Below are 72,089 nucleotides of genomic sequence, written 5' to 3' on the forward strand. Positions count from 1 at the left end.
TTCACTCAATGTGATTAATATGCTTAAATGGACATACATGCTTCGTTGACCAACTAATGATATAATTATAGAATGTATTTGCCTTATATGGATAGCTTTGGTTATGCTATTATTTGGCATGCCTTCCATGAGGGAAATAATGTCATAGATTTATTGGCTATTGTGGGTATAAAATGAAATGATATTTCAAATTGGTTTGAACTTCAAGCCATAACCATTCAAGCTCATGTTATGATTAAGCAATATATCGCAAAATATGGAAAAGGAAAGTCATCTAAAAACTATAAATAATAATGAATATTTATAATAACTTACTATGTCCCCTTAGGTATTGTAGGATTTATTTAATTTTAATTACTCTTTGTTGGGTTATGAATCTTCTTCATGAGACCATTTTTTGTCAATTCCTTCTACAATACTAATGTGAGAATTTAATTGATCCAAATCGAGCCAACTAAGTGTGATGAATTCAAGAGAAAAAATATTCTCAAACTTATCTTGTAGGAAGGGCATCTTTAAAGATATATTTAGGTCATGAATGGTCATCATCAAGACCTCTCTAATAAATTTTTGAAGGCATGAGATAATGAAAAGATAAATGTTGTATTGAGTTTATATTGAGGTCTCATTAGAGACTATGACAAATTTTACAATCATTGTGCCTAAGGGAAAAGTTATTCAAAGAAATAGAAATGATTATAATTTTTTTATAAAAAATATTTTCCTTGTCCCTAAATAAATATCTTGATATTTGGAGCCTAATCAGACTTAGAGGTTATTTTTTCCCCTTTTTATTCAATGTGGTTTCCCCTCAAATTTTACTATGAGGGTTTGGGGGTAATTAACCCATGCTTTAGGGATAAAGGGGAAACACCCCTTATGGATTCCTATAACAACACCCTAGTCAAATCAAGGGGTAGCACCCCTTGTGGAGTCCTTCAGCATTTCTATTGGCAGAAAGTTATATTTTTCCATTAGTTAGTTTATTCTAGCCCTAATTTTTAATCAACAAAAAGCTTCTATAAAATAGCCTAGAGTTCTAGGGATTTTATTATGTATGATGAGATTGTAGATTCTTGTTGAGTAGTATAGATTTATAAGGGATTAGAGATTTTAATAAGAATATTGGACTTATTGTTTGGTAGATGTAGCCCAGGGATTGGATGAACCATGTTAAATATGTTTGTCTTGTGTTCTCTTCTATGTCATTTATTATTTTTTAATATTGATTATATTTGCATGTAATTATTTTTTCGATCTTGTTAATCATAATAAAATATTTTTGAGACTCTAGTTTTAATTAAGTAACAAATAACTTCCCAAGGGGTGAAAGAATGTAACCTTGGTTCTCATCAAGTTCATCACTCTTAAAAGAAGGTTTAAGCTTTTCCACTCCAATTAATATCCAATTCTTATTTATTTTCATCATAAATAAATTTTAGTTTTACATTGTGGTTAATTTTTCCCTACATTAGTTGGTTAGTGAGGCCAAAAAATGTGGAGAAATCCTCTCCATTAGGGTTTGATTTTTTTCTTTTATAATTCTCAAGTACCTCTTTCTTATATGGCTATTACCAACAACACAAATTTGATTGACCACCCTATTATATTGTATATTAAAAAGCTAGTAGTTTATCCTAAACATTTTAAACCCACTATAGCCTCTTTCAACCTTCCAAAGACCACCCCCCCTACCTCCTATTGGAAAAAAATATTCAATTTAATATTGTCATTGATGTTACAAAACACTATATTCCAACACAACACTACTACTAGCAACTGAGAAAAAGTTTAGAATAAGCCAAGTTCAGTGTTCAAGTGTTTATTGAGCTAGGTCATTTATTGAAGGATTCCTATGTAAACCAAGTTAAGATAATTACTAAAAGGGTTTAGTGTAAACTAAGTTGGTTTAGTTACCAAGGAAATTAGTGGTAATAGAGTGATCTAGTTTTAGCATCAGCCGACCTACGATAAAACAATTTTGTTTATGCAAGTCTAAATTAGTGGATGTTAATTATTTATTTGTAATGGTATTCAACCCAACTTGACATTGGGTTTCATATATATGGAAGGTAAATTTTTGGATTGAAATAGGAAGTTGAAGAAGAAGATAACATGGAAATAAAGAAGGATAACTGATTAAGGGCAGAACATCCAAGGAGCTATAAAGAATGTTATGATTAGGAAGGATCCAATAGATAAACCTAAAAAAATAATATAAATATGAAATTTAGTTTTTTCATTAATTGGGTCAATCATTGCTACTCTCTATCAATTGTAACAGTAAACAAATCTCTTAATAGAGTTGACTTATCAATCATTTCTTTAAATCCTCTAAGAAGGTGGAGTTTCTAGATTGAAGTTTCTTAAAGATCTCTAACAATGATGCTCCTAAAAATTTTATTCAAATCCTTTAATAGTGTCACACCTGGAAATATGTTTTGGAACCTTTAACATGGTTGTCCCCTAATAGGGCTCACTTCAGAAGAGTGAAAAGTTGTAACTATTTGCTTTGGTGGTTTTCCAAAATTGGGCTTCTACATTAAATATTAGTGTTTAATCTATTTATGTTATTTTCTTACTATATCTTTTTGAAGCTAAGTTACTAAAGGGTAATACACATTAATATCTAAATATTTCTATGTTAACCAAGTTATAGTGAATATCTAGTTATAACCAAATTGTGCAAGACTTTGAATTAATAAGAAGTTTGTATTGACATCTAAGGGATTTGAAATTGTTTTAGTGGTAATTGATTCACCCCTCCCCTCTCAACTACTCCTCTTATTATCTAACCATTTACCTATCAAATTTGTTGGTGCTTATAACAAATGTTTTAAGGACCTAAGCTAAAGATCAAGATGTCTTTCAGAAGAGAGATTCCTAAGTTGATCTAAGGAAGCTTCACATCATGGAAGGAACTCTTGAAGTTGCATTTGGGAAGCATTTGAGATGCAAGCCTACACTTCGTGGAGAACCAGTATGTGGAAGCTTGTGGTGCTTTGACTATGGATCAGATGGTGGGTAAAAAGAATCACAACAAAATGATGATTGGCATTACTTATGTTCTCAATTATTATGAATTTGATGAAGACAAAGATTGTCCTACTACTTATGAAATCTAGAACAAGCTAATATATATATATATATATATATATATATATATATATATATATATATATATATATATATATATATATATATATATATATATATAGCGAGAGAGAGAGAGAGAGAGAGACAATCTAAGGATAGCCAAAGAGAAAGTCTAAGAGGCCAATTTTATTGAATGAAAATGAGAGATGATGAAAACATTACTAAATACAATCAAAGAATCAAACCAAGTGTGAGTGCAATCAGAGCTGCAATAGGAAAAACAAATGATGTGACACTACTCATCAAGATATTAAGAACTCTTCTTCCTATTGATGTAGATAGAGTTTCAACTATTCAAGGGATAATATCTAATCCCAAAAATGATATAACTTTAGATGTGGCAGTGTTAAAGTTAACAATTTTTTAGTTCAATAACTTTGATAGCTATCTTCCTAGTGTTGGAAACATAATACAAGCTAGGAGATTAAGAGGTGGGGTGAATTAGTAACCACTTAAACTTTTTTTACTTAATCCACTTTGTTAAGTTGTCTAATCTACTTGAATACAAGAAACATAAAGTAATAAAGTAACAAAAATGTATCACAACATTTGGTAACCCAGAAACCCTCTAAGTAGAAGGTAAAACTTAAGTGGGGATGACACCCATAATGCTTCACTACTACAGTAACAAAGTTGGCATGTTAAGGCTTAAAATTTATCACTTCTAGAAATTTAATTGGTTAAGAGTAATAAGGACTATTAGGTACATGTTGTGAAAGGATTTATACAATACAATCAAGTATGTGCTATGTTAGGAGTTTTTGAAAAGGACTTTTAGGTCCACTCGATTAAAGAATTTGGTACTAATACATGTATTTGGATGAATCATTGGATTGATCTTTGAAATGCAACTATGAGTTGTGATAAAGATTCATTGAAGTAAACTTATCACCTAACTATGATAGAATAGTATCTTCCTTTCCTTATGCTACTTGTAGCCTTCTATATATTCTTCTCTTCGATATTCACTTATATTCAACTCATAGTGCAATGATATTACAATTAATATTTTGGATAAAAAGGAAACTCATTCTTATATCTATCCAAGTAATTCCTTCATAGGTCAGCTACAACATAATTATTTCTAATAAAAATCACCAAGTTGGCTTAATGCTAAAACTTGGGTCCAATGACTTACTTAGATGATGTTGAAGATACTAAAAAAAAACTGTCACATTAGCTAACTTTGGAACTTGGTTGATATTGGATGATCGGTTCATACTGATCACTTGGTAGACACTTCTAACTTGGTTCACACTTCTTTGTTGATTTCACTATCATCTTGGAGTACTCTTCTGACTTGATTTACGTTGGATCTCAGTAGGACTATCAACTCAGTGGATACATCAGCTTAGTATAAACTATTAACTTGGTTTCTAGTGTAACCTAGTTGATACTACTTGCTTTCTACAAGGTTAACCTTTTTGGCTTGGTTCCTTTTCTAGCTCAATTAAAAATAGAGACTGGTAACTTAGTTACTTTTGTCTTTCCATTATGACAAAGTGCTTTGGCACTAATTGATAATATATCTTTCAATGAGATTAAAAATCTCCCTCTTTGGTATTAGCGACAAAAATAATTATTATGCACAAGATGAGAAATTAAAATTTCTTTGTTCAAACTACCTCTTTAAGTATGCTTTGTTCTGTATCTTATTTTGCAATGATGACTCTGTAACTCATTTTGAAATGTAAACTTTGTTTTTAATTTTTCAAAATTGTTTTTGTTTTTCTATTTTTTACATATCTTCTTTTTTGTAGAAATTTTCTTCTTCCTATACATATATACCTTTATCTTTATATGAATATGTACATTTATTTTCCCCTTTATGTGCTTGCCCCTTTTATATACTTTTCCCCTTGCTTTTGTTACCAATGCTTAAAAAATTTACAACATTATGCCAAAATGAGAAAGAAAGTTATGGTGTACCTTCAAAATCACATACAAATTCTTAACCTAGTTATCTTGTAGCACATTCAAAATGTGTAGAGCAATCTAAATCTCTACTCATAACTCATACAATAGATCTGCAACTGAAAGATTTCTATCCTTGACTAGTGTCCTTACATGATCCATTATCTTTTGCATACTGTCCATGTGGGGAAGATCATAATTTGTATATCAATTATTGTTTCCCATATTTTGGCTTCTTCCCTTAGTAACTTTACCTAAATATTTGTCAAGAATCTTGTTTTTGCAAAAGGATTGGAACTGGAGCTTGGATTGAGTACTAACTAATTTGCACTATCCTTCAATTCCATGTCAATCTTGGCTAGTTTTTCATTTATTTCCAAGTTAAAGTTAGTGGAATCACTCAACTTCACAAATAAAGATACAATACTATTTACAAAAATTTCTAATGAAGAAATTAAAGTAGATAGTTCTACTTGATCAATTGTTATTTTCTATACTACATTCTCTAGCACTTTATTCTCAAACATCCTTTCAACTTTCTCATGGGATTTTCCCTACCTATTATTGTCCTTAGTGAACTTATGAAAAATATCAATTAATTGATCAATGATAAGGGATTTTTCATTTACCTTTTTAGATAGAGAATCCACAAAATGTATTTGATGTCCTCTAGAACTTTTCTTCTATTCCATTTAGCACTTAGCATCTACTGCTTGGCCCTTTTCTTCCACAATTCTCCCAAAATATTCATTTTCTTAGAAGAAAGATTGTATTGGTCCTAGTTTAGGATCACAATCTCCTCATCTAGATATACATTATCAACTATCTTCTCTTTGTATTTTCTCTTAACAACTAAAGAAGGTATGATCTCTTTTCGTTTGTCAACTGTGTCCTTCTACTATAGCTTGGTTGAGTCTATGGGATCCTATTGTTTGATCACCTCTAGGAGAGAGCTCACTAAAGGTGTAATATTCACTTCATTTCTTCATTAAATTGGGTTCAACTCAATGGATTATTTCTCAAATGTTTCCTTAGGTGGAGTGGTAGGAAGAGATGTCATAACCTCTATAACAATCTTCTTGGGATCAAAATCTTCAATAGTTTGAGCCTTTGGTCAATCTCCTACTTCCTTAATGTTAAAAATGTTCTTCCACATATTTTTTTTGGAGTGCACAACATTTTCTATCTTATTGTACAAAATTTGAAGAGCTTTAAATAAAGGAGTTTGTATGCTTTCATGATTAGTCATTGTCTCCTTGATTTCTTTGTTCGAGAGATTTGGCATTATTTTTCTCAAAGTTTTCTCTCTCATGTCTTTTTCTATTTTCACTGCATTGACCCAATGGTGAGAGAGAGACTTTCATAGGGCTTTTAGAAATTTTACTTTAGGTTTAGAAGGTTTATATTTAAAATTTTCCATCTTTTCAACCATTGCATCTTCAATATGCTTTATGTCATCCTTGCTTCTTGTTTCATATTTTAGATATTGAAAATCTATCATATGACTACCTTCCTTTAATATTTTTAGTCTTTTTTCAAAGGTAGGTGGGGCATTATTGATAAAGATTACATGAGTACTCTCTTCATCTGAATCATCATCCTCTTTCTCAAGTTTCAATCTCTTTCTTTGCTTCCTAGATTTGGTGGCAATGAACATAGGAGTAAAGCTTGTTAATCTCTTTGGTGGAGGTTTTGATGGGGATTTCACCTTCTTCTTAGTGGGTTCCTCTACCTCTTCTTCTTCATCATCATAATCTTCACTTTCAACTTTTTCTTCATCTACTTCTTCTATATCATCACCCTTTTCTTCAATGAGTTTGAGAGGTGAATTTGATTTTGCAAGTTTCTTTCCTATGTTTTCCAACCTCTTCTCTCCTCTCCTCAAAATTTAAGGAATCTGAATCTCAAGTGAGATTCTTGTCTTGGATTCCTCATATGTTCCAAAATATGTAGCCTTGGGGTCCAAAGGCTCATTTATGAGAGCCTCAATAATGTCTCTTGTATCAACAATATTTACTTCATATGCCAGAGGTTTTACCAATGTAGTCCTAAGTTTGACTTCTTGTATACGAACTCTGTCAAAGTCAACTAGGAAGCATATATCCTTCTCATAATCATATACCAATTTCTTATGGATCCTAAGCCTACTTTGCATCATTTCATTAAATTTATCAAATTATGCATCCATGATACTTTCAAAGTTCTTACCCATCTCATTTATGAATTTATTAATTTGGTACAATACTAGGCTTTTCTTCCTCCAAAAATCATTTACATTTGAAGGAAAAAATTTCTATATTAAAAAGAATAAATAGACTAAAAGTGCACCAAACTTACATGAATTATTCTTAGAGGTCTGAATGCTCTCCATGTTCTTTCTCAACTCAAAGCATTGATGCTCGACGAGGTCAAAGGATAGGTTCTTCTTTACTACCTTGTATGCCAGGTCCACTACTTCACATAGCATGATGTTTGGACATCTTCAACTCTAGATTTTGTGTGCTATGACATGGATTCCAAACATGATTTACATGTCAATCACACTATTCAATATTAGACCTTTGCAATCCCATTCAACTAGCTTTAGCTTTGCAAATTCTACCCATCCTCTAGTTCTAGTAGAATTTGACTTCCCCAACATTAGATACCATGTTATCCCATAAATTGTGTTCCTTGTGATGGGATAGGTCTTCTCCAAACAAAAGGTCATGTTGTAAACTCAGCTTAAAGTATAAGCCTAATCCATTTGATTAAAAAAATTATTAGCATGTGGATGACATGGGTCAAACCCTTGACCTCAAAATGCTTATGTTCTAGCTTCAACACATTACTTTTGTATAATGTGTCGTATGTCTAATCCAACTCAAAATTACCTAATTATTGAATAGAGAAATGATAAAATAATATGGCATCATTACTAAGAAGTACCTTGCGAGGAATTGATGAGTGTTCTTCTTATGGATCCTTATCCTCATTAATTTCTGGATGAAACTTAAATTAAGAGGAATGTAGTTTGAACCCTTTACCAACATTTCCAAACCCTTTTTAGCCATTGCACTAGAAGATGCTATCATACTACTTGGTTTATGAAGGATTTGAAGATGATGGCTTCACCCAAGACTTTTCTTCAACAAATTTACTCTAAATTTCTTTTGGAGCTTGAATATTGTTGGGCCCTTTGAAAACACTAAATTCGTAGTGAAAATTGAAACTTTGATTTCTCCCTTTTATCAATTTTTCAATTATTAGGGCTCCATTAAGATCTTTATGTAGGTAAGTAAAAGATGCACTTGGTTTGGTCTTAAATTCTTGGTTGATCATGCTCGATTAGGTGTGATAGGCAACTCAAGTAGGTCTAATAGCTTTCTTAGGCCTCAAGAGTCACACAGTTAGAACAAACAATTCATTCAAGTCCATGACTTCCTTCTGTCCAAGTGCATCTGATATGCTAATGTGAAATTTTGTACTTGGATGATTGGAACTAATGTGGAATATGAATTTGATAAAAAATCTAGTGGTCTCCTTTTTTGTTCTAGAAGAGATAATTGAATCACCCAATCCATTATCTTGGGTGTCAATAACCTCACTATTTTAATTTGATTTCTCTAGAGATTTCCTCACCCATTGTTGCTTCATTTGCATCCTGACCTTTTCAACATTTGATTTCTTTTCATCCTAAACTTTACATCTATTCATGCAGCTCTTTGCTAGGTGACCAAGTTGTTCTCATACATAACATATTTTGGTAGGATTTCTATTTCTGACTTGAGTTCTCATGCAATTAGCTCCTATGTGTCTAAACTCTCAACATAGATAACATCTGTACCAAGTGTTTTAGTCTCAACCAAAGATTTCTTTAGCAAGTTATTTAGCAAGATTCCAATTATTGGCTCTACACTCTAAAGATTTATGACCTTATTTTTTGCATCTAAAAAATTTTCTTCAAACGTAGTTTTCTCTTTGCATTCACTTTCTGTATGTCCAAGTTTGTTGAAACTATAATATTTTCCATTAAAATTTGACTTTGCATTGCTCCAAGATTTTTTTGATCTATGCACTACCTTTCCAAAATAATTTCATGTAGGTTTTCAAATTTTTTTGAGCTCCTTGCTATGATGATTCTCCTTATTCAATGTATCCCAATCTTGCTTTCCCCTTGTGTCTATGTTGAGATAGTTTAGCTAATTGATCCATGCTTGTTTGTGATCTTGTCTTTCTTTCATTGGTTTCTTTTTCTTCTCTTAGATCATTCATGAGTCTTTCATTTTCTGTCTTTAGATTGACGACTTCTTGATTTTCACTATTCAACCGATTTACCATATTTGACTGATGTAGTGAAAGTTGGTGGATTTCATTATTTTTTTGTTCTATCCTAGTGTTGATCAATTTTATGTCTTCTTCTACCATATTTTTGTCATTTTCAACTTGGTTCTTATATTCCATCACTTCACATATCTTGACTAAACAAATCTCTTTTTCTCTTTTCAATTTTTTGATTTCTTCTAGTTGAATATGGTATCTTCCCACATTTTCCTCACCTCAACATCTCTATTTATAGATATCTTAAATTCTTTCTTCCGGGTATGTGCAGGATCATGGTGTACCAAACTATGGCCTTAAGTGGCAGTGAAAAACTAGCAAATCAGGGTTATGTCAACTTGACACATAATTTTAAAGTGGTTCTGGACTTTATATCAAAAATTTGTAAGAAAATAATCTATAGGAAATTGAATCTAGTTTCTAAACTACAAGGCCTTATCTGGAGAAAAAATTATTTGATTGGTCAAAATTTTGGATTTTAATGCAGTACTACAAAAATTTCAGGGCAAAAATAAAAAGTAGGTGTATGTCTGACCACCTTAATCATAATCAAATGATAATATTTTTAAATATAATTTTAGATGTAAAAAGTAGACTCATGCCTAGATGTGACAAATATTTTTGGAAATTTTTATTCCAAATAAATAATTAATTATGAATTTTGTACTATACTATTTTCAGAATTAAAAAACTCTCGTGTCTCACCACCTTAACTAGTTCAAAAAAAATCAAAATTAAGTTTTTTTTTTTTTTCTTATTTTAGTCAAAGCATAGAATGTGACGCATCTTTTGGATTTCACAAATCTTATACAGTTTGAAAGTTATAGCTATTTTTCAACCAGTATGTCAATCAGCACTTCGTAGCTAACTCCATTAGAAAATAAGTAATAACTACTTACTGAACTCGTAATTTGACAAAACTTACATTTATGAAAAGCTAAGGATATTCTTAAGAAACCCTTTTCATTACATCAAATTTTGGTTAAAAAAAAGTCATCAACTACATGCTTGAAGTAAAAAATACATAAGAACATGCCAGAAACACATTTTCGGGATGTTTTAAAGATGACCATATAAGGTTAGTATTGAAAGATATAGTAGGAATTATAAAGGTACTAATTGTTTTCATTTAGTATCAGGATGGGTGGGAAAAAAGTGGGAATAGATTTTGAAATTCTTTGAGGCATTTCAAAACTACATATTTTTCAGATCGCCACTTTTTGGTACACCATGATCCTGCACATACCCTTCCATGTATAGATTTTTACTCACCTATTCTTCTCGTTGTTTTCTTCTTTTTGGAGATTGAAGGAGTTGTTTCTTCAGTTTCTTTATTTGTTCCATGGCCATGTTAATCCAAATTTTCATTTTCAATGGCTTTCTCTATCTTGTATACTTCCATTGTCTCTAATATTTTCTTTCAAGCTACTAAACTTATAATAATGGAACCTTTCCTTGATAACAATTATTGGAAATGTATTACAAGCTAGGACATTGGGAGGGGGGTGCATTTGGAACCATTCAAAATTATTTTACTTAATCAACTTTGGTATGTCATCTAATCTACCTGTATCCCAACAACATAAAGCAATAAAGGGACAACACCATATAACACACTATTTGGTAACCTAGAAACACTCCAAGTCGAAGGTAACACTAGGGTGGGGATGACATCCACAATTCTTCACTACTGTAGTAATAAAGTTTTCATGTTAAGGCTTACAATTGATCACTTTTGGTAATCTACTCGATTAAGAGTAATAAGGATTGCTACATCGACCTTGTCAAATAATTTATGTAATACAATTATATATTTACTCAATTAAGAGTTTCTACAAAGGACTACTAGGTCCAGTAGGTTAATGGATTTTGGACTCATGCACCTATTAGGATGAATCAGTGGATTGATCTTTGGAATCCAACTCTAGTTTTTGATGTAGATTCTTTGAAGTCAATAGATCACTTGACTTTGATAAATGAGTCTCTTCCTTTCTTTATGCTACCTATAACGTTCTAGGTATTCTACTCTTCCGTATTTGCTTCTATTCAACTTATGGTACAATGATATTAAATATTTTTTTTTGGATAAACAAAATACCTCATACTTATATCTATCCAAGTAATTCCTTAATAGATTAGATACAATATAATTAATAGCTGCTTGCTATGATGATTATCCTTGTTGAGTGTATCCCAATCATGCTTTCCCTTTTTGTCTATGATGAGATAGTTTAGCTTACTAATCGATGCCTATTTGTGACCCTGTCATTCTTTCATTGGTTTCTCTTTCTTCTCTTAGATCATTCATGAGTCTTTCATTTTCTATCTTTAGATTGATGACTTCTTGATTTGCACTATTCTACTGATTTACCATATCTAACTGATGTAGTGAAAGATGGTGGATTTCATTAGTTTTTTTGTTCTATCCTAGTGTTGAGCAATCTTATGTCTTCTTCTACCATATTTTTTTCATTTTCAACCTAGTTCTTATATTCCATGACTTTACATATCTTGACTAAATAAATCTCTTTTTATCTTTTCAATTTTTTGATTTCTTCTTGTTGAATATGGTTTCTTCCCACATTTGCTTCATCTCAACATCTTTGTTTACAGATATCTTCAATTCTTTCTTCCATCTATAGATTGTTACTCACCTATTCTGCTGGTTCTTTTCTTCTTTGCAGAGATTGAAGGAATTTTTCTTCAGTTTCTTATTTGTTCCATCGCCATGTAAACCCAAATTCTCATTTTCAATGGCTTTCTCTATCTTGTATACTTCCATTGTCTCTAATCTTTTCTTTCAAGCTATTGAACTTCTAATAATGGAACCTTGCCTTAATACCAATTATTGGAAATTTATTGCAAGCTAAGACATTGGGGGGGCCGGGGGGGGTGTGTGTGTGGGGGTTTGAATTTGGAACCATTTAAACTTATTTTACTTAATCAACTTTGGTATGTCATTTAGAATACCTGTATGCTAGAAACATAAAGCAATAAAGTGACAACACTATATAACACAATATAAACACTCCAAGTAGAAGGTAACACTAGGCTGGGGATGACATCCACAATGATTCACTACTGTAGTAATAAAATTTTCATGTTAAGGCTTACAATTGATCACTTTTGGTCATTTTCTCGGTTAAGAGTAATAAGGATTGTTACATCCACCTTGTGAAACAATTTATATAATACAATTAGGTATGTACTCAGTTAGCATTTTTTGCAAAGGACTCCTAGGTCCACTAGGTTAAAGGATTTTGGAGTCATGCACCTATTAGGATGAATTAGTGGATTGATCTATACAATCCAACTCTAATTTTTGATGTAGATCCTTTGAAATAAATTGATCACCTGACTATGATAGATGAGTCTCTTCCTTTCCTTATGCTAACTAGAGCCTTCTAGGTATTCTACTCTTCCATATTTGCTTCTATTCAACTTATGGTAGAATGATATTAAAATTATTTTTTTTGATAAAAAAAATACCTCATACTTATATCTATTGAAGTAATTCCTTAATAGGTTAGATACAATATAATTAATAGCTCATTGCTATGATGATTCTCCTTGTTGAGTGTATCCCAATCCTACTTTCCCTTTGTATCCATGTTGAGATAGTTTAGCTAACTAATCCATGCTTGTTTGTGATCTTGTCATTCTTTCATTGGTTTATCTTTCTTCTCTTAGATCATTCATTAGTCTTTTATTTTTTTGTCTTTAGAATGATGACTTCTTGATTTGCACTATTTAGTTGATTTACCATATCTGACTGATAAAGTGAAAGATGGTGGATTTCTCTTTTTTTTTGTTCTATCCTAGTGTTGAGTAATCTTATGTCTGTTGGGTGATGCGACGTGCTCCCCTGCCCACAGGTGGTTAATTATGTGGTGTTCAATGTTCACTAACAGTCATGGCTTTTGGTGCAACAACAAATGGGCCCTACAATTGGTATCAGAGCCTGGTTTTGGCCTGGTCATGGGTTCAAATCTCCTCAGTGCCTTCCTGACCCGCGTAAGCACCTGGTATGTGCATCAATGGGGAGATTGTTGGGTGATGTGATGCATTCCCCTACGCATAGGTGGTTAATTATGTGGTGTTCCATGTTCACTAACAGTCATGGCTTTTGGTGCAACGACAAATGGGCCATACAATGTCTTCTTCTACCATATTTTTTTCATTTTCAACTTGGTTCTTATATTCCATGACTTCACATATCTTGACTAAATAAATCTCCTTTTCTCTTTTCAAATTTTTTATTTCTTCTTGTGGAATATGGTTTCGTCCTTCATTTACTTCATCTGTACATCATTTTTTATGGATATCTTCAATTATTTCTTCCATGTATAGATTGTTACTCACCTATTCTATTGGTTCTTTTCTTCCTTTCAAAGATTGAAGGAGTTGTTCCTTCAGTTTCTTTATTTGTTCCATGGCCATATGTAAATTCAAATTTTCATTTTCAATGGGTTTCTCTATCTTTTATACTTTTATTGTCTCTAATCTTTTGTTTCAAGCTACTGAGCTTCTAATAATAGAACATTGCTCTGATACCAATTATTGGAAATGTATTGCAAGCTAGGACATTGGGAGGGGGGGTGAATTTGGAACCATTTAAACTTATTTTACTTAATAAACTTGGGTATGTCATCTAATCGACCTGTATGCTAGAAACATAAAGCAATAAAGTAAAAACACCATATAACACACTATTTGGTAACCTAGAAACACTCCAATTATAAGGTAACACTGGGGTGGGGATGACATCCACAATACTTCACTACTATAGCAATAAATTTTTCATCTTAAGGCTTACAATTGATCACTATTTGTAATCTACTTGGTTAAGAGTAATAAGGATTGTTACATCCAACTTGTGAAAAAAATTATATAGTACAAATAGGTATGTACTTAGTTAGGAGTTTCTACAAAGGACTGCTAGGTCCACTAGGTTAAAGGATTTGGGACTCATGCACCTATTAGGATGAATAGTGGATTGATCTCTAGAATCCAACTCAATTTTTTGATGTAGATCCTTTGAATTAAATTGATCTCTTGACTATGATAGATGAGTCTCTACCTTTCCTTATGCTATGTACAACCTTCTAGGTATTCTACTCTTACATATTTGCTTCTATTCATCTTATGGTACAATGATATTAAAAGTATTTTTTTGGATAAACAAATTACCTCATACTTATATCTATCCAAGTAATTCCTTAATAGGTTAGATACAATATAATTATTTCAAAATATAATTTAAATGTTGGCTCATTGTTGTAACTCGAGTCTAATGACTTTCTTGGGCAATGCCGAAGATACTCTGGCAATACTGTCACCTTGGCTAATTTTGACACTTGTTTGATGTTGGATGATTGGTTTATACTTATCACTAGACATACACTTTTGACTCAGTTTTTAATGCTCTACCATCCAAATTATCATTTAGAATACTCTTCTAACTTGGTTGAAATTGGAGCTCGATAAGACTACCAACTTGGTTGACACTTTAACTTAGTAGAAATTGTCAATTCGATTCAAACTATAACCTAGTTGACACTACACTTACTTTCTACAAGGTTATCATTATTGGCTTGGTTCTTTTGTGAGCTTGGTTAACACTATAGTCTAGTAACTTGATTACTTATTTCTTTCCATTATGACTAAGTATTTTAACACTAATTAACAATATCTTACAATGAGATTAACACCTAGATCTTGTAATGTAGAATCATCAATCCATGTAAAACTTACTCTTGGTAAAAAGGGAGGAATCTCAAGAGTCAAACAATGTGACAGTGGAGAAGAAGAAGAATCAAATGATGACCTTGAAGCTATTGAATCCCTACTTGCAAGAAGGTTACCTAAAGTTAAAGGTAAATATAAAGGCAAAATTTTATTGATTTGTTTCTCTTCTGAAGAAGTTGGTCACATCATTGCAAGGTGTCCAAACAAAGAAAAAAAAGATGAAAGAAAATTCAGCAAGTTCAAAGGAAAAAAAAAATTCAAAATCTACAAATACTACAAAGATAAAGGTAAGAAACTTTGGTATATTGCTAAAGATTCTCATAGTGATGAAGAAGATGAAATGGTATATATTAGTATTAAATATGAGTCAAATGATGAGGATAATGAAAAGATGGTACTAATTTCTCATGTTAGCAAAAATGACACATGGATAATAGATAGTGCTTGTTCTCATCACAGGACTGGTGATAAAACTAAGTTTGAACACATGGAGCACTATGATGGTGGAAGTGTTAAATTTGTAAACAATGAACCATGTTGTGTGAAGGGAAGAGGATGAATTGCATTAATTAATAATGTGGAAATGATTACTATCTTGAAGGACTAAGACACAATATTTTAAGTGTGGCACAACTGAACAACATTGGATACAAGGTAGAATTCATGAATGAGAATGCTAGGCTATTGGATAGTAAAGGAAACCTAGCTGGAATTGGCAGTTAGACTAAAGGTAATCTATTCTATCTAGATCTCACTAAAAGTTCATTCTTTATGGAAAAAGTAGAGTAAAATTATCTATAGCATAAAAGAATGTGTCATGTAAACTTTGACAATTTAGTTACTATAAGTAAGAACATAAGAGTAAGAGGTACTCTAAATTTGGAAAAACTTGAAATGGCTATGTGCAAACAATGTCAGATTGGAAAGATGCATAAAACTTGCTTCAAGTTTAAGAATTACTAGATTGAAGATGTCTTGGAATGAGTTCATACAGATCTTTGTTGACCAATAGGCATCAAAAGCGATATTGCAGATAAATATTTCATTTTTTATTGATAATTATTCTAGGATGATGATAGTAATGTGCTTAGAGGAAAAATCTAAAGCTTTTCAAAAGTTCAAGTGGTATCTAGCTAGAGTTGAAAAAGAAACATGAAAGAATTTTAAATTTCTAAGGTCAAATAAAGGAGGAGATTTCATCTCTAATGAATTCAATGAATTATAAAATGAAAGAGGAATAAAAGATAGGTATTTTCACTCGGTACACCTCAATGGAATGACATAGCCGAAAGAAGGAATAGATCCACTATGGATTGTGCGAGAGCACTAATGATAGAGAAAAATGTTGCATCCAAATGTTGGAAAGAAGAAATCAGCACAAGAGTTCATACCTTGAATCAAGTTAAAGTGAAGAAAGGTACAGATCATACACCTTATGAACTATGATATAGCTATAAACATAATGTCTATTATTTCAAAGTATTTGGAAGCAAATGTTATATCTTGAAAGAGACAAGGAAAGGAAAATTGAATGCAAAATGTGGTGAAGGCATATTTCTAGGCTATTCTAACAAGAGAAAACCATATAGATGTTTGAATCTTGCTACTCACAAGGTTATAGAAAGTGCACATGTAAAAATTGATAAGTTTGTAGGAAATAGTGAAGCACAAAGTAGCAAGGTACATAAAGATTACAAAAAAAAAAATTTCCTTGAACTTGACACTTTACCAAAGGTACAAGAAAGTATGATTAGGTAGCAATAGATTATATCAGTCCAGGAATCAACACAACAAAAGTCATGAAAGTCTATAGTGAAATCTAAGTTACAACCTAAGAAAATTGAGCAACAATCAATATAGACTGAATTGCAGCCAATAGAAGAGAAAATCGAGTCTTAGATAGTGGGACTCGAGTAGAGTTTAGAGTTTCACAAAAAGTTTGATCATGGTGAACAAAGTTAAAGAAGACTATAATCTAGAATAAAGGAACCTATACTTGCTAGATATATCAAAACACATCATGCACCTAAACAAATAATTGGAGATCAAATAGGATAAACAATGACAAGGAATAAACTAAAAGGTACATGGCTTCTTATTAAATTTGAAACTAGAATTGTTAAAGATGCATTGAATAATGAAAGTTTGATAGAGGAAATGAATGCAGGGATTGAGAAAATTGAAATGATCAATACTTGGACTCTTGTTCCTATATCTAAGGACAAAAATGTAATATGTACGAAGTGGGTATTTACAAACAAATTGAATGAAAATGGTGAAGTATCAAGGAATAAGGCAAGGCTAGTGTGTAAAGGATATGATCAAGAAGAAGGTATAGACTATGGAGAAACATTTGATCCTGTTGCTAGACTTGAAGGGGTTAAAACACTGCTTTCATATGATGCATTTAAAAGAGTCAATGTGTATCAAATGGATGTAAAATCAACTTTCTTGAATGAAATTCTAGAGGAAGAATTTTGCATTAATCATCTTGAGTATTTCATTGATCCAAATAAAAAAGACATGGTCCGTATGTTACAAAAAAATTTGTATGGTTTGAAACAAACTCCTAGAGCATGGAATGAGAGACTACATGGATACCTAGTAACGATTGGTTTTTAGAGAATTAATGATAATAGTAGTCTGTATATTAAGGGACCACAAAATAAAATATTTCTAGTAGAAATATTTGTGGATGATATATTATTTAGAGGTCACGATGACTTATGTAAATTATTCTCTGAAGAAATGAGGAAAGAATTTGAAAATTCAATGTTTGGAGAAATGCAATTCTTTCTTGGTTTGTAAGTTGATCAAATGAAGGACCCCCACTAGGCCCAAGGGGGTTCCAGATTTTGCAAAGGGGAATAAGGCTCCTCTTTTCTTAGGCATACAGCAAAAGTCTTCCAAAAAGGGTCTGTTGACAAACCATCAAAGAGTGGTAGGAAGATTGATGAAGAGAAGATGAAAATAATGGGTGAAAATTTGGTTGAGTCTGGGTTTGTGAAACCCATTGATTCTTATTTCTCTCACTCTCATAAATGATTTTGTTGTCATGGAATGTAAGGGGGTTGAACAACATCCCCAAAAAAAAAGGTTGTTCTTAGATTACTTGAGTTGCAATCTCCGAATGTGATTTTTATACAAGAAACTAAGGTTACAGTGGAGGGATTGGAAAATTCTGATTCACATATCTAGCCCTAGGGCTCTTGGTAGGGAGTAGGTGCCTTGAATAGTTTGGGGGGGGGGGGGGGGGGGATGGCTTCCTTCTAGGATCCTAGAAAAGTTTCCCCATTGTCGTGGATCTCTAGTCAGTTCTCCATCTCTATGGTTGCTTCTAGTTTTTGAGACTGGAGAGAGGTGTCTTTTATCCAATATATATGCTCCTACTAATTTTTTAGGTAAATCACATTTATCAGGTCATATCAGATTCATCTAGTCTCTAGACCCTTTTCTCCCATGGATTATGGCTAGGGACTTTAATGCTATAATGAGTCTGGAGGAAAAACGTAGTGGGCTAGCTAGGCTAGATCTATCTTCAAATTTAATTAGGGATATAATTGGCTCCTTGAATCTCATTGATGTGAATTCAACCAATGTTTTATTTACATGGAATAATCAAAGATGTGGGGGTGAGGCTATTTCGGAAAGGCTTGATAGATTTTTGGTTTCTTGCTATTGGATGAACAACAAATGGATCACCAATTCTGAAATTCTTGACTGGAGGGGCTCTGACCACTGGCCCATCAAGCTATCCATCACCTCATATAGTGTCACCAAATATCCTTCCTTCAAATTTTAGTTGATGTGGCTCGGAGACTTGTCTTTACCTGACCTTATGGTGGACTGGTGGTATGAAGGGAAGCTTGCCCATGGAATGACAATATATAGTTTTAGTAAGAGGCTCCAACATGTGAAGTATAGGTTGAAGAGATGGAATAAACATCATTTTGGGAACCTCCATGCTTAGAAGGTTGTTGCTTAGACCAAGCTGGATGATATTACCCATAAGATTAGAGATCAAGGATTGACATCTAATTTGACTAAAGTAGAGTCATTGGCTCTAAAGGGATTGGAGGAATGGGAGCTCCAGGAGGAGATTTTTTGGAAGCAAAAATACCATGTTGATTGGCTTCAGGAAGGGGATAGGAACATTTCTTTCTTGCATAACTCAGTGAAGGCTTGGGGACAGGGTAATTCTATCCCTTCTCTTGTCTCTTCTGATGGGGACCGGATCTCATCCTATGGAGAAATTTATGGGGAACCTATTAATTATTTTTCCAATCTTTTTACTAGGGAAGTTCTTCCTGTTGAGACTGAGGAGTGTACCATTTTGGACTGTATCCCCCTCTTGGTCATTGTAGAGATGAATGAGGCCATCTTGAGCTCTATCTAGTTATCAAAGTTGGAGAAAGTTGTTTTTAATATGAAAAAAGGCAAGGGCCCTGGTCTTGATGGCTTTCCGATTGAATTTTTCCAAGAATTCAAGGAAATAATAAAGTTTGATCTCCTTGAAGTGGTACAAGAATCTCATAGAAATAAATAGATGTTGAAGTCTTCGAATTCTACTTTCTTGGCTCTTATACCTAATAAGGAACAGGCTAATCGGTTGGACCATTTTAGGCCTATAGCGTTATGCAATGTTGTCTATAAGATTATTACCAAGTTGATCGCCAAGAGGCTCAAACCACTCCTGGGTTCTTTGATCTTAGCTAAGTAGGGTGCTTTTGTTGAAGGTAAACATATTTTGGATGGGGTTGTGATAGCAATGGAGGCGATTCACTCTATGGCAACATCCAAGGAGAAAGCTATGTTTATTAAACTCAACATGGCTAAAGCTTATGATCGGTGAGTTGGGAGTTCTTATAGAAAATTCTTTTGGCCTTTGTTTTTGAGGAGGAGTGGGTGGAATGGGTTCTAAGTTGTGTGAACTCTTCCTGTTTCTTAGTTCTCATTAGTGGGGAACCGTTTAAATTATTTGGGGCGGGGATTTTGGCAAGGAGATCCTTTATCTCCCTATTTATTTATCATCATGGTGGAGGGTCTTAGCAGATTTTTAAAATCACAATTGAGGCAAGGTCTTATCCAAGGTTGGAGCTGGAATAATAATCTTCCCTCCCACTCTCATGTTCAGTTTGTGGATGACACTAGGCTTATGGGCATGGCTAGAATCAATGAGGCAGAGAATTTTAGGCCAGGTTTGGATATCTATTTAAAAGCCTCAGGGCAGTGTATTAATGATGATAAGTCTTCTATTTATTTCTTTAAAACTCCTCAACTTATTCAGAACATGATTGCAAGGATTCTTAGATTTCAAATTGGATCTCTTCCTCTGATGTACCTTGGGGTTCCTTTGGTCTTCGGTTCTTAGTGAAGAGATTATTGGTAGGGGATTTTGGATAAGTTCCAAAGTAAGGTTAGTCACTAGACTTATGGATGGTTGTCTTTAGCTGGGTGAGTGGTTTTGCTTAAGTCTATGGTGCAGTCTCTCCCAATTTATAGATGTTGTGTTCAGGGTCCACCTTCCAACTTTGTGAGGGATTTTGATGCTTTATCTAGGCAATTTCTTTGGTCAGGCAGCCTTCTTTCCTTGAAATGGAGCCTTGTTAAGTGGGACTCTATGTGTAGGCCGAAGCATGTTGGGGGCCTTGGTTTTAGGGCGATGGCTCTTGTTGTCACTACTTTGGCTACCAAGCTGTATTAGAGATGGTGTAAATGTCAAGATCATGATTGGGCCAAAATTTTTGCCCACAAGTATTTCTTCGGTGTCGATTGCCCTGATGTACCTAGGCTTACTTTGGTGGGTAAAGGTTCCTGCATTTGGGACACTCTTAAGAAGGGGGCACAACTTATTAAGGTTGGCCTCTTCTGGATTTGTAATAGTGGCTCTAATGCCTTGTTTTGGCAAGATTCTTGGGATGGCCATCCTGCCATTCTTTCTAGCTTCCCCTAGCTTCAGACTCTTTGCCACATTTTTACTAATGCTAGATGGTTTGAGGTGGAGCACTTTAAGATGGTCAAGCATCTGGGTCAGGTGGAGGTGACTTGTTGGAAGGACCTTTAGAAGTGGCTCATGGGTGGCTCTAATGAGGATCATACCATTCTTACTAAAGCTTTGGAAAGAAGGTTTTGCAGTTCTCTTCATGAGCAGGATATCTTGGCTTGGAGTCCTAGCCCTAAAGGCAAGTTTACTGTGGCTCAAGGTTATGCTATGCTTGACAGGAAATGTCATGGTTCAAATGAGGTGAGTTGATGGAAGAAGGTTTGGTTTTACCTTTCTTGGCTGAAATGTAATTTCTTCTTATGGTTGTTGGCTCAGAACAAGTGCCTCACTTGGGAGAATCTTCGCAAACACAATTTTCAGGGTCCTCCTATTTGCTTCCTATGTTCAGACAATGAGGAATGTACTTCTCACTTGTTTTTTCTTTGCCCTTATTTAGGAGAAATATGGCACAGATGGTGGGAGGCTTGGCAGTATAGTTGTATTCATATGTCCTCTTTAATTGACTTTTGGGAGAGTTTGGGTAGACCACCGAAAAATAATTCTTTCTTGCGGGTTGCATGGATTGTCAGGTCGTCTCTCATTCTCTAGAACCTCTGGTTAGAGTGAAATTGTAGAATTTTTTGTAACTCCAAGTTAGAAATTTTGCATCTTTGGAGGATTATTCTTAGTAGGATCTAGGAGACCATTTTTGCTAAGTGTGATATGTCTGAAGATATTGATCCTGGTGATTATGCTATTGTGCAAAATTTGAATTTGGGAGATAGTAGATGGGGTGTCAACCTTGGAAAAATATTGTGCCATGACAAGCAATGAGTTTTTCAGGATGGGCTCCCCCCCAGCTGGGACTTTGAAGATTAATATGGATGTCTCTTCTCGTGGGAACCCTGTTCATGCTGGTATTGGGAGCATAGGTAGAGACAAGGATGGAGGTATGGTTTTTCTCTTTTCTATCTATAAGGGTCAATACTCTAATAATCTCATGGAGGTTCTTGCTATTAAGAATGTGGTTGAGAAAGGTTGTTCTTTAGGTTGGAAGAGGATCATCTGTGAGTCTGATTCTCAGATTATTGTGGACATGTTGAATAGTCAAAGCTTAGAGAATGTTAGTTGGCAATTAGCTACTTTGGTCAAACAGACTTTAAGTCTTTGTAAGTCCTTGGACTCTGTTTCCTTTCATTATATCCCTAGAGAATGGAACAAAGTGACTAATTGTTTGGAAAAGTGGGCTTTAGAGAGCATGGATGGATGGAATATTAGTGGAAGGGATGAGTTAACTGCTATGTCTAGTGGGATTGTTGAGAAGCTATTATTGGATGACATGAAGACATAGTGTTGTTGTGGGCCATGTGCCTTTGCTTTGTACTTTGATTTTGGTTGAATAAATTTTTACCCCCTCTTTTTCAATTTCATCAAATGAAGGACATGGAATCTACCTTACTCAATCAAAATATATCAAGGAGATATTGAAGACCTTTAGAATGGAAGATTCCAAACTAGTTGGAAAACCTATGTGTACTGGACATAAATTATCTAAGGATGATCATTCAAAAGAGGTAAACTAGACTACCTACAAATCTATGATTGGGAAGTTCAATACGTTGTTCACACAAGACTTGATGTTGCATTAGAAGTTGGTATAGTTGCAAAACTTTCTAGAAATTCTAGAGAAAATCATATGATGGTAGTCAAGAATTATGAGATATCTAAAAGGCACTCAAGACTATGGGCTATGGTACAAGGAAGGAGGAAACCCAGAGTTAAAAGTTTTTACTAATGTAGACTGGGCTAGAAGTGTTGATGATAGAAAGAGCACCAATGGAGGAGCGTTGTTTCTTGGAAAGAGGCTAGTATCATGGACCAATATGAAGTAGAATTGGATCTCTCAATATAATATAGAGGTAGAATATGTTGTTACAACAAGTAATTTTTCTAACATATTCTGGATCAAGCAAGTGTTGTCAAGAATAAAGGAAGAAGTTAAGGATCCAGTGGTTATCTACTATGATAACACAAGTGCAATCAACATATCCAAAAATTTAGTGATGCACTATAAGACAAATCACATTGCAATCAAGTATAATAACCTGAGAGAATTTTTTTCAAGGTAAAGATGTTAGATAGGAGGGTAAAAGAACAAACCTATGTCACCCTTTTACAAAGGAAATGGTTAACAAAAGTATAATTGTTCACCTTCAATGACATAAAACAATTTGAAAATGAAGTAAACTAATGAAATATGTAGAAATGGATGATGTTTAGGATTATTATTTTTAATAATTATTTGGAATAAGAAATGATATATTTTCCTATTTTTTAATGATAACTATTTAGTTGCTGAAAAATGCTAGAAATCAGGGGTCTAGTTCCCACCATAAAACTACATACAAATAAACTTAATTCCCTTTGATCTCATATTATGTAATAGATAACATATGTAGATAGAAAAATCAAAAATAAAAGTTTTCTTTAGAACTATATTTTCTCTTTTATAATGATTCAAACTTCAACTTATTCAAATTGATAGTTTTCATCTCTGACCACATTTTTCAAAATAATTTTATTCCAACCAAAAGAGAACCTATAAATCCTAAAACAAGACTCTCTCCTCTAGAATGTCATATAATTTTTAATTTTTATTGATTTGGTTTTATTATTTTTTCTTTCTCAAAATCAAAATCTTCTCTAGTGTTAAAATGTGTACTTATAAAAAATTTTAATTATGAAATAATATATTTAATTAAAACATTATGAACACTATATAATAATATTCTTGACTTTGAGCTCTATAAAATGGTGTTTATATGTTATTAGAAAACATCATAAAAAATAGTAAGATTTCTTGAAATGTTAGTTTTCTAAAATAATTGTATTTCTTTAGTAATCATATACCAACAGCTATAAAATATGCATTTAATAAATGTTTCAAATTTGAAAAGTGTGAGACCATATATAAATTAGCTAGAATAAATTTATCAAAATCATATGTTTGAAAAAAAAAGAGTTTTAGATAAAAATACTCAAATTTAGTTGTTCTAATAAGTTAGCCTAAAAGGTGACATAACTTTGTACTTTTACCCAAGAATATATAAACACAATAGAGGAAGTTGTGGACATCTTTACCAAACCATTACCTAAGCTTGATTTTTTGTGTCTCTAAGGAAAGCTAGGGGCAATTCCACTATCTGATGCTCACTAGAGTATAGATTAGTGATGAATCAATCTGACAACATTGGAGATCTATCAAGTTGATGCAAAGAATTTAGAGCTCACTGCATATGAATCAGTACATAATGTACATTATAAATTAATTGTATAAATTCTTTGGCACTTGATGTCAAAGAGAGACATATTAAATATGTCATGTTCATATCAAAAGAATTGAGGAAGATTGATTTCATGAATCTGGTGAAGAAACTTGTATATCAGCAAGAGGCAAAACCTGATCAGATGGAGTCTAAAGATAAGATGTCAAAGGAAGAATCTTAGGAGTTCTCATGGATGAATAATTGAAAGGAGAATAAGGATTTTATTAAATATTATAAATCATTTTGATTTCTCTAAGTCTCATTTTCTTATGACATATTGTGTTTCCATCAATGCCAAAGAGGGATATTTTTGAAAATAATTACCTAACTATATATTATCAAATTCATGTTACACAAATACTACATTCTAAGAGAATAGTGGTAGTAGTAATCGAACTCAAAAGACTTGAATATCAATGGAGTAGAAGTTTAGAATAAACCAAGTTTAGCGATTAAGTGTTAAATGAGCTTGGTTGGTCATTGAAGGATTCTTGTGTAAACCTATTCATGCCAGTTACCAAAGGGGTTGATTATAAACTGAGTAAGGTTAGTTATGAAGGAACTAAGTGGTAACTGAGTGAACTAGTTTTAGTGTCACTCGATCTACAATAGAATAATTTTATTTATGCAAGCCAACTTAGTGGAGGTTAATTATTTATTTGTAAGTGCATTTAAGTCAACTTGACATTGGGTTTTATATATATGAAAATCAAGTTTTGGATTGCAATAGGAAGTTGAAGATGAAGATAAGATACAAATAATAAAGGATATCTACTTAAGAGAAAAACATCGATGGAGCTACAAAGAATAATCTGATCAGGAAGGATCTAGAAGATAAACTAAAACAATGATGTAAATCTAAAATTTAGGCTCTTCATTAATCAAGAAAATAATTGTTACTCTCTAACAATTGTAGTAGAGAACAAACCTCAAAATAGAGTTGACTTAATGGTCATTCTTGTAAATCCTCTAACAAGGTGGCATTTCTAGATTGAAGTGTCTTAAAGACCTCTAACAAGGCCACTCCTAACATGGTGAATCAAATCCTTTAACAAGGTCACACCTAATAGTGTGTCTTGTAACCTATAATAGGGTCGGCTCCTAATAGGTTTCACTTCAAAAGAGTGAAAAGTAGTAACTAGTTGCATTGGTGTTTTTTCCAAATTGGGTTTCCATGTTAAATCTTGGTGTCTCATTTGTTCTTGTTATTTTCTTACTACTTTATCTTTTTACAACTAAGTTACTAAAGCTAAATGCACATTAATATCTGAAGATTGCTTTATTAACTGAGCTATAGTTAATATCTAGTTCTAGAAGAGTTGTGCAAGGATTTGAGTTAATAAGATGTTTGTATTGACATCTATGAGATTCAAAATTATTTTATTGGTAATTGATTCACCCCTCCCCTCTCAGCCACTCCTCTAATATTTCTAACACTCCCACCTACCCACCCTCCACTAGCTCTACTAGCATTAATCCTCTTCATAAAGCTAAAATAAAGACTCTAGGAATGAATATTGTTTTTGTTTTTGAAGATTCAAAATCCTCCCATTGCATTGAAATTTGAATCTACTTAGTCATATGAATTTTTATCTAAAATACTATGGGCCCCAACTCTAAACCAATCTCTTCTATCAAGAGTAAAAGGTAACTAGTTAGGTTCCTCTCAATTTCCACATGCTTCACCAGAAAAGCCCTATTATTTACAAGTTCTCATCTAGCTATTTCTCATTGTGGGAAAGGTGGAAAAGATTTGTATCCCTTTTAACAAGAAAAAATCTACTTTCAATTGGTTAGTTCCCAACTAGACACTTCAAAAAAAAAAAATCATAGGATGGAGCCAATAATAGAGCTAGAACATAAATCTGGCAATTTTTCAAACACTAAAATGGATATGAATGTTCCTAAGATATTTCATAGCAGCTAGATGAATATCTACATAAGTAGGGTATAATAGAGGACAATATCTTTAATGAATTAAAAAAATTCACCCCATAATACTCAGGGGAGATATAATTGATTAAAGCATTGTGATGGCAAAAGGAAACCAAAATGAAAAGTATAATAACTAGTTGATTTTGTCAAATTCAATAGAGATATGATGGACAAAATGATTGCCTCTTTCAACTTGATAGTGAGAGTTAGAGAACCAAAAGTCTAAAAGAAATAAGTTAGAGGAGAGCCAAATCATTACCATCAAGTAGTCAAATGAGGGACCTAGTATGATGATAGATGAACCTATCATTGAGCAACAAACATGGAAGTCATTTTTCTTGGACACTCTTGATGGGATTAACAAAAAATGGAAAGAAGTTGAAATTCCTAATGTTTAGTTTATTTTTAATTTTTTTGGGTTGTATTTAGTTTAGTTCCTAGTAGTTGCTAATGTTAATTTGCTAAATATTTTAGACATTATCTATTTTTTAAAGGTTATTGCCTGTGATTTCTTCTCAAGCTTCCTTAATGATTTTATATTTTTTGTTGGAGTTTAAGCCCTTTCTTTTTTTAACTTTATCAAAAAATTTAAATTATAAAACTAAATTAAAAACTTTTCATTCTTCACTCAAGGGAAAAAAAAATTGTCATAATGGTAATGATTCTTCGAAGTTCCCTAAAGATGCACCATATAGTCTGATATAGAAAATGAAATTAAAGAAAATCATTGAAACTTGAAACGATAGTGAAAAAAATAAATAAAATTTGAATTTACAAATTTAAATTAGAAGGTAAAAATAAAACTAGTTAAAAACCTACCTTGTATTTGGAAAAATGATTGAACAAGGTGAAGAATCTTCCTCCTCTTTTTTTCTTCTTGCTCTTACCGCTCCTCTTATACCTCTCATCACTCTTTTCAGTCCTCTAATTACATTTTTCACTTTACTTCTTCCATCTCTCTTTTCTGTTTAGTGTAGCTCAGACAATAAGAACTTATACCATTAGGAGTAATGAAGAAATAATCTAAACACCTTAATGTTTCAAGAAATCATTATATTCTTTAAACCAATTAAAACCCTCAGATTTATCCATAAGAAAATCGACCCAACTCCTCGTTTAAATATCATGAGACGAATAATAATAGAAATTTTGTCGCTGAAAGAACATTTGGAAGATCCCATATGACGTAAGTAACACTGTTTTTAAAAGGGCTATTAGGAAATTTTGAACAAAACACAAGAAATTCGTTACATGTTCTGCTGAAAACAATACATAAAAATCATTATTTATTGCGGCTTGCCCAAGTTGAGGACATGGCAACCTATGAATGACTTGACCAGTTGAAAAGAAATAAAAGCTGTTCACAGCTTGTTAGTTTTGTCTCTATTTCCAAACTACGTGGAGGACTCTGTAGTCCCCGCCTGGACATTGCAGTGAGCTGTATCGACTAAACACTGACAATATCCAATAGATGTCCACTAGAAATGAACCATTGGTATTGCAATAATTAAAATTGTTACTTTCTAAAACTCAAGATTAACTAGACACTTATACACAACTATTTATAGTTTTACAAAATATTGCTATTAACGTTACCCAACATGAGAGCTAAATCACATTGCTTAAAAATTGCAGAAGTATATTTGTCGTGCTTAATAGTTCTTATCGTACATTCTCGTCTTCTGTAATACAACAATCTTATGCAACATGTTTTTTTAACAAAAAAGTGATCACTGTATTTAAGAAAAGTACTAAATTCAGAAGGACTATTTCAACAGGTCAAAATCTGTAATGCATGGTTTCCAAACGAAAATATAAACAGAACATGTAATCAAGTTATAAAGATAAAGATGAATAAACCGAATAACATGTCTAGAAGACTTTCTTAAAAAATATTTAAATTTGTTATTAGAAAAAAGATGTGTTGATTCGATTGAAAACTAAAATATAGAAGATAAAATAAAATACAAAAGATGATATGACAAAAGCCTTTGGTTCAAGCAACCGTTAAGATGGCTTACGTTACACCAAATCCTCCCAATAAAGTATAAAGCCATGAAGTTCTCTTTTAGTGCATGCTACCATAGAATATCTACTTATGGTAAGCATTGATACCATTATTTTTATTGTCATCAATCACACAAATCTCATTGTTTTCTACTGAAATGCCACTTGACAGATGTGTGCTAAACATGAAGCTGAAAAACGACCATATGCTCATAATGCATGAATCATGAAACTTTACAGAACGAAAATGGCAGTGAATGACAATATTTTGCCTCGGTATGTCAGCACTGTCATAGTGGATGGAACAAGAACAGGCTGGCCAGAAGCTTTATCACATGCAATGTTGCATGAGATTGCGTAATTATTCACGGGTGCACAAAATTTAATGATTGCAGAAGAAGACCTCATGCCTATAAAACCCTAATGTGTAAACCCTAATAAGTACATTCTTCCTCTAAGTCTAGGCTACAAGTAGTTTTCCTGCATTCTCAGAAACAGAAGGCCCTAAAAGTTCCTTTTCATTCTTTTCATTGAATATGATGAAAATGAGAAAGGGTGCAGCAGTGGTGGTGATGGTCATGATATGCTTTGCAAGCAATATTGGTTTTCTGGTGGAAGGAACAAAGTGTCCCCCGTCTCCCAAAGCTCATTCATCTCCTCCAAGTGGGGGAAATGGAGGGAGTGGGGGAAGTGGGAGTGGGAGTTGTCCTCTGAACGCATTGAAGTTGGGAGCTTGTGTGGATGTGTTGGGAGGATTGGTTCATGTTGGGCTTGGAGATCCAGCTGTGAATACATGCTGCCCTGTTTTGCAAGGAGTTTTGGAATTGGAGGCTGCCCTTTGTCTGTGCACAACCATTAGGGCTAAGCTTCTCAACGTCAATATTATCCTTCCCATTACTCTTGAGCTCTTTGTGCAATGCGGCCTCAACCCTCCTCCCGGATTCAAGTGTCCACCTCTTAACTAGTCATCCCAACTCTGCAATTTCTCCCATTCTTTTTATTAGATCTAGCATTGGATAGGATTGGATTGCATTCAGTATTTGTGTCCTAAGATGTTTTGTATTTTGGCATCATTCATTTACCTATTATTAGTTGTTAGGTTGAGGAGATGAACTGATGACAACATGTCGTTTGTAAACTCACTCAACCAGTGTGAGAATAAGTTTGGTCGGTAGAAACAAGGGAATAAAACTGCTCAAAAAATTTCACAAGAACCATGCTTCATGCATAGGCGGATGTGTTGGTTAGTAGTAAATACTATTAATCAGTTATTGATTAAATTGTTAAATATTTTTTTAATGAATAGTCTTTTATATATTAATAAAATATTAAAGTTACATGTTAAGGGACCTGAGAAACAAGATCTATGTAATTATGGGTTCAACTCTTTTTCTTTTACATGAAATGTCTCCATAATACAATTTCATACCCTTTCTAATTTGGACTAATTTGGAGTGTGTAAGTCCCAGTTGAAGTGAGCTAAACCCAAGTATTAGGTAAATCCAAGAAATTTATAATTTTTACTTTGGATGTCTTCCTAATACAACTCCACACCCTACCTATTTTCGGGTAAGTTGGAGTTTCTAAGTCCTACCTATGCTGAATTGAACCACTCCAATCCGTGGAACAATTTATGTGAAATTCTTCAATATATAATTTAATACTATATTAGAGATATTTAAAGTTTATATTAAATGATAACAAACTGTCAACAATAACTAATTGCGATATTTTTAATGTCATTAATCTCAAATTGATCTCAAATTATTATTAATGTTATTTAGTTATACATAAGATAAGAATAACCTATTTGGATTTTGTGGTACTTCCTTCCATCAGTTTGAGCAACTAAATCTTTAAAATTTTGAGATATGTAGCAACCGCATTTCAACTTTGAATTTTTCATTTACAAATAATTGTTGAGCTTCTAACCATACACACGCATACCTTAATATGCTATAGTATAGTTTGTTTTGATGCAGGGAATTTAACTAGTAATTAAAAAGGTGTTACCTTGATAAATGCCTAAGCAGGTTTAGAACGAAGTTGAGTTTTTATGCGAGGAACTACGTACTTTTCTCTCTCCACGTACTAAAACTTTTCTCTCTTCACATACTAGGAGTGTTTCTCTCTCCTCATACCAAAACCATCTCTCTCTATGTACTACCTCCCTCTACATACTCAAACTTCTAAAAAGAGGTTCGAGTTTGTGGCTTTTCTTAAAGCACACATGTTGAATATAGTTATTAACTTCTTATTTAGTTAATAATGCAAAAGGGAGTTCTTGGCAGGATATGTAGAGCAATGCTATCAAAGCATTTGAGTGTTTGATAAAACATCAAAGCCCCTCCTTACAATCACAACATTGTTTGAACAAGAACCAAGTGGAACAACAAATTTTTGTTTGAATGTCTTGACGCAAAGAAAGCTACAGATGAAAGCATAAACAAAGCATGTGAACTGTTGACATTATTCTCTCAATCAAATACAGGTGTCAGATATAAAAATGAATCTCACTAAAGAATCACTAAGGATTAGTTGTCAATTCAAAGTGTACATAGGAATGTGTTTGTAGATGTCAAATCATGCAAAAGGAAATCCAAGGTAGTTCTTTAGCATTGCATTAAACCAGAAGATCCAAATGAAAATTGTGAGCCCGATAGTCAATGAAATGAAATGTTGGTTCCCAAATAGAGCAAAGAGAAAAGGAGATACAAACTATTTGACTAAGATCCCAAATGTGTCATCTCCTGTGTGTCAAATGAAGAACCTCACTACAAAGAAATCAAATTTATAAAAAGGCATTCAAGAACATGCACAGGAAGTTCATTTAATTGGTCACAAATTTAGATTTGTAATAATGGAAAATTGAGACAATGTATCACAAAATGCCATCACAAGGAAGCATTGTTTATGACAAATTCTCAATACCACTCTAAAACCATAGTCAATATATTTTTTTAAGTGGGAGTTTTGAATAGAGTCAAAAATACATACGGGAAGATATTTCAAAATCTAGTAGAGAGCAATACTCTATTGCAGTCAAGTTAATAACCTGTAAATGAAAACATATATGATGATTAATGGTTGTAAAGCCAATAACTCTTAGTATGCTTGGTAGCATTGGAGAAAGAGTCTATAGTATACAAGGTGCGAAGGCCTGCAGTGATGGAAGCTTCATAGATCCTCGCTTCAAATGCCAAGCACTATGAATATTTTTCTTATGTGTGAATATGCAAAGCATGCAAACTGTTTGATCGAATGCCTCTATCCACTATGCAAACCGCCACCTCCACAAAGATTAGCGAATGAATGCATGGAATGGAATAGTTGCACAAGTTTGTAATTTAAATAAAGCACGAATGGGTTTAAAATATTCTTGGTATCAAGATCTCCTTGTTGATAGGTAGGCAAAATTCAGAGACATAAATAAAGTTTTTCAAATTCCTTGCAGGCCAACGCAAAAATGCGATGGTTTGAGTGTTGTCATCGGGTGAAATATGGAATGCAGAGGATGGATAAAATGTGTTTGAAAGAATGCCTCATGGAGATGTCATTGCATTCGATAATATGATTGTAGCATGTGCAACATGTAGTACATTCCAAATTAGATCCTCCAAAAGTATCTGCTACTTTGACTGGATATTATTCTATATCTTGCGTGCCAAGTGGATATGTTTCTCCACAAATACAATGCACATAGGGTGACACAAGAGTTTTTTTGAAAATTGAATTTGAAGATGTGGATGCAAATATAGATGTGCACATCACACGTGGAGTTTGTCATCTATTCGTTGTGTAGCATAGAAAAAGTTTATAATTTCTTTGATAAACTATATAATGGTGAAAGAAGTCTTGATGATTTAGATAATGAGAACGTTACATATATTATCAAATTTTGTGTATTTTATCTCTAGGTGAGATATATTCATAGTGAGAAGCATTGGAGTAGCTAAGTAGACACATCAAAGAATAATTCACTACTATCACAATCTACTTACTTGAAATAATTTGACCAAATTTTTGTAAGACATGGATGCACAAATTCAACAAGTATGCAAAGATATCTAAATATCATGGTCATGTCAAATAGAAGTTGAAAAAATGTTTTATTGAATTCGAGTCATGGTGGAAACTCATTAAGTGCATTTCTTTCTCAAATATTTCCCATGCCCATGAAAGGTGAAATAATTAATGATCAAGATGATGCACATTATGATTGTATCCAAATTCATTTGCTCCTTCTTGAGATGGATGTAAAGCAGAGTGATTCCTCTAACTCTTCCAACATAATTAGGATCCTTCACAATCCAAGGAGAGAGTGTTGTCTATGATTTCTAAGAGGTTGATCTCATCAACAAAAATATCCATGTATCAAGCTTAAATGGTCTAGAAAGCTAAGAAATGGAATGGTCACCTTATGATTTCAAACTTTCAAAAGAATCCAAAATTATTAAGGAACACGTGTGCTATGCTAGTGAAATGATGATAAACAAAGAAGAAGCATATGAAGATAGAAGGCTACGTCAACAAAACCAATCACATGAACATCTTTAAAAATGTATATTTTAAGTTCTAGAAATGTCACTTTTAACTCATAAGTTAAAATATTTTACCTTGAATTTGTAAAAAGGTTAGAGCTAGTTGTAATATGCATTTCAAATATCTAAACTCCAACTTTTGATGTAGTTACAAACCTAAATGGTTGCTTATTCTATAATAGTTATAAATTCTCCAACCTTAATGTGATAGGGACCTTTTTTGGATTTTGAAATAAGGGAATACTTATGTTTGAGCTTTGGTGATAAGACAATTTTTGGAAAGTGTGTACAGAGTTTGTCTTTGTAATCAAAGTTTATTTTTATGTTCTTGGTGCAAGGGAATAAAGGAACATGCATTTTGTATTCTCTTTTATTCAAAGTCTAAACTATTTGGGTGTTGATTCTTGTTGTAATTAATGTTTTCATGATATGGTGTAGATGTAAGTGAATGATCAAATCATCACTAACCTAATGCTAGCATTCAAATGTAGTTCTTGATTGTTCCTATTAGCAATTTAAGATATTCAGGAAAGTTGTGAAGTCATTTGGTACATTTGTCGTCAGTAGCTTTCTTTTTGACCATTAAGTTTGAATATATTTTATTGAAAAATCAAATAACATTGTGTCAATGATAGCTCTCAAGCATAGTTCTTGTTTGTCTTTATTAGCAGTTTACATAAATTTTATGGAAACATTGAAGTTGAATGGTGCATTCATCATCAATAGTTTCCTTTCTATATTCTAAGTTATAATCATCTTTATTTAAAAATCAAAATTTTATCTTATGAGGGAGTTGCCCCTCTAAACACAAAGGAAGGTTGGATATCAAGGGCCTATCCAACTGTTGGAGAAATTGGTTTTTCACACACTTCATTGGGCTAAATCACATATTTTCTAAGTGACAAATTTTTTTACAAACAAAACGATAATTGCAACGTGGGATTTTTTTGGTTCTATTGTACTCACAATCTTTTGAAATCTTGAGAACAATTTAATTTTTTTTCCTGTCTATCATTACATTTTACTAAACCTTTCCTTTCACATTTGAAATTGATATTCAATATTGGAAAGAAAAACTTTATTTTATTTTATGCAAATCGATGATTCATTGAATTAAAAGTATGATTGAGGTTACATGATTCATTTCTTGTGTGGGTTGTATGTTCACTCTTTGTAGAATGTATTAGTATACTTTAGCTTTTCCTCTGATAGTTATTTTGGTATGTGTTTAGGTGGGAATCATCATTATAGAAAAGTATTATTAGTCTCTCCTATATAGATAGAGGCTTATGTTTTCACTTTATTTTATTTGAATAATTTTCTCTAATTGGCTCATCACATATTTACTAGTGATTTTCTCCATTTTCCTTTTAAAAAAATGAAAAAGTTCTTCTAGAACTAATTAAAAACAAATAAAATGAAAAATTTATTTACCTTGGTATCTTTATAATTTGAAGTTCTAATAATAAATTAATTAGAACAATTTAACTAATGAGATAACTAAGAGTAAATTAAACTATGCATATCTTGATGAGAATGAATATGTAGTTTTATAATTTCTTTTTAGAGTTAAATGTGACAATTATATATTTATCTTCCAAAAGTGAAGGACAAGTTCAATTGAACCTCTATGTTTTAAAATTTTCTCCATGTTCTTTGAATGATTCATTTTAGTACAATAATTTTTAAAGATAGTTGATAATTGGGTTTTGTTCAAAGTAATTATAGTGTACTTCTTGACCAGACATTTTCAAAATTAGGTTTCATGCATTGAGTTTGTACTGATTTCAAGATTTGGAAAATATTGGTTTTATTTTTTGAATCCAACATTGTTGTTTTGAATGGAAGAGTGTTACCTTTGCTTGGTCTTACAGAGACCTGATTGTGGAAGTTTTTAGTAAATCGTATCTATGTCCAATGTATCAGATCTTTGAAATAGTTAAATTTGCAATTCTTAATATTTTTTTTTGAAGTACATAGATAGAAGTCAAGAGGGATGAGGCCTGACCCTAGAGTATAAAATGGCTGAAATATCAGCCAAAGGTTAAGTAAGTGTCAATTGATCTTATTGTATTTGAAGTAATTAGTTACAAAATAAACTAGTTTTCCATGTTTATACTGAATTAGTTTCGATCTCATTTGAAATATCTTTCTTTAGGCATGTTGACGAATTGATTCATGTGAGAATTACATGACACAAGCTCTAATTTTTTTTTTTGAAATGCAAGTTCTACTAGAATCCCTATTTTATGTAGAACCATAAAAGGTTGGAATTACATTTATTTTGGTAAACATATTGGAAAATCTTGGAAAGAGAGTATGAAAAAAATTGGAAAAGGATGAATATGTTAATATGTGTTGGTAAATAGATTTGTCACAATAAAAGTGGCCCAATGGAGTGTATGTGGCAAACCATTCACAATAGTTGGATAGGCCCTTGGTATGTAGCATTCTTGTATGTTTAGAGGGGCAACTCCCTCTAATGATATAATTTTGAAGTTTTTCAAATAAAAGTGAAATCAAAATTTAAAAGATGAGAAAGGTCATGATGACAAATGTACCCACATGACTTCATAGCTTTCTTGTATTAACATAAACTATTAATAATAGAAATCAAGATCTATGCTTGAGAATTATTAGCAGCACAATGTTGATCCAAAGATTCATAGACATCTACACCATACCATGAGAATGCTCCCTACAAAGAGAATCAACATTTCTAACAATTTAGATTTGGAAGAGGAGAACTCAAATTGCACGTTCCTTTATTTTCTTGCACCAAAAACCTGAAAGGAATTTGTTATCACAAAGACAAAATTTTTACATACTTTCAAATATCATCTTCAAACCAAAATTTTAGCATAGTGCTCCCTTTTTTCTAAAATCCAAAGAAAAGTCTCCCCTTTACAAAGAAAAAAATGACTCCTTATATAGACACTGAGGTTAACAACTACCCCTTTGTGGTTAATAACTACTTCCCAAATACGTGATTTGGGTGAGGTTAGTTAACCTCTACAAAATTAACCCAAAATGATAAAGTTCATTGATTAGAGAGATAGAAGATGAAAACATCACATCACATGAGGTATAAGGCATTTATAAAGCCTTATTGTGGCTTCAAGGTCTGTGTATATGTTCTAGGACTTAAGATACTGTATTAGGTGGTTGTTCATGATCACCCTGGCATACAATCTCCTGAACCAATCCTAATTGATTTTCCTAATTTACTGGTGCAAGAAGTGTTTTTCTAGCATATATCTCTCCTTGATTGGATGGTGTCTCAGAGGCCACATCTTGTGTTCAATGTGAATTTGTAGAGCCTACAACCATATAGTATTTTTTATCATGTTGAATAGTTGATGGCAAGTGCACAGGCATTGGTTTCATGTATTGTTGGTACATATCTGATGGAGCCACAGGTTGATTTGATGGTGAGGTGAGTGGCTCCATAGGATTCCCTTTTTCCATAGATTCTACATGTATAGTTGTGTGTTCTTGTCCCTCTGATCTCCTCACAGATTGCTTAACAACACAAGCATTCTTTAATTTAGGCTTTTGTGTTTCACTCAATTTCACTGCACCAGCTTCTGAGGCATGTTGTTTTTTGTTGAGATAAGCATGAACAACATGAGAAAATCCTAGCTTATATGAGAACACTATACCTCGTAATGGCTTTCCATCAATATTGGATTCAATAGTATATCCATAATGAAAAGCATTAATTATCTTTGCTTCAAAAATCTTCTCTTCAGGAGGCTTGAATTGAAGTGAAAAGTTATCTGGACCTACATTGAAATAATTGGGAGAAGGTGCTAGTATGATTAGTCTAGGCTTCATTTCACGTTTAAGTGTATCCCTCTCCTTTTCAAGATCATTTGATGAGTTTTGGTGCTCTTGCATTCTTCTTTTCAACTCTTTCCTCAAAGAAAAATTCTCTGGCTTTTGCTCTTCCTATCATTTTTCTATTGTCCATCTCTATTTCCAACTAGTAGATGTCATCAAGAGCCACTAAGTTTTCATTGTAACCTCCAAAAAAGGCAAGAATACCCCTTTTGAAGTCCAAACAATCCCCCATCATAGAAAATCTTGTAGAAAATTCCTAACCCATGGCAAACCTCTTTGTCCACAAATTTGACAGGATTCTAATCCCAATCACTTGCAACTTCGGGTCTATAGAGTGACACACATTAACAAGGTCAGAAACCCATCCATTTGCACAAACTTCCATGAATTCATAGAATTATCCACAGTCAAAGAATGAAGAGCTTTTTCAGCCTTCTTCTTTGCAAGATTGCTGGTGCTCTCCAAAACCTTGTTTGATAAGTGTTATCAAAGGCCCTACCGCCTTATCTTTCTTCTCTGTATTTCAATTCTATAACCTGGCAAACACATCCTTTATAAGAAAAACCTCTTCCCATCTTCTACACCATCCAATTTTTCCTTGAAAACATCACTCCTCAATAGAATATCCAAATCCCTCTTCATTTCTATATCCACCGCCATTCTGAATACTCCAAGTTGGGAGAGAAAAACAAAAAATCTTTGTTAAAAAAATTACATGCCTTGTTTATGGTCAGATTGGCTATGGGCCTATCAATCATATTTCTCTCTATTATTCAACATTCTTTATTTATTCCCCAACATTGCCATTGCAGCCATTGCTTCTTTACATTTGGCATGAACATTTAGAACAAATTTCATGGAGGTTAATTAACCTCTTAATTTTTAACATTTTTAAAATGGGCAAGGAGGTAGGTTGACAACTATCTTTTAAATATACATTTTGGACTCAAAAATTAACTTCTTTTTAAAAAAGGTTAATGTTTAATGATTTGGTTCGAAATACATGTTTTGACCCCCAAACCTTAACCTTTAAAAAGGTTAATTTTGCAAACTTATCTAAACCTTTTGATGGATAGGTTAATGGTTAAGTTTTCAAAGTGAAATACATGTTTTGACAATTAATCTTAACCTTTTTAGAGGTTAATGATTAATTGTCAAGTTGAAAATAGGGTAAGTGCAAGAAGTTGAGTTTCACTTTTGGGCAAAAAGTGGAAGTGTTTTTCCTATTTTTGAATTTTTTGTCAATTGATGTCAAAATTTGAGGCACTTAGAAATAGAATTTAAGAAAACTTTAGGAATAAAATTTTTAGTGTTTAGAATCTAGTTTTTGAATATGTAATTTATTTGTGTACCCATATGATAGATTTTGTTTTTGGTATGGATCTTCAAAAACTACTTTGTTAAAATGCTTATTTTAGGACCATACCACACTTGTGTACTGACACTGTAATTTGACACAAATAAATGATTTTTTGTAAATCCATTTAAAGGGAGTTACATAATACACCTAAGATTGATGACAATATTTTTTCATAATTTTTTATTGAATAATTTATTATTATTAATTATTAATTGGCTATAAAGGTAAATTTTAAAACCTCTCATGTACAAACACCATAATTTGAGCAAAATTTCACTTTTTAAAAAAATATTTCTTTTAACCTCAAAAGAATTGTATATAGATTGATGAGATATAAATTAATTTAAGAAAAATTATAAAATAAAAAAGTTATTAATGTTTTAGTGAACTTCACTATTTTACATTTAGGTACCACCTTTCATTAAAAAATATTATGAAAATAGTAAATAAAATCATAGCAATATAAAATTTATATTTCTAAAATCAAGAAAGTGAGAGCTCTAATGGGGTTTTGTTTCATAAAAAAATTTGATCGGGAAGACCCTCTAAAAATTATGGCAAGGAGTGAATTTGTCAATTCAATGCCTTAGCAAAATCTTGAGAGGTCAAGGCATAGGCTTGGTCTCACCAAGCCTATCCCAAACCAAAATCCGAGGTGGGAAAAAAAATCCCTCCCAATGTTGTAAGAAACGAGTACATGTTATTTGAAATTCAAAAAATAGGTACCCATTTTGAAAATGTCAAATCGACATACAAAATCTGTTAAAAAAAAAATTAAAATTTTTAGAAACGGGTACCCAATTCTAGAAAATACATTTTTTTATTTGAAAATAAAAAATGTGTACCCACTTAAAAAAAATGGGTTCTCATTTTTAAATTTAGGATCAGATGCTCGAGCCTAAAATGGGTACCTATTTCTAAAGGAGTACGATCTCAATCTGCAGACTTCCATGGGATTGAGACCCAACTCCTTACTTCTACCCAATATTTATTTTGGTTCCTTCCATTAACCTATGAGAACTTTTGACTTAGGGAATAGATTTTAAAATTTGAAGTGCTAGACAGAGCTAGTGATTAGTTGGAGGATTTGAAGGATAAAATTTCTCAAAAAATCTAAGGGAAAATGGCTATTTTAATAACAATTCTTATTAGAAAAATAACCATAGATCAGAAAGGCAAGGACTGAGGCAATTTGATATCCGAGCAATAGCTGGCTCTAACTAGGGACAAGGACTGACAAGGATGAAGCTTGAATCTAAAATAGATAGAATAGTTCCTTATCCATTGGGCTATAAAGTCAGACGAGGGTTCACTTTGCAAAAAGGGAAACAAAAACCAAAGATAGGAGAACTAAAAGGAAGACTAGGCACAACAAAAACTCCTATCTAGACTATGTACAAGGTAGGTTTCCCTACCTCTAGTGACTCAAGGTATAATCATGCAAATCCATTCATTGGCTGGGGAAAATAAATACCATGGCATGCTAACATGTGGTGACTTTTGGGTTCTTGTGGACTTAAGTAAAGGCTCGCTCTTTGAATTCCAGTTTTGAGATTCCTTGTATGCTTCACATCACTTGATAAAGAAATGTATCCAAATAACCATGTATCATAAAAAATATTTGACTTTGAAATCAAATTTGCTTCATGTTGCATGTCATTCATGACTTCATTTTGAAAGAGTTGAAGTATAAGGCTCTCAAGTTCCTGAATGCATTTATGATCTCTTTCTCTTTTTGACAAGCCATGTACTTGAAATTCTAGTGATTGGTCATCATGAATTCCTAAACTTATTTCTGGCACTAGACACTCTTTCCTTTCCATGGGAATGATTTTGTTTGTATTCTCTATGAAATTATTCCAATATGAATGCATATTTTTGTCATGTTGAATCTTCCCATGATGTATTTCTTCCTTTTTTCCCATCAGACCACTCAAAGCAAAAACAATCCTCTTTTCCATTTTGGTGCACACATGATCTAATGAGTCTATCTAACCAAGAGAATTGATCATCAGTTGATATTGATGTAAGGGAAATTCTTTTAAAAGAGCATCATCATCTATGCATCCATCTTCACATTTTTCAATCATTAGATCACAACACATTTCTTCAAGGCCAAGTACTTCTCTAGTGCAAGATATCATCACAATGTTTTCTTGATTGTAGTCTCCACATGTGAACTTGAATGCTTCAAATTCAAGTTTCATATATGAGGAAGAGTGAGAACTTGATGTGTCATCTTTTCTTACTTGAAACCTATCTTTAATACCCATTTCCATCATACCTATTATTAAATTTTCATCAATGTTTTCACAAACTTGGTTCATGGATTCGTCTTGATGACCATCTTCACAAAATGGGGAAGCTTCATATTCCACTTGCATGTAACCTTGAGAAGGATTTCTTGACAACTCATTATCTTTCTCTTGAAGATGATCATCTATTCTTGTGATGATCATACCACTTTATGACGAATCCTCAACATCCTCAAAAATAAAGACTTCAATCTCAAGAGTTAATGAATATGTCTGCAAGATTTCACTTGACGTTATTTCTTCATCAGTGGTAATGGTAGAAGATAGTGAAAAATATTCTAAAGAATTGAATTTAGCAATAGAGCTCTCATCATTAATGATTATGGGTGAATGAATAGGAAGGTCTTCTCCACAGAGGAAGTCATCATCTAAAGCATTGAGGCACCAAGTAGGAATAATAGTAGTATTGAATTCACCTTTATCCATATTTCCCTCATCTTTAATCATATGTTGTGTAGTTCCTTTAGAAACATTTGATATTTCCTTTTCTTTCTTATTAGGATTGAGATGATTGAATACGTTCTCCTAGGTATTGGAATCTTTGCAGTGATGCCCTAATACATAACTATACAATTCTTCTTTTATAGACCTCATTTCTTCACCATCTTCTTTCAACCATGTAGGTCTAGATGATTCCTTTTTAACATTTCGACTAGGAGATGTTCTGCCACTGAGAAAATAATTCTTGTATGGGTCTTCTTTCTCAAGTTCTTGCAGTGTTCGAAGTAAAGAAGGATAGATTTTGGAGTGATATTACAATCAATTTTTGTTAATGTGATCTCATAATTTTTTAGTCTTCTATTATTTTATTGATTTTGAGTCTTATATGATTTCTATGTGGGCTAAGGATTTTCCTTATTAGAAAATGTAGACTATATTTTTTTTCCAATTCATAAAAAATAAAAAATTAGCTACATATTAACTGTACAATATAATAACATTAAATCTTTGATATCTAATTTGTTTTGTTAATATTGTAATTTTTTCATTACACAGGACTCCTACTCAAGCATAGCTCTTGCTATATTTGTCGCAGGCTATACTATTGCAATCGGTTGTACTTAATTAGTTATTAATCTTTTCTATCTCAACCAATTAGATGTAAGTATTTTTAATTTTAATTGTAACTTTTAATTTTTATAATGTTTATTTGTGAGATTTTTAGTTTTTTAGTTTTTAAAATTTATTTTTCTTTTGGCTTATAAATTTGGGGTCTTATTGGGGTAGATTTTGAGGAAGCACTACACAATATTTTAGAATGAAAAATATAAATCATATTAACTTTTATAATATCAAGAGGGCTATTAACTATATACATAAACAAATGAAATTGAATGAATAATATGCTATTATGTCATACAATTATTTTAATAATATATTTTTCATTTATAATATCTTGTGATTATATTTTATGAATAATATTTTATATAGTTTTTTTTAATATAAATAAAATATTAATACTTTGAGATACAACTTAATTAGTCATAATACTAAAATGACATTTATATTTAATTAGAAATTATTATATTAAAAATATTTTTCTTTCAAATGTTTAAGTATTCAAAATAAAATAATGATTTTTTATTCCTTCTAAATTAAAAATTAGATTTTTAATTTAAAAATACCATTTTATTTTTTTTGAATTAATTAAATTTTAAAAATATTATTTAAATATTAATAAAATTATATTAAATTTTATCAAATTTTTAACTTGACTACTCTATTTAGCTATTATAAATTAGCACAAATACATGCCATTATGTGGCACTTGTTAGATATAATAGTCATACTCATCATTCAATATCATATCAAAAACTCTAAATTTGGTATCGTAGTGGAGATTCATTTTTCAATTCTTTTCAATCTATTATTTTGTGCTAAGTTTAGTTGAAGTGAAGATTATTTTGGTTCCTCTCAAGACATTACGCTTTTTTTCGTGAATGTGATAATACATTTGGTTATTGTAAATATCTTAGTTCTTTAAGATCTTTTTTTTGTGATGGTGAGTTGTGTTCTCTTCAAAAGACCCATCATTTTTTGAATTCATCTTTTGATACTTTTTTTTTTTTTCTAAACATGGTTAAGCAGTCTATTTATAGAAAAGGTGTTATATGACGAGCATTCATCTATATGTGACTCATACATTGATACTATTGATTGTGCATTTGGTTTATTTCTTCATTAAATGTTATGATGGAAATAATATTGTACATTTATAAATTTAAAATTTATTTTGTATATAAATTAGAAATATTCTTAATGTTGAATTTTTTATTTATGTATAATTCAAGAAAATAAATTTTCTTTTGCAATTTTTAATATATTTTGAGAAATCTCTCATAGTAAAACCAAGAGTGTTCCACTTTCTTAAACAAAATAAAAATGATTTAAATTCTTTATATGAGAAAGTTAAATTTTTTAAGTATGATTTTTCCTTGGAGAGGTTTTAGTCTAAAGGATCTAAAGTGATAATATGCACCCTTTGCCACATGCATGCCTTAATTCCATGGCTGTGTGAAAATTCCTATTGTAGTCACTAATTATTAATCTCCTATCATAAACAATTATTAAACTACCGAAAATGAATTCCAAGCTAATATCAGACTGCAACTTCACCAATAAAAATACGAAAAGAAATTCACAACACAAATAATACAATATTTTTGCTCAAATCATCCCTGGGAAAACTCCCCAGGGAAAACTACTTCTACAAATGAGGAATTATATTAACTTTAGCAAATCAAGAGATACAAAATTCCTCACCTCTCACTAGTGGAACTCAAACAACCTGCTAAATTCTCTTGCTAATATTCCTCCACTATTATACCTAGCGCTATCACTGCACCCTTGCTAACACTACAAGACAGTTTGCTCACCGCAAACTCATTTGCTAATATTGAAAATACTTCTACAAACTTCTTGTTCTCCAAATGCCCCCTATGAACCCCTTTTATACTACTCTTATTGGAAAACCAATGCCTGAGATTGATTCTTAATTAATGGTCAAGATTAAAACAACTTAACAACCCTAACCAAGTTTTTTTCTAGTTGTTTCCAAAAGGGGTCAATTACTTAGCAATTATTTGTCCTTAACTCTAACCAATTAGTTAGCAAAACAATTATTTTCTATTTGACTACATATGGATGAACAGTTGTCTAAGCTACCTAGACTAACACTCCCTCTTAGAGTGGAAGCTATTCTGCATGACACCCAACTTATCTTTGAAGAAGATGAATTTAGCCTTCCCCAATGCCTTAGTCAAAATGTCTGCTGCCTACTCCTCTGTAGGTGTGTATTATAGATAAACAACACCCCACTATACACAATCTCTAATGAAGTGATATATGATGTCTATATGTTTAGACCTATCATGAAATACTTGATTCTCAGACAACTTAATGCAACTCTGATTATCATAATGTATCACAATAGTCTCAACCTTCTAACCAAACAAGGCTACTAGAAAATTTCAAAGCCATATAGCTTCGCATGTTACCATGCTAGCTGCTATATATTCTGCTTCTACCAAACTCAGAGCCATAGATTTCTACTTCTTGCTGAACCAAGATAGAACTCCTGATCCCAAACTAAAACAACACCCTAAAGTGCTCTATTTTTCTATTTTACTTCCTTCCCAATCTGTGTCAGTATAGCCCATCAACCTGATACCTTCACCTTGAACATATATGATCCCATACTCAACTGACCACACGAGTAACAAAACACATGCTTGGCTATTGTCTAATGCATTGTCTTTGGTTCAACCATGAATTGACTAAGTGAGTACACTACAAATGCAATATCTAGCTTGCTATTGACCAAGTACATAAGTGAACCAATCAACTACCTATATAAAGTGGGATCTACATATTTTTCCTTAGATGTATCTACCTTCCTCCAATTCATGATCATGGGTGTAGAAATTGCTTTGCAATCCTCCATCCTGAATCTCTTCAAATTTCAATGCAATATTTTCCTTGACTAAGGAAAATCTCTCCATCTGTCTGCCACACATCCATGCCTATAAAGTAGAGCATAAGTCCTAAATCCTTCATCTCGATCTCTTATACAAGGTCCCTCTTACAATCCTCTATAAGCCCTAGTGAACCTATAATGAATAGGTCATCCACATAATGAAAAAGAATGAAAACTTCACCCCCAACCACCAAGTAGTAGGGGTTAGCATCTGCTTCACACTTTATAAAGCCCATTTCCTGCAAGTATGCATCGATGTGCTCATACCTTGCGCACGGAGCCTGCTTGAGTGTGTATAAGGATCTCTTCAATTTGCACACATGGGTCTCCTTGTTGTGTGCTACAAAGCCTTTTGGTTTCTCTATGTATACCTCCTCCTTTAATTCACCATTAACGAACATTGTCTTGACATCCATCTGGTGGATTTTCCATCCCATTTGTGCTACAAACGAGATCATAGCTTATATAGAAGTATACTTGGCCACTGGAGAAAGCGTCTCCTCAAAATATATTCCCTCCTTCAGAGAGAACCCCTTGGCCACAAACCTTGCCTTATATTTCTCGATGCTACAATCTGCACTGTTCTTTATATTGTAGATCCAACATGATCAAACTGCTTCTTTATCTATTGGTCTAGGCACTACCTCCCACACATCATTTTGCATAATTGAGTTATACTTCTCAACCATAGTATCCTGCCATACCTAATGCTCAGTAACCTCCTAATAGTTGGAAGGTTCACTATCTACTGACTAACTAATGCCACATAGCTATTGAACTTGGTTGATTATCGCTACTCTTTAGTACTCCTTCTAGGAGCTCTCACAAACTCAAGTATCCCTAAGTATATCTTGAACCTTGCAGTTCTTGCTGCTAACTATAGGGGATGAAATATTAACCTCTAAGTCTTTTAGATGCATTTACTTTTATAACTATTGCTCCATGCTCTATGAAACTTTGCCACTTGAGCCTACACTCGTACTAGTAATTGTACTTGTTCTTTGTTGCTTTTGACTAGACATTGGAGCTTCCACTAGCTACTCACTCTGATCATCTTTTAGAAAACCTTTGGACCTTCTAAATTCCTTGTCCTCCATGAACTTGACATCATGTCTCACAATAATTCTTCTATTCCTAAGCATAAGAATCCTATATGCCTTTGAGATTTCATTGTACCCAACAAAGTACCCACTTTTTGTAGTCTCATCTAAATTGTTATGTGTATCTCCTAGAATACGACAATATGCCAAACTGCTAAATATTCTAAAGTGACTACTATCTGGCTTATTTACTATGAAAGCTTCCTTTGGTGTCATTTTCCCTAGTGCTTTGAGTGGAACCCTATTATGAATGTAGAATTTTGTACTACATACCTCTACCCATAAATAGTGGGGCATTTCTTGGTCATGTAGCATAGCTCTTGCCACCTTCGATATAGAATGGTTCCTCCTCTCAACAACTCCATTCTCCTAGGAATTGTAAGGAACAATCGACTCTCTCTTGATTCCTTGTCTGGTATAGAACTCTTGGAAGTTATTTCCTTTGTACTCAGCTCCATTGTCTAACCAAAGAAATTTTATCTTCCTTCCCATCGAGATCTCCACAAGAGATTTAAACTCTTGGAACTACTTGAAAACCTTATCCTTTGTATTCAAGGTGTATATCTAGGTTTTTCTAGAGAAATCATCAATAAAAGTAACATAGTTAGTTCATATCCTCTAAGATATTTTGTTGATATTGGTCCACATACATTTGAATGTACTAGATCAAGAATGCCTTCTGATCTAGTGTCACTCCTTGGAAAAGATGCTTTCGCAAACTTCCCTAACATGCACCCCTTACATACATCATCATGCTTTGTGCTCACCTCTGGAATGCCTGTCACTATCTCAAAAATCAATTTGAGTGGTCCATGATGAATATGGCCCATCCTTATATGCCATATCTCTCCAAGATCTCTAGGATTACTCCTTCTCATGAGTGCCTTAGGAGTATTAAACTGAAACCTATAAAGATGACCAGTCCTAACTCCAATAGTTATGGGTGATTTCCAATCCTTGTGCTTAATCAACACATGTGTCCCTCTGAAGAGTACATTATACCCCTCATCCTAAAGAGTAGATATAGAAATCAAGTTCATACATAAGCCTAGCACATATAGTATATCATGAAATGGAATTATCTTTCCATTCTCCCTCTGAAATTGAATAGTCCCTTTCCCAACTAGGTTGAGTTTGGACAAGTTTCCCATACAAATTTGGATATTGGTGTTCTCCTCCTTATAACTGGAGAAGTACTCTCTAACTCCTATCATATGAAATGATATTCGATGAGGTTGAGGTCACCATACAAGCTATAAGTGCAAACTCATCTTCCATTCTACTTGAGTGTTCTTCTACACTTGTTGAAGTTGTCGCCTACTTCTTTGCCTTCTTCCTTTCTAGGCAATCATTGACCTAGTGACCATATTCATGAAAGCACTTAACCTTAGAAAGGACCTTCTTCTTCTTCTTCTTCTTCTTCTCACTTCATGACTTTGATTCTTTGCTAGACCCCTTATTTCCTTTCCCTTTCCCTGCCAAGGGAATGTTTTCTTATTTCACCTCACTCTTATGTCTCTTATTGGCCCCATTGACAAGACTTAGTCTAAACTCCTCTTGAGTGATTTTAGTCCATAGTCGATCCCAACTTAGTAAGTTATCTCATCCACTAACAACTTGAACAAAGACACTCCATTATTTACTAAACCCATTTAGGGCTACTCTCACTAGCTTGTCATCACTAGGACTATTTCTAACCAATGCTAACTTATCCTTGACAAGTATAATCTTGGTGAGGCAGCTTGTGATGTCTTCTCCCTAGTTCATTTGGGTATTCTTCAACTATTATCTGAGAATCATCTTCCTATTGGTGGTAACATTCTGGTATAGATTCAAAATAACATCCCACATCTTCTTTGTTGTATCTAGCTCCAAGATATGTGGAACAATATGATTCTCAACACCATTAAGGATTATTCTCCTCACCTTGGCATCTTCCTTCTTGTATGTTGCAAGCTGTGTAGCATCTATAGGTACAGCTATACCGGTGCTAGCATAATCCTTGATACCATTCTCTTCCAACAATAAAGAAATTCAGGCCTTCCAAACACCAAAGTTCTAGGCACCTTCCAATTTGCCTTGATCTCTCAAACCAACTGAAGCCATCTCAATAGATTAAAGCAATAATAAATATAAATAGATCAATCTAGGTTTTATAAACCCTCAATTTATTTCTTAGGGAAAAGCTCTTCTACCCTCAACACCACTCTGATACCATGTGAAAATTCCTATTGTAGTCACTAATTATTAATCCATTTTGTAAATGATTATTAAACTCCTGAAAATAAATTCCCTTAACACAACTACAACTTCACCAATAAAAAAAGAGAAGAAATTCACATCACAAAGAATATAATATTTTTGGACAAATGATCCTTGGAAAAATCCCTAAGGGAAAACTAGTTCTACAGATGAGGAATTATATGAACTTTAGTAAATCAAGAGATACAAAATTCCTTTCCTCTCACTTATAGAACTCAGAAAACCTCCTAATTTCTTATGCTTGTATTCCTTTTTCAAACTCATTTTCTAACACTACAAATACTTTTGCAAACTTCTTGTTCTCCAAATGCCCCCTTTGACCCCCTTTTATACTACTCTTGTAGGAAAACTAACGGCCAAGATTGATTCTCAATCAGCTATCTAGATTGAAAAAAATTAACAAACCTAACCATGTCATTTTCTAGTTGATTCTAAAAGTTTTCAATTAATTAATAAATACATGTCCTTAACTCTAACTAATCACTTAGAAAAACTATTCTTTGCTAATTAAATACATATCGACAAACAACTGTCCAAGCTACTTAAACTAACAACTTGGACTTGTAAAGAAACAATAGTAGGTTAACCATGGGGTGAGAAGTGAATGTTTTAAGCATGGATGTTGATTGAAAGGGCTTGCTATATAATGCTCCATTTTTTAAATTACTAGCTCTATAATTATAATATTTATTGTTTCTGCCTACAAATTTTTTGTTGTGCATATTCCAACAACATAAAAGTAATCCTTAACAAATCCTTTGACATTGTATTCAAAGATTGGAAACTATTGAAATTATCTTTTATATATTAAAACTGCTTCTACTTGCATGCTCAAATCAATTGAACTTGAGTTCCTCCCATTATGTCATTCTATAACTACAAAATTTCCACCTTTATTTTTAAAATCAAACTACTTAAATTGTATATTGAAATAGTGACTCTAAAAATTATAGTTAAATGATTTTATATTTCATCATATGATAGTTATTAAATGTCACGTCCAAAACACCAACAAGTTTTGATTTAATATTTAAGCACAACTCAAATGCAAATTTTCTTAACATATTTTAAACTTTAAATTGCATAGCTAAGTATATATATCAACATGTTATCTGATTAATCTAATTTAAATGAATGTGATTACCAATCATAAAAATATGTAGTAAGGTAACACCATCACATTTGATTTTTAAATTACATATGCAAAACTGAAAACAAAGCTATAAGACTCAATGCAAGCATATTTACTCAAACACTATTTTATTGGCAAACCTGATTCAAAGGATCAGCTGGGAAAGAATCAGCAAAAAACCCGACTTCATTTCCAATCCAAAAAAGTTTGAAATACCATTTTACATAGGATATCAATCCCAAATTTCAACAATATAATTGAATTTTCTTCATGACCCTCATCAAGGGATTTATAATAATTTCTGCAACACATTTCTATGAACCATGGAGGAAACAAAATCTGATCACGTGATAACAAGCAAGACCAAGAACAATTCAACCATGCATATTCACACAAGGTTTTCACTATAAGATTCACAATGAATCAACACTAGGGAAAGGTGGATTCTTCCAACTAGGAGAAGTCAAGCACAACCCAAATAGATGCCCAATCGGGGCTATATACCAAGAACTTCCGTTCTTCCATTTCAACATACCATAATCATAGAAGGTTTGTGCTGACAGGTAGGGGCCCATAACACCCTACCCTTTCTCCCTCTTCTCATCCTGAGAAGAGACTCTACACTGGTTGGAGTCCAACTAAACAAACCTTTCCCAAAATTGGTCACTTCTGTCCTCTCCAAGGGTGAGTAATACCAAAACACCCATGCAAGAAAAATGTCAAAATTGCAAACATAAAAATGAAAGGAAATCATCCAAAAATAACATGGTTTTCAAATCTTCCCAACATACCCACAAACATACAACCATTTAAACAACAACAAGGTAGCATAAGCATGAAACAAGAATGAAATCTGAACAAGGGAGATGACAATTCCTACCTTCACAAGGAGGTAATGGCAATGAAAATTTTTGAGTAGAGTTTCCCCTTCCTTTCTTCAATCTTCAAGAACTCCTCTCTAAATGTAGAGATTGGGTAAAAACCTCTACTAGTCAAAGAAAGGCCTCTAAATAAGCCTCAAACTCAACCACCCAAAAGGATCAATAACTACACCCACCCACTTACAATTCTAGAAACTCCTAACTCAACCCACACCATGGTTAGACACTAAAAGGAGGTGGGGTGATGAAACTCATGGTAGCCACTTGCAATTTTCGCACAAAGGCAAAAAGAGACTTTTTGAGTGGCCTCAAAAGTCAAAAAAAGGGGCTTAGGGGTTGGAAAATACCCCTAACCCATACCCATACCCTTTGGGTATAATAATTTCATGAAATAAAGCCTAAGGAATAGGTTTAGAGCCAAACAAAAGCTAGGAAATAATTAGGACCAACTAACAACTCTAAAATGCAAATTCAGCACTAATTCGAATTAGGGATGACTAACCTCAATTAAGAACTCAATTAGCAAATTGAAACTAACTTAAACCAACTTAGGTCCAAAGGTAACACAACTAACCCTAATTCGGCATATTGAAGAACATAACCAATTTATGAGTGTCAAGCGACACTAAAAGAACATAATTACGAACATTAACATTCACTAAACATAGAAAGATACATTCATACATCTCACAATACAATACGTGAATTACGAACAACAAGGTTTCCAAAATTAGCACATAGAGATCAATTTTGTTCCTCCGTAGGGTTTCTCGGCTAAATATCTGCACACTCATTGCACACATCAGTAGTCCCATAAAATCCCATGTACCTAAATGTATACGTATTAAAAATTTACATAAATTAAAACATACATCAATAAAGGTTTCTTCATCCTTCTTAATTCTTAACTATTTAAAATCTCTTAAATCAAAGTCTCCATCCTACATATACTGATTTCATCAACATACAAATACATGAAACATTAAATGACAATCATCAAATATATCTGAAAGTAACATCACACAACATGAAATAATATAGTATGTTCAAGCATCAGATAATGTCTCGACATCTCGAGTCGTGAGTATCAAAATACTAGTAATGTATCACTATGCTACAATGGATCGAGGTGAACTCAGAACATAATGCTTCAATTACTTAACTATTTAATTTATTTCTACTCACATTTAATCATCATAAATTACGTCATCAATATGACAAAGTATCAAAATACTAGTAATGTATCACTATGCTACAATGGATCGAGGTGAACTCAGAACATAATGCTTCAATTACTTAACTATTTAATTTATTTCTACTCACATTTAATCATCATAAATTACATCATCAATATGACATATAACTTATTCATTAATTTAGATTAAATACGAAAATAATCATCGTTAGGCACGCATACACCTGATCATCATAACAACACCAATTAAAGAATTATGAACTATTTGAAGCATAAAACTATCATTAGAATACCAAAAAAAATCAACACCCTTATCATTAGGCAAAAATGCCTCATACCATCATTAGTGAAATTTTAATGTTTTAATAGTCAGGATAATGTAGTAGTTCTCGAATCACTAAATATCTAAAACATGAATAAATCAGCTAATCTTAGTTTCTTTAAGACGTTGGCAACATAACACATTACCTCATTTTCGATACAATTTCCCATAACAGTTTTAAAAGAGGATTCATAATTAAAAAGTACATATGACGAGGGTCCTTACATCTATTAAATCAATAATTTAAAATTATTATAAATTTTTAGTAACTAATATTATAATTTTAATAAATTATTATCTATAGTTCAATTTTAAAAAGTACAAGATTCATATGAAAGATTATTCCATGAAATTTTATAGCAACAAGTGTTTAGAAATATATATTTTGATGGGGTAAGAGAGTTAGGGATAAATACATAAGATATGGATAGATGGAAATTATGAGGAATTGATGGTGAGAGTGGCTGAGAGAGATGAGGTAAGTTATAGAATAATAATAATTAGCATTTAGAATAAAAATATATATTGATGGTGGAAGGGGGTTGAGGGAGTGGGAAAGTTAGGGGATAAGATGGTGTGATTTCGGAGGTGAGAGAATGGAGATTTATTAATGTGTGTGTGTGTGTGTGTGGGTGTGTGTGTGTGTCTGTGTTTGTGTGTGTGTGTGTGTGTGTGTGTGTGTGTGTCTGAGAGAGAGAGAGAGAGAGAGAGAGAGAGAGAGAGAGAGAGAGAGAGAGAGAGAGCGAGCAGGAGGGGGAGTTGGAGATATATGTTAATTAAGGGGAAAAGATGGTTAGAAGGGGATAGTGAAAGATGACTTAGAGAGAGTAGACAGAGAAGGGAAATGATTTCCCTAAACCTAATTGAAACTAAACTACCCACTAAACCAAAATTGAATACTAATACTAACCCTAATTGAATAATATACCATATTAAACCCTAACGTATACATTAAATTAGTAATATAATATAAATCCCTAAGTGTGTTTTTATATGTAATCCTATAAAAATAAAATTCTAAATATATAAATAGACACTAACAAAATGCCAAAATTGTAATTTTGTTCTTACAATTTCCCCCTTCTTGATGCTACTATCTAGAAAGAAAGCCAAGAGATACAAAGGTTTTAATTTTCTTTTATAAAATTTATACATATAGCTAGTATAAAATCAATCCAAACTAGAACAATCTTGTGAAATATTGAATTAATGAGTAAGCTCTTTATTATTAACTATATAAAAAATTATAATTTATAATTTAAATTTGATCACTTCAATTACAAACTAATATGTAATTTATTATTGTTTTAATCTTAGTTTCACAATAAATTATATTCCATTGAAGCTATTGTAATATATTTCATAATCATATTCCCCTTTTACACTTTTAATAAATGAGGTAAAGTACAACACATTAATATAAGCACTAAAAATATTTTTGATTGTTTTTTAATCAATAAATGGCCGAAGCCTAGATTAATTGTTATTATTTGTTAGAATTAATTAATAATTATATGTTAAGCGAAGGTAGATTCAAACCCAAGACCTCCTACATAAGAGGCTCACAAGTTATTGTTGCATTGTAGGCTTTTGCCTAGTACTAATATATTTATTTATTACTAGTTTTTGAGAATGGAATTTAATAGATTTATATAAATTGTAAAATAAAGAAATGATATTTTAACCTATTAAATTTTATTTAAAAAATGCTTAGTATTTCTCAATATAGTCAAGAATAATTTTTAACATATTATCTAAAAGAAAGATAAAATAATACCTTTGTATTGGATTTTTTTTTTTTTTGTAATACTATACTTACCAAAGGTTAAAATACATTAAAAAATAAGTTATTCTTATAATTGAAAGGAAGTTATTAGTGTGTCTCATTTGATGTATTATGCACATAGTATGTGACTTAATATAACCAAACAATATGTAAATATATAAGTAGAAAATAAATTATTTTAAATCATAATATTTTGTGTTTTTTTCTTGTAAAAATGGAAGAAAAATATATATGATGAAATTTAAAATTATGAAAGTATTATATGATAGAAATCTTGAATGGAGTCATCTTAGAGACACTATTTTCCTTACTGGGAATATATAATGTCATTCCTTAATGGTCCAAGGTTTCCATCATTAAGAAGGGAAAAGATTATTTTAATCTAACTTGAAAAAGATACTACAAAGAGAAAAAATAAACTTTTGATCATCTAGATAAAATAGAGAGGAGAAAAAATGTTGTGATATGAAAATAGATTAGCCTATGAGACAAGGGTCCTACACTAAGTATATAGACATTATGAAAATTCAAGATACAATCTTTATAAATAAAGAATTTTGAGTTTAGTTTTAGGTGCCATCATATAGATTCATAAATATAACCTTCATAATTTTGTACACTCTATGTTGTAGGATACTTCTATAAATATTGCTAAAAACTAACAACATTCTCCAATAAGTTTTTAATGTACAAATGACCAATTCAAATGTTCTATTAGATGTGGCCAACATCTAACATAATTATTTCAGCTATTATTTTTTAATAATTATCTACAAGGACACACCATTATATATACCACTTTCTAATACTTAACAAACACATACTAAACTAGGAAAAACATGTATAAATGAACTACATATGATATTGTTTATTGTACATTTAATGAAAGATCATGGAATTGAAATCACATACCTTATTTCAATAGAGATATCAATTTTAATCAAGCCTCCTCCCTTTCCCATATAAGTGTGTATGGAATTCTTTTAATTTTGGAGTATCCCCCATAGGAGAATGGTGGTTCAATATAATGGACATATAGTAACTTGACTCTAGATATAGCTATAAATGTTAACACTTGTCTTTAGATTTTATTAATATCCATTATTTATCTATAGAGTTATTCTTTTTTATTTTCATATGGTGAGATCCTATATCATTGGAAGTGGGATTTTTCTATAGCTACCAAGGGAATTATGTATTATTATTATGAAATTTAACTCATTGTCATTCTATGGTGGTCCACAAATAGTTTTGAATTGTATAATTACCATCTACCATTGTATTTTAGACTCTTGCTCTATATCTGACATATGTAATGCTCTTGGTAATTTTTGAAATAATTATTAATATTGGAAAGTTTAGTTATTTTATCATTTTTTCTATTATTTTTTCTTACTAAATCAATAGATGCAAATAGATATGTTATATTTTTTAAATGTTAAATTGTATCTACTATGAGTGCCTTTCTTACATTATAATTCATCAATAATTATCAATATTCTTATTGGGAAATTCTTGGAGAAAGTAGGTTTAGATTGGACTTTCATAGCTTAGGAATAATATTGTTTTTACATTAGAAATTATTGTGAATTAGTGTCACAGGTCTGTCACATTTAATTGTGATGTATAGATAGGTTTTTTAATGATAGGAAGGAAGGGTACCAATTAGGATTATGAACAGTCAACCTAAAAATATGTGTTGTCAATAGGGAAAGGATTCATACAGCTTAATGTCTGTTTCAAATAGTCATAGGAAACTCATCTCACAAATGAGGATATATCATGTGATCTCTGTCTCTTTTTGGAAACTAGTTAGTGTTTCTCCTTATAATGGTTGGATTTTTTTGATAGAATTTTTAAATATAAAATGTAATATTTTACTAATATCCATTATTTATCTATAAAGTGTTATTCTTTCTGATTTCATATGCTGAGATCCCATGTCATTGGGAGTGGGATTTTTCTATAATTAGCAAGTGAATTATGTATTATTATTATGAAATTTATGTTATTGTCATTCTATGGTGGTCCACAATCAGGTTTGGATTGTATTATTACAATTTATGGTTAAATTTTAGGCCCTTGCTCTATATTTGACATATATAATGCTTTAGGTAATTTTAAAAATAATTATCACTATTAGAAAGTTTAGTTATTTTTCATTTTTCTATTATGCAGTCTTAAAAAATCAGTATATCGAAATAGATATATTATATTTTTTAAATGTTAAATTTTATCTACTGTGAGCACTTTTCTTATGTAATTCATCAATAATTATGAATCTTCTTATTGGACAATTCTGTGAGAAAGTAGGTTTGGATTGGACTTTTGTAGCTTAGGAATAATATTTTTTTTAGAATAGAAATTATTATGATTTAGTGTGATAAGCCTATCACAATTGTGATGTATAGATAGGTTTTTTCATGATAGAATGGAAGGGTACCGATCAGGATTATGAACACTCAACCTAAAAGTAAAAGTATGTATAATCAATAGGGAAAGGATTCATATAGCTTCATGTCTATTTCAAATAGTCATAGGAAACTCATCTCACAAATGAGGATATATCTTGTGATCTATGTCTATATTTGGAGAGTAGTTATTGTTTCTCCTTGTAATGGCTAGATTTGTTTGATAGATTTTTCTAATATAGAACATAATATTTATGTATGTAAGATAAATGTATCATCAAGTTATTTGAATTTTTTTTCTCTTGATGGGTCTCCTTATTTATAATTTTTTAAAAAATTATTAAAATTGTGAAGCCATTTTACTTTTATTACTAGATGTTGATACATTGAAGTCTAACAATCATGTTATTATTTCCCTCCAATAGCGTGTCTCTTGGTTTCATGAGATCTCTCATATGTAATTTTATTGGAGCTTAATTATCTACTACTCCAATTCAATTGTAAACAATATTTTTTATATTAATACAATACTCTGCAATTTGTACATAGCCACATTTGTGGTGAACTAGGATAAATATGGTGTTGTTGTTTCTCGTCTAATTATTTTGCATCTTCTATTTTTTCATTCACATTTAAATCCTTTCAATCTATATTAGAGAAGAAGTTGTGTAGATTAGAAATTAGTGTTGAATTTTATGAAAGATGGAGAATGCAAAAGTGAAAAAATTTGAAGGCAAGAACTTCAACATGTGGAAAGTGTAGATGAACTCTTTGCTAGTTAAGCAAGACTTATTAGTCACAATCAAAGGAATGTCTAAGAAACTAGCTACAATGTTAAATGAAGATTGGGAGAGGACTGATGAGAAGGCGATGGATCAAGTACACTCGAAAGTGTCACAATCTAAACCCTTCTATCCAAACGATTCCATGAGTTTCGAATGCTTGGATGCCGGCTTAGAGCTCCCTATCCACGAAGTGCAAGAGAGTATATTTCTTGAATAAGAAGGCTCTCAGATGAGCCTTAGAGATACTCTTCTTGCTAGTAAACCATGCAATGGGAGGTTCCAAAGACAAGATGCAAGAATGCAAATGTCCCAAGGAGTTCCTCAAGAATGCAATGCAACTAAAGATTAAATTAGAATAAATATAAAAAGTGCAGCTATTCTAAGCATGGATGAGAGTGTTACAATACCATTATTAAGCTATGTGAGATTAAGCTACATGTAAAAATGAAAGCTAAGCTAAGCTAGAATGCCATGATGCCATGGATGAGAGAATGTAGACAAGAAATAGAAGTTCTCCACAAAGCTCCAAAGAAACCTGTTAGAAAACTTGCAGCATAACAATATTCAAAATGAGGATGGATGATTGAGGGGGAAAGCTCTCTCCCTTTTAAAGATGTATGGACGGTGGAGATCAAGATGAAGATGGTGGATGATCAACGGTTGAATTCAAAAATAGGAGTGATCCATGTGCACACACAAATCAACCAATAGAATATAAGTTGACTTGTCATATAAGACAAAAGTCACAAAGCCTTTTCTTTTAATTGCAAAATAGAAAAAGGACTTTATGTGTGCACTTTAAGTGGGTTAGAAGAATGGGGTCTTTTATTTAATTAAAAGGGGACATGTTCTTTTAATCAAATAATGAACTTAGGATAGCATAGTCAAACTATAGGTTATAATTAAATAAATTGATTATTAGCAATTTGGCTTAGGTAAGTGATTAAATTAATTTAGCCAAAATGTTGAAAAGGGGGCTAATAGTCTAGATGACCATTTTTAGGTGATTACAAAATGAAGATTGGGAGAGGACTGATGAGAAGGCGATGGATCAAGTTTGCTCTCACTATTAGAAAAGTTTTTGTTCAATGTTTTGAATGAAAAGACCATGAATGAAGTTTGGGACAAACTTCAAAGTACGTATCAAACAAGATTTGCTACAAATAAAATCCTCATTATGAAGAAGCTCTAGAAATTGAAAGTGAAGGAAGGCACTATGATGTCAAATCATATAAATGATTTGAACACTTTATTATGTCAAGAAACCTCAGTTGGTATGACTCAAGATGACAAAGTCAAAGCCATTATCTTGTTGTGTTTCTTACCTGACAATTGGGATCTTGTAGTTACATCAGCAAGTTCTTGAAACTCCATGAAGATGAAGCTGGTATATGATGAAGCTATTGCCACTTTACTTAGTGAACAAATAGGAAGGAGTAACAAAGACTCCTCATCCAATAATGCTCTCAGCATGATCAGCATTGAGCGAAATGGAAGCAACGATCATAGAGGTAAAAATCCTTACAGTCAAAGAAAATCTAGATCACCTAATCGATCAAATCCAATAGGTAGGAATGGAGAGTGTTGGTTTTTTAGTAAGCCAGGCCACTCAAAGAAAAATTGTTAGGCTTCCAAGAAAGCAAAAGAAAAAGTAAGGAATATTGAAGCAAATCAGATTCTTGGGTGATAGATTCCAGAGCCTCCTTCTAAACCACTTCATGTACAGATTGCTTCATAGATTACCATGAATGAAAATATGGAGAAGTATTTCTTGTAGACAATAAATCTTGTGAGATACCTGGAAAAGTTGACATTATGTTGGAACTAGAAGATGGAGGTCAATGGTTGTTAAAAGATGTTAGTCATGTTACCAATTTGTGGCAAAATTAGATTTCTATTAGTCAAATTTTGCACAAGGATATCATCTATTATTTCATCTGAATACTTGGAAAGTCACCAAAGGCTCGAGCATCATTGCCAAGGGCAAACATGTTTGTTGTCTTTATCTCTTTGAAAAGCTTGCCAAAGTACGTGATGTTATGATAGTCATGGACAAAAATAGGATACTTTGGCATCAAAGAATAGGTCACATGAGAAAAAAGCACCTTGAGGTAATGCTCAAAAGGGATCAACTACTAGGTCTCCAATCAACAAAATTAGAGTTTTGAAAACATTGTTTTTATGACAAGAAAAAGTTGTAAAGTTCTTCAAATTCTTTTGTTCTTGAATCAGACTTATAGTTTAAATTCAAATGGCTGAGAATGATCCTTTCATAATATATATATTCAGATTGTTTGAAGAAAATATCACTAATCTTTAATTTAGGTCTAGTTCTATATATTCGACCTTGGAAGATTAAGAATATCTCTGCTATGTAACTCATAGGAAGTAGAATGCTTGGAAGAGTAGATTGCTATCTATGTGTGTCTTCCAAACTACATTCACAACCTGTACATATATCCTATCTAGAGGGTATGTTCCTCAGGGGACATGACCCTTAACTATGGCACTAAACACAATTAATCCTAAATCGACAACTTTAAGAATTTTGATTAGTATTAAATAACTAAGTATTATCTTAGTCAAATACAAAACAAAAAAAACATCTATTGGAAATCACCGACACCTATAGGAGAGGCATAAATATGTATTAATTGCCAATCATTGGATATATTATCCATACAAGAAGGTATGGTCTGTACTATCAAACCTATAGAATTATCTAGGTTATATTCTTAACACTCCCTCTTAACCTGATAATCCTACAAAGAGATATTATATCTAGCAACATCAATACATATGTTTAAGAAAGAATTAATACTCCATATGTGTCTATCGCTTCTTAGTGTGTGGCATCATAGAACACATGATACAAAGTCATATTACTAAACCTATGATATGACAAATCACTACTACTAGTGATAAGACACATGTTGTGAATCATAAAAACTAGTATTTCTATATCACAATGAGATCCTAAGTTTAAGATCTATTAGAATATAGGATAAACTTGGAGACTTCTAAGATTCTTCCTTTATCCAATTTGTGATCTATGAACATAACAATGTCAATATCATAATATGATCTAAAAATCATTTGGATATTACAGTAAAATCTACTATTCAGTACATTATCTAAGAGATCATCAACTCTCATAATGCCTTTTACACAAGTATTCATTATTTCAGAGATTGTCACCTCTTTAAATAATGATTACACATGGTGGAGCCCATAATAGTCAATAGCTTGAAAAAAATAAAATTATTTTATTAATGATGAAAAGAATACAAATGGATTACAACTCAACCATACAAAGTCTCCTCCTAAAATGTTCTATCTTTACTCTAGATAGAGGTTTGGTGAGTATGTCTACTCTCTAATCTGTACTGCAAATATATTCCAATTTTATAGAATTCCTATCTACCATATCTCTTACATAATGGTAAGGAATTTCAATATGCTTAGATCTATCATGGGAAACTAGATTCAGTGAGAGCTTGATGGAACTCTAATTATAACAATGAATAATCATACGATTCATGGCTTGCCCAAATAATCCTACAAGAAGCTTCCATAGCCATACTGCTTCTTGGGAGGCCATCACTGCTGCAATGTATTTGGCTTCTATGGAGCTCTAAGCTACTGAAGACTGCTTTCTACATATCCATGAAATCATAGCTGGTCCTAAACTGAAACAACATCTTGAAGTGCTTTTCTTGTCTCTAACACTTCTACCCCAATCTAAATTGGTGAATCCATGCAAATCTAAAGAAATTTTCTCATATTTGAGTCCATAATTAAGAGTGCCTTGTAAGTATCTCATAATGTGTTTAACAACAACTAGGTGAATCTCCTTAGGTTCACACATAAACTAACTTAAGGCATGAACAACATAGAAAATATTAGGTCTTGCATTTACTAGGTATATAAGGGACCCAATCATCTGTCTGTAGAGTGTAGAATCTATTGGAGGTGATTCTGCAACTACTTCTTTATGTTTATGTAAATTGGTCTGCATTAGAGAAGACATAGACTTGATATTCCACATTCCAAATTTCTTCAAGATATCTAAAGTGTACTTTCCTTGATTAAGTATGATACTATCAAAATTTTGTGATGGTTCCAATCCTATGAAGTAATGGAGAAGCCCCAACCACAAGTCTTTCATCTTGAATTCTCTAGTTAGGTCTTTTGTGCACTGATCTATAAGATGATCATCACCTATGATTAATAAATCATCAGCATACAATATCAGACTTACCATATCATCTTTATGTCTTTTATAATATAAGTTTGGACTAGCTTCATTCTTGGAGAATCCTAAGCCAGTGAGATATTTATCAATCCTTTCATACCAGGCCCTGGGAGCCTATTTGAGCCCATAGAGAGCTTTCTTGAACCTGTAAACAAATGTGTTAGGATCATGGGTTTCAAAACCTTCTAGTTGCTCCAGATAGACTTCTTCTGAAATATTTCCAGTTAGAAATATTGTCTTTACATCCATCTGATGTACTTTCCATCCCTTTGATGTGACAATTGATAAGACTACTCATACAGAAGTATATCTGGCAACAAGAGGAAAGGTTTCTTCATAATCAATCCCTTCTTTTTGAGAAAATCCTCTGGATACAAATTTGGCTTTATATTTCTCAACCCTACCATTAGCAACATGTTTTACTTTAAATATCCATTTGGAAGAAACAACAAATTTTCCCTTTTGGTCTTGGAACAATTTCCCAAACATCATTTTCTATAATTGATTGGTATTCTTCTATCATAGCTTCTTTCCAAGCTGGATATTTAATAGCATCAGAAGGATTGGTTGGTACTATTTTGGATAAATCAATCATATTTTCTATATAACTAGAGAATCTTTTAGGTCTTTTACTTTCTCTAACTATTCTTGAAGGTGCAACAAAGTCTTGAGCTGCTTCAACTATTTTTATGGCTCAAAGTGGTTTTTTCTTTGATTTTTCATCAATTTTCATATTTTCATCTTTGACCTCTTCTAAGTTCTCCCTCTAGGATTCAAATTCACTAATTCTTTTAGAACTTGGTAAAGGAGAAGGTTCTTAGAACTTATGGCTCTTTTTAATGCAAGATCTTTCTCAAAGATTACATCCCTACTAAGTTCAATAGTTTTCTATCTAGGTATGAAGATTCTATATGCTTTAGAAGTTTCACTATACCCTACAAAGATACATTTCTAATTTGGTTCTCTTTTTTTTTGGAAAATGAATGTATATAGGATATCCTAAAATTTTGAGATGACTTATATTGGGTTTTACTTTAGTAAATACTTCTTCAAGGGTTTTATCTTTAATATAGGAGTGAGGGCTTCTATTTTGAATAAATACAATAGTATAAGAGGATTTTTCCTGAAGATAGTATTCTAGATTTTGGTCAAAAATCATAGCCCTAGCAACTTCTATAATTTTCCTATTCTATCTTTTAGTTACCCCATTTTGTTTTGGGTTATAAGGAACAATGTACTCCCTCTTGATCCTTGATTCTTTACAAAACCTTTTAAACAAGTTTGAGATATATTCTCCTCCATTATCTTTTCTAAGGGTTTCAATTTTATGTCCTAGATTTATTTTAGTTAATGCTTTGAATTCTTTAAATTTTTGTAGGATTTCTTCAAATTCCTTATATTTAAAAAAATAAATCCATGTTTTCCTAGATAAGTCATTTATGAACAAGATATAATACTAGAATCCTCCAAGAGAAGGAATAGACATAGGTCCACATAAATCTTAATGAATTAATTCTAATACATTATTTGTTTTCCTAGTACTATTATTAAAGGGACTTCTAGTACTTTTACCCAGAGCATACCCCTTGCAAATACTAGGGTCATCTTTATTTAATTTTGGTAATTTGGTAACCATATTTTCCATAGTTGATAAGGTTTCAAAGTTTAGTTGCCCTAATCTTGTGTGCCATATTTTTTTTGAATGTTCAACTTCATGAGCTAGGGCTTGAATGGATTGACTAGGTTTTGTTTTCAATTCATACAAATATCCCTTTATTTGACCAATTAACTTAGCTTTCTTGATGGAAGAGTTCTTAGCCCAAGTTAATATTTTTCCATCCACAAATGCAACATTGTGTCCATCATCTTCAAGTGTTATAATTGAGATTAGGTTCCTTTTAATCCTTGGTACATAGAGTACACCTTTAAGAAGAAGAGTATTTTTGTTTTTTGTTTAAGGTGCAACCTTCTATTCCTTGAACTGCATGTGCAAAGTTATGACCAATAGTAAGTTCATTGTTAACTTTCTCTGATAAATAATCTATAGTTTCTCTCTATCCCGTTATATGTCTAGAAGACCCACTATTAATTACCCATGCCTAATTTGAGATTTCATTTGATAGAGAGGAATACAAAACATGGTTCTTAGGATCATAAGTCTCTTCTTCTATAATGACATTTCTACAATTTTCTTGTTGTTTGGAATTTTTTAGACAATTAGATCTATAGTGTCCAAATTTTTCACATTTGAAACACTTTATTTTAGATAGATCTTTCTTGGGCTTTCCATTCTTTCGATTTATATTTTTCTTCTTAGAGTGCTTCTTCTTGCCTTTATAGGAGTTTGCATTAAGAACGTGAAGTTCTTCATCTTCTACTTCTAGTTTCTCTCCTTCCTATAGTTTTCTAGACTCTTCTTGAAGACAAACATTCTAGAGACTATTAAAGTCTAGAAGCTAATCTCTAGCACTTATTCCTTGTGCGAATGTTTCTCATGAATCTAGCAATCCATCTATGGCCATGAGCATTATTTAGTGTCATTAATGATGTTTGCTATGCTTGATAACCATGAGCATTATTTGGTGTCATTAATGATGTTTCTTATGCTTGATAATTCATCTATGATGCCAAAAACTCTTAGGAAATAAGAGTTTATCAATTCTCCTTTCTTTATCAAGATATGATTCAATTGCCTTTTTAGTGCAAGAACCCTAGTTGCATTGTTTACTTCATATGCATTCCATAGTGCATGAATCATCATATCATAGGTAGTTCGATGTTTCGTAAGAATACATATAATATCATTTTTAACTCCATACAAGATGATTTGAATGGCTTATCTATATCCATTGGTCCATATGGATTTGTGAGGTTCAACTGGGGGCTATTTGGTTGCTCCATCAACAAACTGTTTAACATTGTTCTCTTCAAGAATCATCAAGATTTTGAATTTATAGGCTTCAAAGTGTTCCTTCCCATCAAACCTATCCTTGGGTCTGCTTTTATATGTCATTGAAAATGGGAGAAAACTACTAAATATATATGAGATCTGATTTACTAAAATTTTGTAGAGCCCTAGATCTGATAACTTGGCTTTGATACGATGTAAAGTTTTGCAAATTCTTTTCTTCTTGAATGAGACTTCTAGTTCAAATTTGAACCGCTAAGAATGATCCTTTGATAATATTTATATTTAGATTGTTTGAAGCAAATATCACTAATATTTAATTCAGGTCTAGTCCTCTATATTTGATCTTCATGGATTAAGAATATCTTTGCTATATAACTTGTAGGAAGTAGAATACTTGGAAGAGTAGACTACTATGTATGTGTGTCTTCCAAACTACATTCAAAACCCATACATATATCCTATCTAGAGGATATATCCCTCAAAGGACATGACCCTTGACTATGGCATTAGACATAATTAATCCTAAATTAGTGACTTCAAGAATTTTGATTAGTATTAACAAACTAAGTATTAGCTTAGTCTAATACAAAACAAAAAACATCTATTGGAAATCATTGGCACCTATAGGAGAGGCATAAATATGTACTAATTGCCAATCATTGGATATATTATCCATACAAGAAGGTATGGTCTGTACTATCACACCTATAGAATCATCTAGGTTATATTCTTAACAAAAGTGGGTTAGCTTATTGAAATATGGGCATGACATCAAGGAAAATCTATTGGAACTTGTGTACTTTGATGCCTTTGGTCTTACGGAGGTAAGTTCTTTAGGAGGTACAAATTTTTCCATTACTTTCCTTGATGATTCTACTATGAAATTTTTGATATATATGATCACCAATAAATCTCAAATCTTCTCTAAATTCAAAGCTTTCAAAGCTCTTGTTGAAAACCAAAGAGGTCATAAGATTAAATGCTTGAAAATGGATAACGGAGGTGAGTTATGTTCATTGTAGTTTAAAAATTATAGTGCAGATAATGGTATTTGAAGCATGAAAATTATTCCCTACACCTGTCAAGAAAATGGTGTAGCTAAAAGGCTCAATAGGACAATAGTTGAGAAATCTCGATGTATGCTTTCAAATGCAGGTTTGGGAAAATATTTTTTGGCTGAAACATAAATACATCAATCTGTTTAATAAATCAAAGTTCTTCTACAACTCTAAACTTTGGAATTCTAGAAGAGGAATGGCAAGGAAGAGGAGTCTCATATTCTCATCTTTGAGTTTTTTTATGTGAAGCCTACGTACATGTGCCAAGAGAAAAGAGAAGCAAGCTAAATTTTAAATCACAAAAGGAAACTTTTGTTGGTTATTTTGAGCACCAATTTGGGTTAAGAATTTAGGATCCAATAGATACAAAGGTTCTTGAAAGAAAAGTTGTTATTTTCAATGAGAAGACATTCCCAACTTTGCAAACACAAAAAATCATAGACCAAGAATTTGTTCCAATCTCTACACAAAAGAACATTGCATTGTATCCATAGGTAGTTTCTAACACTATTCTTGATAGCCCCATCTCTTCTTTAGCTCCTCTTCCCTCGTTATCACAATCAGTTGAATAGGGAAATGTTGCTAGTGATGATGCAAATCATTCAAATTACTCCTCTCACAATGAGGATTTTTCCCAATAGAGTTAGTCAATCGATTATCATATCACACCTCTACCAAGGAAAATATATCCCACATCTATAGGTTGTGTCTCAATCCAAGATTGTCATCTCTTTGATGACTATTGTGCTCCAAACTTACGTGGGTTTGAGGGAATCTACCGGTCTAAAGAAATGTGCGGGCCTCTTAACAATAGTCAAGACCTCCACCATGAGATGGAAAATAAGAGCCAGAAAACAATATAAAATGTGCCTCTCAATAGCATAGACATCAGACAATACTATGGCCACATTGTAAATTTTGGTGAATAGTCAAACAAAGAAAATGTTAGGACATAGTTATGAAGAAATATGAATCAAACTATATATCGCAATAAACCCTAAACCTAAAATTTGCTTGGCACTAACAATTGTCGAGTGCTAGTTTTGCTCGACATGTGAAGGTGTCGAATGGCAATGTGCTCGACACGTGAAGGTGTCGAGTGATAGGTTGCTCGACACATGAAGGTACTGAGTGACAGGCAATAGATGCCAAGTTAGCTCGGCACAAGAAGAGCTTAGCACTCAAAGGAAATGCTGGAAAACAATGGATGCCGAGTGAGCTCAGCTCCAACTAGAAGATAAATATAACTTAGAAGAATTTCAGTGTGAATGCTTTTACCATTAAAACAAGAGATCCAAAGCTTTGAGCTTCTAAAAAAACTTCTCAAATGCAATGAATAGAAGAAGAGCAATGGATTCAAGTATGCTTGCTTGCTTTCTATTCAACTTTGATTAAAAACATTACAAATCCTGGGAGCATTCACCTTCAACTAGAAAACCCTAAAATGACCCTAAATTGGTAAAACTTAAAATTTCAATGAACTTTAAACTTGCAGCTCTAATGGTTGCATACAATGGTGCCTGGACCAATCACTACTTCAACATGACAAATTTAATAATAATGAACTTACAGAGAGAACAAGGGAAACATGTGCGACTGGAGAGATTGAATCTGTTGATCACTTTCTTCTTCTTCCTTCTCTGCTCTACTTTGCTGAACTTTGAACTAAATCTCTTCTTTTATTTTGCTGAACACACTCTGAATGAATGAAATGAAAACATTCCTTTTGTCATATTTTTCCCCCTGCTTCCTGATTTCAAAACTCACATACCGCATTTATTTTGCAGGTTGTCAGGGATGGTGGGCATTTAGCTTCAGGGGCAAATGACCTTTTGCATTTAATGTTCCAACACTCCCCCTTTGTCCCAAGCCAAACAAACAAGGATCACTACTAATCCACATCAGCTACACCAAGACACTCTCTTAGGTGTACAAAACTTCCAATGCCTAATGACTTGGTAAAAATTTATGCTATCTGCTGCTCAGACTTACAAAATTCCACCTTAATATCCCCATTCTCCACCAACTCTCTGATGAAGTGAAATCTTATCTCAATATGCTTGCTTGTACCATGAAAGACTAGATTCTTGGATAATGCAATTGATGAGATGTTGTCACAATAAATTGTGGTTCCATCCTCTTGCCTTTCATTCAAATCTATCAAGATCCTCCTTAGCCAAATTGCTTGACATGTGGCTATGTATTCAGCCTCTACTTTAGATTGAGCAACAATAGGTTGCTTCTTGGATGTTCATGAAATTGCACCTGATCCCATATGAAGCATGTATCTAGAATTTCTCTTCCTATCATCTATACTTCCAGCCTAATCACTATCAGTATAACTAACCAACTTGAGATCATTATTTGCAGTATACAAAATTCCAAATCCCTTGGTACCTTTCACATACCTTAGGATCCTCTTTCCTGCTTGCCAATGGGAATCCTTTGGTATTTCCATAAATCTGGAAATTAAACTTACTGCATGCATTAGGTCTAGCCAAGTTGTAGTCAAATACATTAAACTTCCAACCAAACTCTTGTATAGTGTTGGATCCATTCTCTTGCTAGAGTCTTCCTTGCTCAATTTAAGAGCTATTTCTATTAGTGTGGGGGCTGCATTACTATTCTGCATTTTAAATCTCTCCAAGATCTGCCTTGCATATTTTTCTTGAGAGATGAAGATGCCATCATGCATTTTTTTACATCTATGCCTAGAAAGTACTTCAAGAGACCTAGGTCTATCATCTCAAATTCATTTTTCATGGCCTCTTTGAACTCAAAAATTAGAGTCTTGTCATTACTAGAAAAAATTAAATCATCTACATATAAGACAACAACCAACACATTTCCATTTGCTGCCTTGATGTGGAGAGTAGGCTCACCATTGCTTTTGCTAAAGCCATTGCTCATCAAATATAATTCAATCCTACTATACCATGCCCTTGGAGCTTGCTTAAGCCCATAAAGAGCTCTCTTCAATCTATATACTTTGTTCTCTTCACCTGCAACTTCATAACCAGGTGGCTGCTCCACATACACTTCTTCTTTCAATACACCATTTAGGAAGACAGACTTCACATCCATTTGATATACCTTCCATTTGTGCTAAGCTGCAATTGCTATGAAAGCACACACTATTTCCATTCTTGCAACCGGGGCATATGTCTCATCATAATCTCTTCCATACTTCTGTTTGTAGCCCTTGACTACCAACCTTGCCTTATGCCTATCAATATTGCCTTCAGCATTGCATTTGGTCTTGTAGACCCATTTCACTCCAATCACTTGCTTCTTGGGAGGCAATTTAGTTAGCTCCCATGTCTCATTTCGTTCTATAGCATCTATTTCCTCATCCATGGCCTTACACCATTTCTTCTCCTTAATAGCTTTTTCAAAACATATTGGATCACTATGAGAAAATAATGCAAAATTAACACTCTCATCATAATCTTCATACCTTTCATCTTTGTATATCTCCCTAAGACTCTTGGTCTTTCTTGGTAACACAGAGGAGAGTGTGGGATCGGAATCTTCACTACTGCTACTTTGCCAACTAGTTTGGTCTTCACTGGTACTTGGCACTAACATCGGTCATGCCTAGAGGAGCTCGACAATGACTGAGGTTGCTTTCCTTTTCTTCTATTTTCTACTTCTTTCTTTTTATTAGCATCCTCTTCATTCATAATTGGCACTTTACGTGAAGTGCTCGGTGACTCATTAGTTGGACCATACCATGACTGATTTTCAAGAAATTCCACATCTCTTGAGAGAATCATCTTTTTGTTCAATGGGTTATACAGTCTGTATGCCTTTGATTCTGAGCTATACCCTATGAAGATGCACTTCATTCCTTTGTCATCCAATTTTTGCCTTTTCTCTTTAGGCACATGTACATATATGACACTTCCAAACACCCTTAGGTGTTCAACTATCTATCTTCCTCATGACCATTCTTTCATTGAAATTCTATCACAGACTGCCTTTGTAGGAAACCTATTAATTACGTAAACTACTTTTGCCACAACCTCTCCCCAAAATTCAATTGGGAGACCTTTCTCTTTCATCATACTCTTTGCCATTTTGACAATGGTCCTATTTTTTCTTTTAGCCACTCTATTTTGTTGTGGTGTGTAGCAGGCTATGACCTCTTTCTTTATGCCATGATTTTTGCAAAAAATTACAAAAGAATTGAGGGTATAATCCCCTCCTCTATTTGATCTTAGGACTTTGATATAGTCTCCACATTCTCTTTCAGCCTGAGCTTTGAAATCGAGAAACTTATCAAATGCTTTAGATTTAGATTTCAAAAAATAAACCCATGTCCTATTACTGAAATCATCAATGAATGTCATAAAAGAAGTACTCCCCCAGTGGAAGTAACTTGCATAGGACTGACTAGGTCATTATTCACTAACTCTAATGGATATCTAGCCCTCCTAGAATTTATAGAATTAAAGGGAACCCTATGTTGCTTACCCAAAATACAAGCCTCGCACTTGTCATATGAATTTCCTATACGTGGAAAACCTTCTACCATTATTTTATTTGACAACAAATTTAAACCAGCATAGCCAAGATGACCATACCTGAGGTGCCATAACTGTGAGGGGTCTTCAATACCACTCCTTAGACTTGATTGTGTGTGAGGTGCAGCACCAACTTGAGATGAGAAACATGTCTCTATCTTCAAGGGAAACATTATGTTCTTTGTCATTTGAACTGCTACAAGTAAGTTCTTGCTCCCATCATTTTCATGAATGACACATGTGTCATTCTCCATCAGCACTTTGTATCCATTCTGAATGAGCTAACCAATGCTCATCAAATTGTACTTCATACAAGGGAAAAAATACACATTTTGTATTTCCTTCTTCTCACCTTTCTTGGTGCTGACCATAATAGATCCTTTGCCCACAACTGGTAGGATTCCATTGTTAACCATTTTAATCTCAGATCTAAAAATCTTGTCAATAAATGAAAAAAAGGTTTCATTACCACTCATGTGGTTGCTACATCCACTGTCGAGGTACCAAACCTTAGGGCTTCCTTCTTCACCAGAATTACACATGATGAAGGTAGTGGCATTGTTTCCACTTCCCATGTTCACATCAGCCACATTTGCTTCTCATGACTTATCATTTTTCTTCTTCCAGCATTCACTTACATAATGCCCATATTTATGATAGTAGTAGCATTGTACATTAATCTTGTTTGAGTTGTATTTTTTCTTACCTCCTCTTGAAGTATTCTATGAGCTAATTGCTCCATCTGCTCTTCCCGAGCTTTCTACTACATCATTTTTTGGTCCTCCATTTCCTCGACCTTTGCCTCTAGAGTTTCTGCCTAAGCCATTTCTTCCTCTCCCCCTTCCTCTTGGATTGACTTAGCCTTGAATGCTTGCTCTTGGGAAGAAGAAGATGTAGATCTGTTGATCCTATGCTCATGGGTTTGAATAGTACCCATCAACTCATCCATTGTCAAAATAGTGAGGTCTTTTGCTTCTTCTATAGTCATGACCAAATTGCCATATTTATGAGGTAAACTCCTCAATATCTTTTCCACCATCCTCTGCTTTTGATAGTCTTCTCCATTTGACTTCAATTGTTTAATCACATTGGAGGTCCTTGAACTGAAATATGCAGCTGATTTATTTTCCTTCATCTAAAGGTTCTCAAACTCCCTCCTTATATTCTGTAGCTTTAAAGTATGGACTTTATTAGTCCCCTTGAAGTTCATCTCAAGGATATCCCATTCTTCCTTTGCATAATTTTTTGCTGCAATCTTTGGGAATACTGCCTCTGTTATTGCTGCTTCAATCAAACTTAATGCCTTTGCATTTTTCCTCCTTGACTCTTTCAAATGAGTCTTTTGTGCATTTGTGAGGGCAGCGTACTGAGTTGGGTCTGTCACATCATTGAACCCATTAACTAAAATCTCCCACAAATCATTTGCAACCATTATGATTTTCATCTTCTTTTCCCATGTATCATAATTTTTCCCATTAAAGGATGGTGGTTACTACCATATCTTTCCTGTATCTACTACCATTTCAAATATCCCAAGAAAATAAATGCCCTAACTCACTATGGATGTGGGGCCTCAAAGCTTTGATACCATGTGAAGAAATATGAATCAAAATATATATCACAATCAGCCCTAAGCCTAAAATTTTCTTGACACTAACAATTTCCAAGTGCTGGTTTATCTTTGATTAAAAATATTACAAAATCTAGGAGCATTTAGCTTCAACTAGAAAACCCTAAAATAACCCTAAACTGGTAAAACTTAAAACTTCAATGAACTTTAAACTTGCAACTCTAATAGCTGCATACAATGGTGCCTGGAGCAATCACTACTTTAACAGGACAAATCCAACAATAACAAACTTACAAAGAGAATAGGAGAAACACGTGCAATTGGAGAGATTGGATCTACTAGTCACTTTCTTCTTCTTCCATCTCTGCTTAGCTTTGCTCTACTCTGTTGAACTTTGAATTGATTCTCTTCTTTTATTTTGCTGAACACACTTTGAATGAATGAAATGAAAACATTCCTTTTGTCATATTTTTCCCCCTCTTTCTTGATTTCAAAACTCACCTACCACATTTGTTGTGCAGGTCCTCAAGGATGGTAGGTGGGCATTTGTCTATAGGGGCAAATAGTTGTTTGCATTCAATGTTCTAACAACAGTTATTGGTTTAGCAACCAGCATTAGTTTTAATTACCACACTATGGATGTGGGCTATATACAACTTATAGCAACAATGACGAAGTCACCAATGATCAAAATTCTCCTGTCACTAGCCAATGAGAAAATGTTGGCATTAACCCAAGGATAGACTTGGCAGCCTGTGGTAAATACGGTGGCAATGAACTTTCCCCTCGTCCAATATTTGTAGTGATCTAGCTCTCCCCTCAAAGTAATGACTACTCAAATCTACATATTGAATCACTTCCAATGATGTTGTCTTCTAATTCTCGACTCCAACAAAGAATGACAGGGATACATAAAACACATAATAACTCTAGATATTTCATGATCTCTCAGCCACATGCCCACTCATATGAACAAGAGCATGCTATGCCTATGGGATAAGTCATTGACATGTATAATAAATGCAAACATAAAGCTCTATTAATTCTATTCAAAATAATAATAAGGGTGTTAAATATTAAAATGGTAGAACTAAAGCTTCGAATTTTCAATTTGAACTAATTCAAGATCAAACAATGAGTGTGGAACCCCAATTAAAAAAATTAAAAAAGAAAGATGAATGTGTGCTAAGTTCTCTGATTATGAGTTATTGTTTGCTAATGAGGCAGAGCCTTTCATTTTGGTTTTACAATTCTCAAAAATAACCACTTATATATTTGCTCTCAAATATGTTAACAATGATAACTGGCAAACAATGATGCATGATTATATGGATTCTTTAATTAAGAATCACTCTTGGGATTTGGTTTCTCTTCCACCAAATTTAAGTCCACTTAAGAACAAGTTGGTAAATTGGTTGAAAGAGGAAGCGAAAGGGAGAAAAATTTCCAAGCCTAGATTCATGGTAGAGGG

General features: G+C 32.7%; 2 protein-coding genes and 1 pseudogene across 2 annotated transcripts; 2 read left to right on the plus strand and 1 right to left on the minus strand.

The window, feature by feature from the left end:
• Nucleotides 1-21,941: 21,941 nt before the first annotated feature.
• Nucleotides 21,942-22,472, plus strand: LOC149577103 (uncharacterized). Its single transcript, XM_089795761.1, has one exon. It carries the CDS (start codon nucleotides 21,942-21,944, stop codon nucleotides 22,470-22,472), a length of 531 nt encoding a protein of 176 aa, XP_089651887.1.
• A 6,387-nt stretch (nucleotides 22,473-28,859) lies between these two features.
• Nucleotides 28,860-29,734, plus strand: LOC149577104 (36.4 kDa proline-rich protein-like). The gene has a single exon (XM_089827179.1). The coding sequence runs from the start codon at nucleotides 28,926-28,928 to the stop codon at nucleotides 29,352-29,354; it is 429 nt and encodes a 142-aa protein (XP_089683305.1). The 5' UTR covers nucleotides 28,860-28,925; the 3' UTR covers nucleotides 29,355-29,734.
• Nucleotides 29,735-36,074: 6,340 nt separating this feature from the next.
• Nucleotides 36,075-37,158, minus strand: LOC149577105 (uncharacterized; annotated as a pseudogene).
• Between the last annotated feature and the right edge of the window lie 34,931 nt (nucleotides 37,159-72,089).

Source organism: Cupressus sempervirens, chromosome 1 (assembly GCF_028749045.1).
Source record: "Cupressus sempervirens isolate cs-2001-9-10 chromosome 1, ASM2874904v1, whole genome shotgun sequence".
NCBI classification, from domain to species: domain Eukaryota; kingdom Viridiplantae; phylum Streptophyta; class Pinopsida; order Cupressales; family Cupressaceae; genus Cupressus; species Cupressus sempervirens.

What these genes read in the sequence shown, in the direction of transcription:
- LOC149577103 (XM_089795761.1), top strand. Translation starts at nt 21,942, where the DNA reads ATGACAAGCAATGAGTTTTTCAGGATGGGCTCCCCCCCAGCTGGGACT.
- LOC149577104 (XM_089827179.1), top strand. Translation starts at nt 28,926, where the DNA reads ATGATGAAAATGAGAAAGGGTGCAGCAGTGGTGGTGATGGTCATGATA.